The sequence below is a fragment of the Elaeis guineensis genome, chromosome 4, assembly GCF_000442705.2.
Source record: "Elaeis guineensis isolate ETL-2024a chromosome 4, EG11, whole genome shotgun sequence".
In the NCBI taxonomy this organism is placed as follows: domain Eukaryota; kingdom Viridiplantae; phylum Streptophyta; class Magnoliopsida; order Arecales; family Arecaceae; genus Elaeis; species Elaeis guineensis.
The window spans coordinates 32,685,701-32,755,325 of NC_025996.2; the positions used below are offsets into that span (position 1 = coordinate 32,685,701).

The 69,625-nt window shown below is 39.7% G+C and overlaps 2 protein-coding genes and 2 pseudogenes across 2 annotated transcripts; 1 reads left to right on the top strand and 3 right to left on the bottom strand.

The window, feature by feature from the left end:
- Positions 1 to 1,936: 1,936 nt before the first annotated feature.
- On the bottom strand, positions 1,937 to 6,656 carry LOC105043072 (CDT1-like protein a, chloroplastic). Its single transcript, XM_010920493.4, has 7 exons — positions 6,136 to 6,656; positions 5,495 to 5,614; positions 5,076 to 5,310; positions 4,004 to 4,696; positions 3,222 to 3,423; positions 3,045 to 3,135; positions 1,937 to 2,362 (listed from the first exon to the last, which is right to left on the bottom strand). The coding sequence occupies exons 1-7, from the start codon at positions 6,507 to 6,509 to the stop codon at positions 2,305 to 2,307; spliced, it is 1,773 nt and encodes a 590-aa protein (XP_010918795.2). The 5' UTR covers positions 6,510 to 6,656; the 3' UTR covers positions 1,937 to 2,304.
- On the top strand, positions 6,648 to 33,775 carry LOC105043073 (protein KINESIN LIGHT CHAIN-RELATED 3-like; annotated as a pseudogene).
- Positions 33,776 to 37,664: 3,889 nt separating this feature from the next.
- LOC105043074 (RING-H2 finger protein ATL16-like) lies at positions 37,665 to 39,562 on the bottom strand. Its single transcript, XM_010920494.4, has one exon. It carries the CDS (start codon positions 38,900 to 38,902, stop codon positions 37,898 to 37,900), a length of 1,005 nt encoding a protein of 334 aa, XP_010918796.1. The 5' UTR covers positions 38,903 to 39,562; the 3' UTR covers positions 37,665 to 37,897.
- An 11,395-nt stretch (positions 39,563 to 50,957) lies between these two features.
- LOC105043110 (uncharacterized) lies at positions 50,958 to 60,487 on the bottom strand (annotated as a pseudogene).
- Between the last annotated feature and the right edge of the window lie 9,138 nt (positions 60,488 to 69,625).

Here is a 69,625-nt window from a genome sequence, read left to right on the forward strand (position 1 = left end):
CCTTCGTCCGTGCAAATGTACTTGTTTACACGCTCTAAAAGTTTAATATAGATCCAAGGAAGAGTTTTATCTAGAGAATAAGTAAATTTGGATCCCTTCAGATCTCTCTTCATGACTGAGATGGCTATATCTTCATTAAGATCTCTAAACTCGAGTATGGCCGCGTTAAAACGAGCCACGAAATCTCTCAATGTCTCTATCTCATCTTGCTTAATGGAAAAGAGATTGTCTGATATTCGTGGCACTTTTTGACTAGTACTAAAATGAGCCACGAACGAATGTTCCAACTGCTCGAAAGAACTTATGCTTCCCGACTAGAGCCCAGAATACCAAACTCGAGCAGCCTTCCGAATGGTTGTCGGGAAATCAATACATAGGAGGATGTCGGTCGCCCCTTGGATCATCATGAGAGCCTTATAACTCTTTAGATGATCAATTGGGTTGGTGGAGCCGTCATATAGCTCCATCTGTGGTATATTGAACTGAGACAGGATCGGCTCGTCCAAGATACGCTGAGAGAGAGGTTGAGCAATATGGAAGCCGAGATCGTTGAAGGACTTTCGATCTTCTACTTGGAGTCAGGCAATTTGGCAATCGATCTCCTTGAATTTATGCTTGTACTCATCAAGCCGCCGTTGCTGAAAAAATCCAGGGGTAGAATCCTCTGAAGAACTTGAGGATGGAGAAGTAGAAGGTGCACGCGGCCTCTTCCCCTTCTTGATGCTATATACACGGGAAGGAAAGAGAGATCTCTGTGAATGATGAGCAGCATGATGAAAATGCCGAGAGAGTGGCGGCTCGACATGATGAGAATATCGAGACGGTCGTCATTCTGGAGATGGAGAGATAAATCATCGTGGAGGACGGTGGCTGTACCTGTATAGCACTGAATGCACCACCGACTCCTCCACCAGCGACTGCTGCTGCTGCTGTGTTTGTTGTTGGAGGCTATATACCGCTTCTGTCAGTACTTTCATTTGCTGTATTAAAGCAGCAATTGTGCATCTGTAGTGACTACAGGATGCGAAGAACTGGACTCTGCCATTGGAGGAGGAGGGAGGTCTTTCCGACGGAAAGATTATCTTGTAAATCCTGTAGAGTTGTTTTGAGTTCTGATTTTTGCCATGATTTTTTGTTATTCGCCTCTTTCTGGTGCGTCAATCTGTTGCGGTCAATCCCCTGTTGCATCCGTTACCAGAGAAGAACACCTGCAAAAGAAGTCTGCATTAATCGAAATTATGTCCGATGGGGACCCTCCAATGCCTAAGTCAGTGAGGAGTTGTGAATAGCAGATAAAGTTTTCAGAGAGGTAAAGAATCAGCCTAGAAGTATCTTATCAAATGCTGTTCATTTACCTCCTTTTATAGATGAGTTGTTGGTAACTGCTTGTGACGATTAGATACGTGGATCCTGCTTATTTTGGTGCTAGATGGATGGTTGTACCCACTACTGATCATATTGTAGCCATTATGCAACTTTTGCGCAGGCAGTTTCTGATATACCGACTCTATGTCGGTACTCTGAATGTGTTGACTGTATGTCGGTAATTGTAGAAGCTCGAATGATCATCGATCGGTGACTCTAATATGCCGATGGCCATTGATCATGAAGCCGATTAAATTACCATGATTGAAATTGTCAATCGATGGTTTGTGTCTATCAGACCGATGAAAAGTTGGATGATGTTGTAATTGAGGTAGAACTCGTTCTGTGATGTAGCTTCGATGATTTATCGTCCATAACCAATAGATATCTGATTGGCCGATCGTGAATCAGGATAGCAGACTGAATTATCCTAACAATGTTGAATGTTAATAATCCATTTAGGTGATCATCTTGGGATGAAACAGTAGGATCACAGATACAACAGGTTATTTGATCTTGGGCTGAAATGGTAGGATCATTGATACAAACAGTTGGGTTTTTGTAGAGTTAATATATCTATGAAACAAAACTTTCAAAAATAATTTTCCATAGAACCATGACCTCTTTACAAAATAATGCTGAAGAGGTAACAATATAAGAGAGTAATTCTCCAGCAATTAAGCACTTGTACGGAGCCAGCTTTCCCTAAAGCTTGCTTTCAGTCCCATAATGAGCCCCCCCCCCAAAAAAAAAAAGCCAATTTGTTGGAGACAGGAACCATCATCAGCACCACCACTCGTGAGAATTGCATGAATCTTTCAGGTAGCATATGATTGGAAGCTCTTTCGAAAGTCCTTCCACTCCTTGCAGTGCATTTAGAGCTAAACTTGTCTATGCTAACGATGGCCTCATGAACTACTGGATTTCAGGTGCACCTTCTTACTGAGCTTCTGCTAGTCTCTGTCGGATCTCTTCTGGACTAGTTATCTTGTTGACACTGAAGAAAACAAGATCGATGAGATAAATCAGCCATGGTTGGGAATGGCATCTCTCTCGTGCTCCCCTTCTTTTCATTAAAAAAAGAGTGAGCGAAACCCAATTCACTTCATTAAGATAATTAAAGAAATGTACAAAAGAAGAAAAAAATAAAATCTCAACTATGACAACTTGGATATATGCATAGAACAAATTTCAGTGCATGGGTTCAGCACTTCAGGATATTATTTGGAATGAAGGACAAGTTCTGCTTAATGATAAATTGTACCAGATAATTTAAAATATGATTCGCCATATATCATGTGGCTTTGGTGGTGAATGCTCCACTACTGCATGGCTTCAGAATAATCACTGTGGTGTGAAGGATTTGTTCTGCTTACTGATGGATTATACTAGATAAAATAATATGATTCATCACATACCAAATATGGCTGTGATGATAATCTTTATGCAAATTACTTTTAAGACTATCTTTGATGAGGGGAGCAAATTCTTTCAGTAGGTCATCTGAACTTGGTCATCAATTTTGATAGCCTCAATGAAATGCTTACTAATGGCAAACTGGATCACCTGCTTCTATAAAAAGTGGGGCCCTTACACTACAAAGTACCAAGCACATAATGCACAGCAAGAAACAAAACAAAATAAATAAATAAGAACATATTTAAGCATTCTAAACTCACCAGCAAAGAATGTCTCCGCTGGATGCTTTCTTTTCCGAAATCCAATCTGGAACTAGTTCTAGCAACAATTCCAACTGTTCTTCAACTTCACCTGCAAATGCAGAATTACTTATTTTCCGATTTAACTAGATAGATTATTACTTATGGGATATTTAAACCAATCTTATTTGGCAATACCTCTATCCACTATTTTACAATGACTTGCAATTAATTTGTAAATAAGCTCTTGCTTCGTCATCACAGTTCGGTTAGCTGACTGAAATATAAGCAAAATCATGTCAAAAATATTGGGTAAGCATGCTAGTAATTTTTGTCGTCTCATTGCATTGGCAACACCAGCCTCTTTCTCCTCCAGCACTCTCTTCTCCTTCTCCCTTATCTGCAAAGGGTTATTAGGTTAAAATTTTATCCTAGCACACGAATAGTGCATTTCACACAAGTTCATAAGCTACAAAATCCAGAAGAAGTTGGTAAATTAAGGCATTGGTGACATATACATGCACTTAAATAAACATAATTTTCTATAATTTTGTAGAACAATGCAAAGAGGCATAAATATACATGAAACAAAAAACTGCTGTCAGAAACAAAAATAATAACAATTTTACATGAAAACTTCCATTTGTCTGTTAAAGAGACGGGCATAAAGAAAACTGTGTTGCTAAACGCAAACATGAAGTGTGGAATAGCAAACTAAAAAAGGACTATGACCACAACAACACTAACAATATATAAGGCATGAATTGAGTCAATTTCAAAGAAGAGTAAGGAGTAAAAGAAGAAACCATCTAACAAAAATATGTATATACGTTTTACTGCATATTATAAAGACAATTGAAAACAAGATCATAACGATCATGGTTACATGAACTGGTGCATTCCATGCAAACAAATCACTTTCAAGAAGTTTTAAGCATTAAAGACATAAATTCAATTGTAAATGATAGAAAAAGGCTTACAGATTGCAATAGAGTCTCTGGCAGAAAACCGAGGACACTATCATCAACTGACAAACTTCTGCTTCCATCGTCCTCATCCACTGCTTTTGTACTCTTTGTTGGAGTTGTGAATAACTTGGTGCGGGTTGATCGTTTCACTGACTTCTTTGGTGGTGGGGTGGCATAACCCATCGATGGGCGAGATCTCTTTGATGTTTGAATTTCTGGTGTAGCAGTCATCAGCCTGGCAGGAGTAGAAATAAGTTTTGCAGGAGTTCCCTCTAAATTATTTAAATCCTTTGAAGAACAGTTTTCAGGCTTCAATTTTTCAGTCGCCTCTTTATCTGTTGTCTTGTTGCCAGATGAAGCTAATAAAATGGAGGAACTAATCAAGGACTTCTTAGATATGGGTGGCTTCGAAGAGAATTTTATAGGAGATGGAGCAACAAAGACATGAGGATCATCCTTAAGAGAAGGCTTGTTAATGCATGTGAGAGACGTTTTCTCTGCACCAAGTATAGGAATTTTCTGAGAGAACCGCCGTTGAAAAGATCCAGACATGTGAGAGAGCACTGCAAATTCCTGCTGGAAAGGTGTGCTTGATGAAGGTTCCAGAGATGTTGAATTGATGGACCCTCTTGCAACTTGTGGAAGTATGGTTTGCTTTGCTTGACTGAATGGAACTGGCAGTTGTTCCTCTGGAATATCATCTCCCTGGCAGGCAAAAGAAGCAGTTAACAGTGTCCTTTCACCACAAAACAAATAATACAAAATCAAAATTAACTCGGAAATATATATTTATGATAAACTATTAAATAATTGAATCATGATATTCAGAGCAAAAGGTTGCAATCCTCAATTTTTAGAAGTCCAAAAAAGATCATAAAACTCACAATCAAAACCTTTTGAACCTTAATCACAACTGCAGGTGAATAAAACGACAACGGAACAGAACTTTAAATTCTAACTCAACTGAAGACATTCAGAGATCTTATACCACAAATATGCAGCTTCAGACATGACCCTCTTTTTTTTCCTTTTAACAAGCCCATTAAAGTTGTAAATAGTGTAGCTTAAAATGTAATTTTAGTACCTCTGGATGTTCTTTGAAGAACTCCACAAGCCTTTCTCTGAAAACTTTTCTCATGATTGAGTACCCACTTTCACCTTTCTGCTTCACACAGTTAGGTATTGCCTCAACCTGGAGAGTAACTTGAAGCTCTGGCTTCATACAGCAAGTAGTCTCATCGAGGGAAAGCACTTTCTTGATAAAAATGGCTTCAGGCATTATGTACTTTAGTTGTGCTAAATGCCCATAAGTAAATCTCCTGAATATAGAGATTAGAGAAATTTCAATAACTAAGACAAAAGAATTCTTAGATACTCAATTCGCTTAATAACTGAGTAAGAAGGTAAAAGTTAAGTGGGGTTATCGCTTTGATACCTCCTTTTCCAGTCAAAAAGGAAGGAAAAATTTAACAGGACATGGTAAATTGAAGAGAAGAAAGGTACCTCTCAGACAAATGCTGAATACTGGCGCAGATGTTAGAAAATGTTGACATGGTTCCTTTCAGTCGGAGCAATCGAATTGAGCTCTCCATACAATTAAAGAACTCACACAATATCTCATATCTGTTACCAACAAATTAATTTAAGTTTAGAGCAAGAACTATAAATTCGAATAAGTCTACACAATTTTAAACAGATTGATAGGTCATGGATGACTTAAATTTTTCTTTAAAAAAAATCAATAAACACTAAGAATAGATCGCTGCAGCAAACAATAGTTCAAAAAACACTGTTAAATAACCAAATCATATGTTAAAAAGCGGTCATAAGAGGTGGCAAAATTATTTAAAAAAAAAGTTTTTTTTTAATTGTAACAAAATAAAAATGTTGAAACTTACATTTACGCCTTTTCTCCGGGGAAAAATGAATTTTTGCAACAGATCATTATCGGTCACAGGGAGAAAGATCAGAACTTTTTTCTTTTTCTTTTTTTCTTTTTGAAGACAGAGAGATGGAAATCAAATTTATACATCATCATCTCAAATACCAAAAGAATAAAAGGAGGATCTTTTATTTTGCGATAATTAATCTCTGATCCATAATCCATCTCAACAACCCTGGGAATCCAAGAGCAGAGGACTTACTCTTCCGGAAGTTTGACAGGGGTTTTAGCCTTCGATGGTTTAGAAATCGAACCAACTCCCAAGCCGGCCCCCAGCTGTTCCTCCACGGATTGGAGATCATCATCGGATCGAGGGAGACTGGCCCGATCTGCGGACCTCTGAAGGCCAAGGGCGACCTTCTTCACCTCTTTCACCGACAAGGCCACGCTCCGGTTCCTGGCCCGGCGCGGGAGCTGTACCGGCTTCTCCGGTGTCCAGATCTGGTCGGCGGGGGCGGCCTTGGAGGGCGACGGAGCGGCAGCCGCTGGAGGGAGGGTTTTGACCGGAGGGCAAGGAGATGATGACGGCTTCTTATCAGTAGAGATCGAGGGCTCAGATGGGGCAAGGGATTCCATGGAGTTGAAGGAGAGGAATGGGGACAAGAGCGCGATAGATTGGAGCGGCGGAGAGATAGGGAATGGGGGGATGAATGAGGAGGGTTAATAAAAAGGCAAAAGGGAGGGAGAGGGGCGCAACGTTCGATTTTGGCGGGAATGAGGGGCATGGCGGGAAACGCCAGCGGTGTGGCCGCGTGGCAGGAGCCGATTACCGGCCGAATGTTCCGGGTAAACGAATCCAATGGACTCAAGCGAGAGGGCCGTGGAAACCGGCATGGGACGCTGAAAAGGGACCAGATGGAGACCAATGCTTGGTGTTACCGGAGTGGCTGCATAAGTGTAGATTGCTGACAACTATGCATTTACTTGGATGGCATCTGTAACACCCCGGCCCATTTGGGCCTTGGACCAAGCCCATATAAGAGCCCAAATCCAAAAAAAAAAAAAAAAAGAAAGAAACGAAGAAGACTCCTATTGGGAGTCTTTTTCCACCTGAGTCACCGGAGGAGAAGTTGGAATCTGAGAGGGATTCGACCTCTCCTCCACTCTATAAGACCCCCCTCTCCCCCTCCTAAACAACTCATGGTGATCACCAGTCTCTCTCTCTCCTTTCTCCTTGTTTTCTCTAGTTGAAGTCAAGGCCTCCCGTACTCGTGCTCGCCGGAAATTGGAGCCGACGACGCTGCTGAAGCTTGAGGTAAGCCCTTCTCCTCCTTCCTCTCTTCCTTCCCCTCCTTTCCATGGCTTCGTGCACCCTCGCCGGCCTTCGGGATCGCCGGAAAATCCATGAAAAACAGAACCCCTATTTTGCTTTGTTTCGATCGGGCCCTTTTCTCTCTTTTCCGGCCACCGACGTCACTGTTTGCGACGTCTCACCCCTAGGATAGGATCCTCACCTCTCTACCTGTCGTCCTCGATAAACCTTGGCTGCCGGCGACCGACCAATGGCCGAAAATCATGAAGAAAGGGGCGGGTCCCCTATTTTTCGAAAAAAAAAGGGAGAAAGCTCGCTGGCCGAACCTCACCGCCGACCGGCCTTGCTCTGTCGCCGTCGCGTGGATGCCGCCCACCTTGTCGGAGCCCATTCCACCGAGGAGGACCTCACGATCTTTCCCTGTTTCGGCCCAAGGGAAACCGCGGGAAAAAAAGAAAAGAAGAAGGAAAAAGAAAAAGAAAAAGAAAAAGAAAAAAGGAAAAGAAAAAAAAGAAAAGAAAATAAAAATAGAAAAAAAAAGAAGAAGAGAGAGAATTTTCCTCTCTCCTTTCTCTCTCTTTCCTCTCTCCTCTCTCTACCCTCTCTCTACATTTTCTCTCTCTAGACATTTCTCTCTCTTTATTTCTCTAGTGTCTTTTTCTCTCTCTGATTTCATCACGGATCCTAAGATAAAATCGATATATAAAATATAATGACCTGAGATTGCTCTGAAATTCGTGCAGTAGATCTAATCCCAGTCCGATTCTATTCGAAATTTATAACATATGATTCATATTAAGTCATCCTGATAGGACCTTTGATGATCTCGACCATGATTGCCTCATCGGAAGGATACGAAGATTCTCTCTCCACTTTCTCTCTCTACTTTCTCTCTCTAAAATTTTCTCTCTTCATGAATTTTCTCTCTCTAGAAGTCTTATGGATCAGTGGAGGATCCAGATACTTAGATAAATCTTAATTTTGATTAATCCTAAGAGAGATCCTCGATTTGTGTTATTAGGATCGATTATCGGTAATTTTCTCCATATATGATTTTTATATTTGATCAGGGTTACGAAGAGATATGATTGTTTGCATATGATACCGAGTGGAATATTTTGTTAAAAAAATTCATAAATCAAAGAAGAACATTGATTTTTATATTTGGATCAGTCACCGATAAAGATAAGAATTTCTGTACATGATCACCATTATATATATGCTATTTTACTGTTGGTCTTGCATTATTGGTTTTGCATCGTCGGATTTGAGATCGATGAATTTATTATATCTGAGATACTATTATTTGATTTTGAGCATTAGTATGTTATGTCAATATATATGTATCAGAGATTGATGGCATGATTATATGGATATGACATATCTAAATTGATCATAATGCAAGTCGGAATTTATTTAATGAAATCAACACATAATGATTAAATGAAAAGAAAGAGATATATGGTATGGACTAGCCTTATCATGTGGAACAGTCGGCCAGGAGCTTATGCCTGGGACAGTCCCCACTGGCTTACAGGTGGATCAGCTGGCCAAGAGCTCATGCCTGGGACAACCCGCCAGGAGCTTATGCCTGGGACAGCCTCTCACGGGCTTTCGTACGTGCGACAGCCGGTCAGAAGCTCATCTTGGGACAGCCTTGAAAGGCTTTTTAAGTGGACATTGATTCGGATGATGACTGAAGTACTTGGTTAGTCCAGAGCCAAAAAGAAAAGGTTAAAAATCATGTGATTATGAAAAGAGAAATGAAAGATAAGACATGAAATAATTGTTGAACAAAAGTGTTTTACCTATTAACATATGATGATGCATCTATTTTAACAAGACAGAAAATTTATGGATATTTGCATTATTCTGGACATTGAACATGAGATTTTATATTTTATTGTTTATCCTTATTTTCATATTATATTACTATATCAGTGTGATATGGGAATTCTTACTGGGCTGTAAAGCTTACACCCCTTCATCTTTCTTTTTCTTCTCAGAGTTACAGGATGCTTATGATTGGCTATGGCCTGGATTTACGGGTGAGCAGAAGGATAAATAAGAGTGTCATAGTATCTGATCAGAGAATTGAAGAAATTTAAATTATAATTATATAAGATTTTACGAATTATTGTTGAAATGAATTGTTATGGATGTTAAGATTGTAATGATTTATTTTGGCCTTGCATATTCTTTAGGGCTTGCTCTAATGAGTGTGCGGTCATCATGTATCCGATCCGGTGTTGGGTTCGGGGCATGACAGCATCATCAGTTGCCACGAATAAAAGATAAATTTCAATTCAGGTTGGATTAATTCCAAGGGTAGAACGTATAAACTATTAAACTAGTCTCTTTTTTTTGTTGAGCGTACACGAGTATAGTGTCTTCATTAATAATATGGATAGTAGCCATCCACTACCTTGTGCCAAGGATTAAAGGGACTCTTGGTTGATATGAAATAAATGAAATTTTGGGATAAGTAGTGTATGTTTTTCCTTTTGGTAAGTAGTGCGCGTATTAATAAGCAACTTGGAATCTGGGGACCCTCCTCACAATAGTTCCACAAAATATAAATGTCCAAGTCCATTTTCAAATACCCAAAAAGTACTCTAGTTGTATTTCTCATAATTGCCGAGAAAACTATGTTGCCAGTAAATCCTCCCGTCATTTATCAAGAAACTATATTGATGCCACAACTTTAAAAAGTGGATTACTTTTCTTTAAAAAGGGCATTACTAATGGAGTGTAGTGAATAACATCGAATTTCTGTTACTAGAGTTTGTCGACTCTCTTTATTGGCGAATCTAGGTGGATATAGAAATCTCCTTCTTTATCATATCGTCACATATTATTTTCTATAATAGTAGATAAAGTCGCCCACATTTAGCCTAATTAGCTGTTTCTCATTGCTTCTCTATATATGGGATCACCATCTACATAAATATATCCGTCTTAATTGCAAATACAATAAACTGCCTTCGGACATTTTGTCAGCGAAAGAAAAAGTAAATATTAAAAGGGGTCTTCCTAGTTCAGCATCTAAATTTAGAGACAGATCTATTCACGAGCGCATCATGTTTAACTTGAATTTTAGCTTGAGATTAGCTCAATTAATCAGGTTACCAATGTGTTAAGCTTTTTATTAAATAGTAGAATCGGGTCTATGCTGCATAACAAAACTTTACATATGCCCAATTATTTCCATTTTTCGAAGAGTTCAACAATCTCATCCAATAAAGTGGAGGGTCCAATTCAATCAAAATAGACCATGTACTAGCCATCAATAGTTGACTGAACAGGGTATGACATACATGTTTTTGTCCTTTTCAATCAACTTTGTTGATTGCCATGCGAATAGCAGGAGATAATGGATTAAGTCGATGATTCAAACAAAAACTGGAGAGTATTTCTTCCATTAGAATGGTTTGCTTTAGACTAACAAGGCAGTAGAAAATGATAGTTGCCAAAGATGGCGCTTGCTGAGGGATGGGCAATGTATTTTTTATATGAAAAAAAAATTCATCTTCCTTCGGATCCATTATTGAAATATGGGCGAGTAGTAAACGATTGAGTTCATAGTGCTATGAGATTTACAAAAAAAATTTTATGCACCGTGAGTAATGTAGAATATACAAATTTTTTATGTACCATAGATGGTGCAGAATGTGCGCACCATCCATGATGATTGACTCATGCAAGGATCAGGATACGGCACATGAAAAAAATTAATTTTTTTTTAATTCTGTACGTGAGTCAATCATTATAGGTGGTGTGCATGATTCTACATCGTCCGTGGTGCGTAAAATTTTTTTCAAGATCTCCGCATGGACCCTACAGTGCATGAATTCTGAGGACGGGACTTTTTTTTTTTTTTTTTTGGTACACTGATTTTTTTGATTCACTTAGGAACTTTGTAACTTGGTTGTCCAATAGTAATCTAACTGATACCCTTGCATAACAAGCAGCCACGCTCCATCATGCTCCAGGGGTAATTTTGATGGTTCAAGTCCATCTTCAAAGTTGCACACTGGCTAATGCATTTGGTAATGCCTGAATCTGAAAGCAGTCATGTACGGCATTGGAGGCTGTCGATATGCGCTGAATTCTTTACATGCACGCATCATGCTTGTCTCGGCGGATCCGGGCCTGCTGCAGATTTACAAACTACCCATCGTACGACCTCTCGAGGATTTCCAAAGAACACCTAAGGCTGGGGTTTATAAGGGCTTTACGATTGCGAGTGTTTCCCAGTATGGCCTCCTCCCTGCACGCCATGGGAAGGGCTTCTTCCTCTCTCTCTCTCTCTCCTCTCTGGCCTCACATAATGCGAACTCTCTTCCCTCTTCTCTCTCTCCTTCTCGTCGTCCAGCGGTCGAAGCCAAATCCAACCCCCCAAGAAGCCCTCGGATCCGCCGCCACCACCTCACAGGAACTCCTTGCTGCCTTCGAAGCCATGGAATCCTCTCTCGACGAAAGCGACAAGAGGCTTGGATTGGCATGCCGGACGGCGGATGAGCGCCTGGACTCCCAGGTCCACTTGTTGGGTGGATATCTGATCAGGACACCACCTCCCAAGATCTTTTCAGTATCACGCGATGCAACAGGAAGAAAGAAGAAACAAAACAAAAGAAAAACAATCAAAATACGTGGATCAGCCACAAAAAAGCTCGCCTCTACGGGGTATGCAAACTTCACTATGAAAAAGAAATTTTACAAGAGTCAACCCTTGTACACCCAATTCTCTCTCATCTGAAGTTTCTCTCACAAAAGCTCTCTCTCTCTTGAAGACCCCTGAACCCCTGAAGTGCCTGGCGACCGCTGTCTAGAAGCCTCCTGCTCATTCTCTCTCAATGCTTCCGCCTCTCTCTTCTTTTGGGTTCCGTACGTGCTTCGTATGGTGCGAGAAAACCAACCACTCCCTTTACTCTGTGTACAGAGCTTTTTATAGACCTTAATCACGACTTAGATCATGATTAGGACTCCTTAATCAACTCAAATCACGTCCCAGACCGTCGGATCAAGACGGGAGCCACCTGGGCCCTCCGATCGTGCTCCGATCCACGGAATAGTATCGTGGACCGTGAAAAATGCGTGGGAAACCCTCACACGGTCCACAGGCCCAGCCGTGGACCGCTCGGTCTACGGTGGATCGGGACAAAGGGCCAGGCCGCGCCTCGGCCGGCCCGCTCCCGCGCGCGGGCCTACGCGCGCCTGGGCCGCATGCCCGGCTGGGCCGCCCGCCTGCGTGGGTCGCGCATCCCGCACGGGCCTGGGTCGTGCGTCCCATGCGCCGCCGCCTGCGGCCGCACCGCTGCCACCCGCTGCCGGTCGCCGGCGGTCCTCCACCGCCTCGAATCTCGTGCCGACTTCAAAAGCTCGTATCTCTTCCATCCGAGCTCCATTTCAGGTGATCTTGATCTCGTTGGACTCTGTTTTTTGCCACGAACCTCGCTGTGGGCTCAATATGGGTTGAATCTCGAGACGTCAAATTCTAACAGTCCGACGATCCTAAAGCCCTCCACTTTGCCCTTTAGAGCTCTGAAGATTTTCGAGACGAGGGATGGGGTGGGGGGGTGTAGATCTCGGTTGCAAAAGGCCCTTCGCTTGATGGGCTCGGTCGCTTGCAAGCTGAAAAGGTTCGATAATAGTTTGGAGTTTTTGAACGCAGCTGATGAGATTCTTGGTAGGCTGGAATTTGGAAGTCGTAGCGATTGGGAAATTAGGTTAGTGAACGTCACCGTCCAGCTCCAGCTTGCGAGTACGAAGACAGTGATGGGTGGAAGAAGGGAGGTTTTGCCTAACCTATGAAGGTCTCTGGAGCTTAAAAATTCGATCTTGGAGCGTAATTGTCAGGAATTTGGCGCTGCCTATGAGGATTTGGCGGAGGCTTGCACTGCAGTGTGGGATTTTAAGGAGGCCTTGCCGTTGTGTTGGAAAGCGCTGGAGATTTATGAGTCGGTCCAGGTTCGGCAGCTTCTTGGAGTTTTCTATACTGGTTTGGGGAACAATGAGGAAGCTTTGGAGCAGAACGAGCTCTAGATGAGGGTCTTGGAGAGCTTAGGATTGGATACTGAAGTGCTTGAGGTGGAAATTGATGTGGCCAACATTCAAATTGCATTAGGTAGGGTGGATGAGGCAATCAACATTCTTAAAAGGGTGATTCAGCGGACTGAAAAGGAGAGTGAGACTTGGGCATTTGTTTTTGTCTCGATGTTGAAAGCCTGGTGTTGCCCAGAGAAGTTTGGGGACTCAAGGAGGTGTTTGGAGATTGCTTGTGCTATTCTTGATAAGCAGAGTCAGCCTCTCCTGCAAGGGTTGCCGAGGTATATGCAGAGATATCTATGTTGTATGAGATGATTAATGAGTTTGAGACAACCCTATCTTTAATGAAACACACTCTTGGGATGCTTGAAAAGCTTCCACAGGAGCAGCACCTAGAGGAAGCATCATGGCAAGGATGTGGTTGTTGCTTCTTGTGATGAAAAGAGTGCCCCAGGCTGTTCCATATTTAAAAAATGCAACTGAGAAGCTGAAGAGCTGCTTTACTCCAAAGCATTTTGGGTTGGGTTTTGTCTATAAGATTTTGCAACAGGCATACTTGGAGATGGACCAGCTGCTGGCTGTGAAGATGCCAGAACTTGCAAAAGACATCAGTGATTTCTCATTCAGGCCATACAATGAGAATGCGACAGACACATGCCAATGCCTTTCAAATGCATATGGAGCCATCGGAAGGTACATTTTCATCTCATCATTTTACTTAAATGCTAGCATATATTTTGTTTTTGGTTTTATAGTACCCATAAGTTATCATGGATTTGAAACGAAGGTTTATGGTTGACTTTGAGGTATCTAGCTACATCAAATTCAGTTGTCTTAAAGGTATTTGTGTAATCAATAATGGTTAACTTCCACCATAAAATTTGTTTGTGTGCTCATTTTTCTTGTTGAGCATAATAGCGATGCTTGGATTGATCTCACCTATGTTGTCCTCATTTAATGGTTCATCGAATGATCACATGTCAGCAAAAAGCAGGGCTGTTTCTTCAATAGTTTTTCACTTTTCCATAGGAAAGAACTTTCTTTGGTGCTGAAAATTTCTAATATGATCCACAAATTGATAATAAGGCGATCAACTTGCAAATCTCCTAGATCTCTTTCTCAACTACGGAGCTAAACCTGTAACTTTTAAAAAATTTCAAGTTATCATTCACCAATCAAGCAGTTGATTCAATGCACAAGCCAAGTTTAACCAATTCTATGCCCTAAAGTTCTGCAGAAGAAGCAAAATAAACACCCATCTCTGCTTTTCAGTCTTACTTTTCTGCTAGAGTTCAAAATTTCAAGGATCTTACTATGATTGGCTATGCTCATTCTTATTCACAATAGAACAATGGATTTGCTCTGCTGAAGAGGTGCCTGGAGTCTCACCAACACAAGTCTTCAAATAAGGAAAAAATTAAGAAGCTTACATGTAGAAAGTATCCTTAAGGTTTGAACTCAGTTCTATTTCAGCTATTTACTCAAGCTACGACTTTCCACGACAGAAGATAATTTATGACTTCATAAAACTACAAAATTTGGATTTTCATGGAATTTCATTTCAAAATATCGGGAAACTACTTGTGTTCGCAGCAGAACCAATGCCTCTTATTGGAGAGTGATCTACAAAGATGTTGTTGCCTGTCGTAAACCACTAAAATGACTACTATTTTCATTCAAACTATGCCTATCTTCTTATATATTGATTCCTTGATTCATGACACTTTGTCTTTGTTCGATTGGTCTCTTTGGTCCCTTATGACTGCATCACCTGATGTTTCTTCAAGATCAACATGAATATAGATTCAAGTGCATCTGGAATGCTCAATATTTTTTGTCATCATATTTGCATCAAGAATCATTCTGTATGCAGGATATCTTCAAACCTAGTAGTTCACTAGTAAATTTCTCAATCTAACCCTAGATAGTTTGTTTCTGAAATCCACCACTTGTTTCTTCGAAATGGCTTTTCAACTTCTGCAGATTTAATGTCAGACCTCCATTTATATGTGAACCAGACTTTAGCAGTGTAAAAAGCTATTAAGCAAACAGGTTGTTATATAAGTCTCTTGCACTAATGTGGATAAATTTTCAGGATGATCATGTCCAATATTTTCCCAACAAATTACTAAACTAGGGGAGGCATCGTTCCCCCCACCCCCCTTTTTAATATATTTTAAAGGTGGTGATTATATTGATGACGATCAACTCAGGTTTTGAATATCTTTCTCCGTAAGTGTTCTTTGTGATTGGCTACTGTCAACTGATTTGCCTACTACATTGGATAGTCTGGTTATGAGGGGGTTAGGAAGATACCATAATACCTCAAGAAGGTCTCTTAGATAAAGTTTATTCCTTTAAAAATTGAACTGATTTCCATAATGGATAGAGGTGGGGTGGATGATGTATATATATGCTTTTTGGAGTCTTGGCTGATCTCTATGTACTGGATCAAGGATTGCGGACTCTGTACCGGAGCTTGTGTCGGCCGGTCGGCATTATAGGTTGGTACGGATCCGTACCATACCGGACTGGTGCGATTTGACACAAGGAAAGGAAGGGAACTGGGAGGAGGAAAAGAGAGAGAAATAGAGAGAGGAGGGAAGAAAGAAAAGGAGGAAGGGGAATGAGTCGGAGGAGCCATCGGATGGCCTATGGCTGGCCGTCGTGGCTGTCGGACGGCGTAGTCCACGTGCGTGGCGCCGCGGGCGTGAAATAGGGGCAATGCCCCTATTTCATAGGGTTTTTTAAAAAATCGAAACTTAAGTGAAGCCAGCAAACCATTTGCCGGCTTCACTGTTTTTACTTTAAAAAAAAAATCAAAAAATGAAGCTGACAATCCAATTGCCGACTTCAATGTTTTTAAATTTTTAAAAAAAATCTCTTAAAAAATGAAGTCGGCAAATAATTTACCGGCTTCACTGTTCATCTCCATTTTTAAAAAAAGACCGATGCATGAATAGGGGCTGTCGCTCTTGTTCGTGGCGGCGACTCCACCCGCACGGTTTTCGCCGTTCGCTGGCCACAGCAGCCATCCGAAAACCTCCGACATCCCATTCGCTGTCCTGTCCTCTCTCCGGTAAGTCGCTCCCCCCTTTCTCTCTTTCTCTCTCGTTTAACAGTCCTATTGGGTGAACTAAGCGGCGGAGGCTTCTGCGTCCCTCCGATGGCCGTAATGGGCCATTGCCGGCCTCTGACGGCGTCCTCATCTCTCTCCATCTCCTTCTCTCTTTTTCTCTCTCTTTCCCTCTCTTTCTCCCTCGGTGCCGGCACATGCCGTTTTTCAAGCCGGAACCATCCCGGTTCTCCATCGGTCCGATTCGACGCGTCCTGAACTGTCTAGTTCGGGACGGTTCTGAAAACCTTGACTGGATATTTGTTGGGGCAACAACATAGTTGAAACATTTTATCAATTGAAAATTGAGAAAGCAATCAATGTAGATAAGTTAATTGATAGTTCTAAGGTGGTCAACCTTGTTCGATCAACTTCTTACCATTTATTGCTAATTCTCATCCTGATGGCAATCCTTAACTATATAGTGCTGACTGATTGGCTAACTTTTGGCAAATGAGGGGTTTTGAGAGCTAAAAGGCTTCGAGCAGGAACCTACCTTACAGTCTTATAGGTTACATGGTTTAAGCTTGCACAGTCGAGTGTGACCCTCCAAGGTTTCTCTATTCTTGAATGGAATAGAGCGAAGAAAGGAAGCTCAGATATCAGGTGGATCTGTGGAAACTTAAGAGGGGCAGAGCTTTTGTTAGGTAGCTTTGGTGTAAGGTAGTAAAGTACCACTGCTTGACATGGTATGGGTAAAGACCATGAATGCCCTTTGTGTGTGTGTTGTGAGAGAGAGATAGTGTGTGTGTGTGTGAGAGAGGCCTAAGAATGATAAGGGATTGAAAAACATGTGCATTGAAGGAGGATGTGGCCTTTTTCAGAAATTTATGCTTTTGAAAATTTGGAAAGCAAGCTCTAAAGTTGGACTTCGTTATGTGGGAGCATTATCAGTTCCATTAAAATTTTCTATTCAATGCATTGTGATTTTTCTTTTTAATTTTATATTGTCGAATGGTACATAATGGAGTTATTCACAAAGGCAAAGGATGAAATAAATTTAGGTTTTGACTAGTTGTTTAATACCCAATGTGGCTCTTGATTAAGCTCTTTGTGGTTCATGCAGACCTAATCATCATATTTTCAGTGAAGGTTTGCTATGCCATTCCGTGCTGTCCGTACCAGTATCGAGATGGTGAATCTTGTTCTCAGTATTAAATCTTTGTGATCTGCATATGTGTGCATGCACTTGCAAATGTTTTACATGCTGTTCGTGTTTTCATTTGTTGAAGTAGGAGATTATTTCTTTATTGTTAGTTCTCGATTATGTTAATTGTGTGATAATTGAAGTTTGAGCATTCTCCTGTTCTGTGAACCTTCAATAATATTTCAATATATGACAAAATGATAATTATTAATTGATTAAACTCAACTCTTAATTAAGGGTGACAATTTGTGACACGACATGTCAACCCGACCCACAAATGATCTACTTTAAGTACGTTTGAATTTGACATAAACTGGTTTGGGTTATAAACAGGTCAACCCATTTAGACCTATTTATTAAATGAGTCAGATTCAGGTTTAGTCCTTTGACCCATTTAACCTGTTTTGATCCATTTAATAAATAGGTTGGATCATAACCCGACCCATTTAATCTGTTTAAAACCTATTTAACTTGTTTAAAACCTACTTAACATATTTCCGACCTATTTAATCCAATCCATTAAACCTGTTTAACCCATTTGATCTGTCTTGACTTGTTTAATAAATGAATTATGTGGGTTGGATTGGGTTATGCGTTTAATAAACATGTCGGGTTCAGATCTGAAATTTTGACCCATTAAATAAACATGTTGGCTTTGCGCTGAAAAATTTTCGATCGGATTGGCATCCAACTTGACTCGACCCATATCTAACCCAACCCGACTTGCTTGCCGCCCCTACAGTTTTAATACTAACTAGAAAGTAACTCGTGCTATGCAGCAGGATTAAATTAAATAACAGAAAAAATAGTAGGAATGTGGTGATAAACAAAAACTATAGTTGTATCGATTTTTTCCTTGCAAACATATAATTATGGTTAAAACATTTTTCTATTGCAGCTAAAACTTTTTTTGTGCAGGAGACTTTTTTTAAAAGAACTTTGTCTGGGGAGAGTGTTGGAATCTTCACTAGTATTTTGCTTCTCCTTTCTCATCCTTGCTTGAGCTGGAAAAAGAAAGAAAATGTAGAAGAAAATTATTAGCAGTGATGAAAAGAGAATAAAATAATTTGACAGAAGCTATATTTTTCATTTTATGTCATTTGATTTGGGTTCATTTTATAGAAAAATATGAGCAAAGTAATTTGTATTGTGACATATCAAGGTTTAGATGGTATCTAGATAGAGAATTTGTTCTTTCTCTCAAAAATGCTTTCTTTTGTACAAAAAAAACTCTGTTTTAAACGTTGGTTGACGAGAGTGCTGAAATCTTTTCTATTTTGTTTCTCCTATCTCATCCTTGTTGGAGGGTTAAAAAAAAAAGGAAAAATTGAAGCAGATTATTAACATTGATGAGAAAAAGATAAACAAATTCGATGAAAGCTAATATTTTCATTTTTATGTTATCTAATCTGGATTTATTATGCAGAAAAGTATAAGTTAAACAATTTATAGCATCGCCATTATCTAAAACAATCTACCGGCATGGATAGTCTACAAACATAACTAAATTTACAAAATCACATAAAGTTATGGAAAAAGAATTCACTTAGGTAAGTAAATTGTTGCAAATTTGCTATTTATTAATATATGTAAAATAAAACTAAAATGCAATGGGTACCTTCTGAAGCATGATTATGGAATAGGTGAAGCCCATGTAGCAGTGTCGCCTATAAAAAAATAGACAGCTTTGAATCAATCTTTTTTTTGGTTAGAGGAAAAAATTCTGTACCATAAATGCTGCTTCCATCATTCCACCAAATAATAGTAAAAAAAATAATTTTCAACAAATAATAGATTTCAATATTTTTTAATAAGTCAATTCCAAATCACAAAAATTGAAGTAGATATAATAGATGCAATGTAATGCATAACTATCAGTATCTTATTATTAAATTTTATATAATAATACTATTTAACAATAGTGTTTCTTTTACATAATTCAACAATAGATTTCAATAATATCACAATATTAGCAAGGTAATAATGTATGGAAAAATTTGTATAGAAATAAATTTTGCATTCAAATGGTTGGAGAGAGAGAGAAAGAAAAAGAGTGAGGGCTCGACATTTTCTTGAAAACATTTAAAGAAACATTGTTCTTCTAAATCTATGTGGCATGATTTAAATAAACTTTTTCTAATTTCTTAAAAATATGTAAATATTGGTGCAAAAGAGGAAGCTTTCCTTTGTCTATTGACATCAAAAGCCAAAGGTTTCATTGGATTACTTTTATTTACGGTCTTTGCCCTTAAAACATGATAAAGCTTGCCAGATTCTTTCATCCCAAGCAACCCATGAGGCTCGAAGTGTAAGAACTCCGTCTTACGTGTTTGTTTTTGTGACATTGTGCTAAATAGTATGTAAGATGCTCCTCTATGTCAACATGTTTTAGGGAAGTGCACCTTTTTCATAAATAAGCATACTATTTCTTGCATATTATTAGCAATCATTTTTTTTCTTTTGCTTTTTTTCTTTGCATAGGCCTACCATAAACTTCTTTACATGTGACCTCCATCTGTCCCATGTTAAAAAAAAATGGGGAGAAAGAGCCGGCATTGCTAATCGCACCCCACTCATGTGGGAAGCACATGATGCAGTTTTAAAAACCTAACCACCAAAAAAATCACTCAAGAGAGCACCCCTTCCACTCATTTAGTTGAAAACCTAGCCATCCTTTCTCTCTCTCTCTCTCTCTCTCAAAAATAAAAAATCTCCCTCTCTCTCTCCCTCATCCCTCATCCTACCCCACACCCTGGGGTGCAGCGCCACCTCCCCTTAATTGGCCACCACTGCTCATCTGCCAAGTTCACTACCTGTCTCCATGTCTTCCTCTTCCTCTTCCCCCTCAAACCCCCACCACCCCCCTTGATCCTAAGCCCAATCGCTCGTGGTTCATCAATGCTCTCAGCTCTTCCTCCCAACCGTCCCCCCCCCGACCCTCGACATAGTTGCTGCCTTCACACCCATGATCAAGGTTATAAATGGTCGAGATTCGACGGGGAGGTTGGCACAGTCCTGCACGGTTTGATGTGGGCGTCGGCAATGGTCTTAGGTAACCATACCCATTGAATCTCTTTTCCTCTTCCTCTATATCTTTTATTTCTTTTTTTTCTCAAAACGAGTAGAGAGGTAGAGAGTAGGGGTTTGGCAGTGGTGGTGTCAGTCGACCATAGGGTGTGGGAGAGGGGGGAGAGAGAGAGGGAGAGAAAGAGGAGAAATAAAGGGGAGGCAGCTATCTAGGCATGCTTTCTCCATCCCTTTGAAAGAATAGTGTCCTACAAACCAATCGCATGAGTGATGCGATGGAATTTTTCTATGCAGTCTTCCAACTCATGTAATGACATTATTTATTTATGAAATAAATGAGACATTGATTCATCATTATAGCTGCATCTTATTGTATTTAAGATGATGATGAATCCCATAGATTAGGGCAATAGTTTTAGGGCTATGAAGAGTTTTTGCTTGTGAAACCTAAAATCCTAATCTAAAATATTTTTGATCGTAGGAACATTGAGTCGGAGATCAATGTTTCGGTTAGACCGGCATATTTTATGTATGCTCGATGGAGAGGGTGACTGATTTCACAAGCCACTTGTGTGGAACATTAATACAAGAATGTAGATGCTCATTGGGGAATGAGTTCACTAAATTAACTCGCCAACAGAGAACATCTTATGGAGTCTCACTTGCATGTCAAAAGATGATTTTCTAAGTGAGAGTTGTGCAAGTGATCCTTAGACTTGAGATCATCATGAAATTCTGTGCACATGAATGCATATTTTGGTTTATACCCAAGCATGACATAAAGACATACGGGATGTTCTAGATATAATGGAGTGTGTATGAAGATTGTGAGTCGGTCAACAAGAAATCGATTACTTCTAGTAAGAGAAGATGTCATCCTATACATTTTCATCTCTAGATGGCTTAAAAAGTCTTTGGTCAAAGCAGGATGAAGATTAGAAAGGATTTCTAATGCTTCTATCATTGGAGTTATCATTGATTGATGGAGAATCGATATGAATATGTATTTGAGTTTGACATGATTTCATACTCATGAACATATTCAGGATGCGGGGATGAGCGAAGGATGGAATTGCACGGTAACTTGTCAATGAATGGTATATTTTGTATTTTCATCAAATTTCACATCTTCTGGATAGTCATGATACGTTGCTCGACGTCTATCTTGACTTGTTGATTTGATTGAATTAAAGTGTTTAATGTGATCTTCAATTAAAAAGAGTTTTTATTACTGAACTCGGATCGGCATGGTTTGGATCTTAATCGATTAGAAGGGTTCTAATCAAATTAAATCAACTTGCATCCGGATCTACTGCTGGTTAGATGTGGAATCTAATGGGTCACACATAAGAAAATTGACCAAAGACCCATTTGATATGGTTGATTGGAATTTTGGATCCAATCGGATTATCGATAAGCATGCTAGCACGTGTGAAAATCCTAACTCCTTGAATCGGATTCAAATTCAGTTTGAATCTTGCTTTCTGATCAAACCAAATTGAGCCAAGGCCTAATTTAGGTTTGGATCTGGGTGTGCCGCCATTGGATGGCGCCACATAGCCTTATAAGATGCCATTTGACAAAGTCCTAGCTAGGTAGGACTCTTGGCATAAGAAATGTTGGGCGCACATGCCTTGGCGCATTGATGAGGAATAGAGTCCTCACATGGGATTAAGATCCATGTGGCAAGCCACAACATCCTCCACTCTCTGGCACACATCTCAAACATTAAGATGGATTTTTGCTGGACTTATTTTGGCATGGAGAATTTCTGGAATGAAAGCTGCACGCGCGAAGGAAAGAAATCACGCGATAAGAGTCCTACCATGGGGCAAAAGGTGGCGCTCCATATATGATATCCCTGCCATTTGAATTCATATTTAAATATGATGACATGTGGCAAATATCAAAATTATCTGATAAGTGGAAGGACACCTAAATGCCTTTTGAACATGGCGTGCATGCGGGGTGAAGGGAGAAGTCGCCTCCCTTGGAGAAGAGTCTTGTTTGAAGGAACTCCTCTCTCAGGACACACAACAATCAGAGGACGTAAGGAAGAGATGTGACTCTTCCCCACGTGCCTCTATATCACCTATAAAAGGTCTTGGGCATTGGGGCATTCGGATCAATCCAGTTCATTCCAAAAAAATCTCTTCTTGAGTCCCCTCCTAATTTAAGACAAGGCTTTCCTTTCTCTCTCTAGTCTTAGGATAAGGCTTTTGTATTTAAGACAAGCCTTATTCTGATTCAGACAAGGGTAAAGGAGGTTCTAAAGGAGAGGATTTAGAAGTCTAGAAGAGTCTTTGGAAGGGTGAAGTTAGGTTCTTGAAGAAATATGATCGGTGCCAGGTTATTTGAGTGCTAGGGGCTAGAACTCTTGAAGTAAGGTTCAAAAAGGAGCACTGTCCTTGGATCAATTCCTGTGCGGATCACTGTTGGAGGATGAACACTTGGGCACTTAGTGGAAATTGGAATAAGCATTACAGGTATTCTTCATATCCTGCTTATTTAGTTTATGCTTTGATTGCTATAGTTAAGGGATTTTGTGCTTTAGGGTTTCGGTGCACTAGTATGCTTAGAATGAAAATTTTAAACATCCGGACCTTCCGTTGTGCCATCTGAAACCCTACAGTGGTATCAGAGCCTCTTTGATTAATACAATCAAATGATAGTATGTTGGCATAATTTAGATTTGAGGGTTTTTCGATTAGGTTCAATATGGGCCATGAGATGAGTCTGATTGAAAATCCAAATCCTAGTCAATCTTAGTGATATGTTTAGATGCATTACTTCATATTATGTTGTCTTGATTATAATATGATTATGCATCATTGTGAAATGTGTAAAGTAGGATGTGCATGAGATCATAAACCTCTCCTAAAAACTATATTAAGTCGTAGTGGAGAAAAACCAAAAGTTGATTAAGTTTGGAACTGATTGATCAATTAGTATCTAAGGCAAGTGGTTTTTGAGCGGTGGTTATTTAATTAAGACCGTTGCGAAAGTACGGAGAGCCTCCCACTAATCTTACACTTATCTGGCCAATTGGATTAATTAAGTTCTGAATTTGGATTGCTTAGTGCTAAGATCATTACACAAGTCTTCCTTCATGCTAAGCCAGTATCATGTCAAAAACTGTAGCAGGTTTGTTGTGCTATCCACAAGACTTATTATGGAAATTGATATGGGGTTGTCTTGGTGCATAAGAGATGCTTACGGTATATTTTAGATGTGTTGCTTTGTTGTGCTATCCACAATGGTAACATTAATTCAGATATGAATGTATGGAAATAAAGGATTTGACTTAACTAAAATACTATAGTTTGTTGTGCTATCCACAAGGCTATGAGTATTTTTAGAGGCAAAAATTTTTATTGAGAGTGGTATGGGATGCAATTAGAAAGAATTTTCTATCTTTGAATTCATTGGAGTTTATTGTGCTATCCACAAGGCTTTTTTGAGAAATTAGGATCTCAACCACACTAAGAGACTATATTAGGGTTTCTCGCTTACTCTAGGTGAGGGATATGGTATCTGATAAAATAGTGAGAGACATAACTAGATAGAAGATCTCATCTAGTATGTATGTCATTATGAGTGGTCTGCTTATGCAATTATTTTTAAATATAATATAGATTAAATATCTGCATCATGGCATCTTCACTCTCATTGCATGGCATCCTTGATGCTAATAAATTGATCGGTCCGAACTATGTGGATTGGTTGAGAAATTTGCGAATAGTATTCACATAGGAGAAGGTCTTCTATTTTTTGGATATTCCTAATCTAGGTCGGGTCACCTATTATTACTGTGGCAAGATGGGACATTGGAAGATAAATTGTAGGAGTTTTCTTGCAAGCTCGAAGCGGGGTGCAAGTGTTGCACAAAAAAGTGTGTATATGATACATACTATCTTTTCATTGGATACTTCGGCTAGTGATTCTTGGGTATTGGATACCGTTTGTGGTTCCCACATCTGCAATTCGTTATAGGGACTACGGAGAATTCAAAGGCTGAAGAAAGGTGATTTCGAGCTTTTCGGCGTAAGTAGAGAGTCCATTCACGTCGAGGCTGTAGGAACCTATTTATTGAATTTGCCATCGGACAAGATTCTGGAATTAGAAGAATGCTATTATATGCCTATGATCATTAAAAATATTATTTTTGTATCTCTATTACTGAAACAAGATTTTGAAATAAAGATAACGAGCAATAGTTGCTCCATGTATCATTCTAATGAGTTCTATAGTAGTGGCCATATTGTTGATGATCTTCTGATTCTTGCACTTAATGAAAATATCCTTCATATTCATAGAAATATGAAAAAAAAGAGAGAAGATGTGAATATCACATATCTCTGACATTGTCGCTTTGGTCATATTAATGAGTCAAGGATAAACAAGTTGTATAAAGAAGAGTTCTTTGATCCCTATGATTGTAAATCATATGGGACCTGTGAATCCTATCTCATGGATAAAAATGATCAAAACTCCATTCTCTAGACATGAAGAGAGGATAAGTGAGTTGTTAGCCCTAGTACATTCAGATGTATGTGGGCCGATGATAATTCAAGTCAGGGGAGGATACTCTTACTTCATTACCTTTATAGATGATTTATCAATGTTTGGATATGTATACTTAATAAAACATAAATTCGAAGTCTTTGATAAGTTTCAAGAGGATCAGAGAATGGTCAAGATATAAATTAAAAAAGTATCAAGGTTCTTCGATCCGATCGAAGAGGAGAATGCTTATGAGATATGAAAAGGAAAAGAGGAATTGCATTCTATTGGATGTGGTGCGGTCCATGATGTGCTCACGGATCTTCCAATATCTTTCTGGGGATATGCCCTAGAAATTACCGCATACGTATTGAATAGGGTGCCTTCGAAGTTTATTACTGGTACTCCATATGAGATATGAAAAGGAAGAAAGCCTAATCTTAAACATCTTAAGATATGGGGCTGTCTTGCTTATGTCAGAAATATTTTTAGGCATAAGCTTAGTGCTAGATCATATAAGTGCAGATTTGTAGGATATCCTAAGAAAATTAAAGGATATTACTTCTACCATCCTATCGAATAAAAGGTATTTGTTAGTAGGTATGTCATTTTTTTAGAAAAAAAATTTATTCAAGGAGCTAGTGGAAGGAATGTTGAACTTAGGAAAATTCAAGACCTACAAACCATTTCAGAAATATTCGTGGTTGGACCACAAGGAGATTCTCAACCAGAAGTACCCAAGAATGAGGTACATCCACTATACATACCTTCTCTCCGAAGGTCAGATAGAGTGCAACAGACATCTCTAAGATATGGCTTTGTTATTGGGAATGACAAAAAGATCAACATCATTGAGGATGATGATCCGCTGATCTATTCGAAAGCTGTCATGAGTAGAGACTGACAGGTGGCTGGACGCTATGAAATTCGAGATGGACTCTATGTATAACAATCAAGTAAATATTTTGGTTGATGCGCTTGAGGGTGTAACCTCAATAAGATGCAAGTGGGTCTTCAAGAAGAAGATTAGAGTAGATGGTCAAGTTGAAACCTATAAGGCTAGATTGGTGGTGAAGGGTTTCAGGCAAAGGCAAGGAATTGACTATAATGAAATCTTCTCATCAGTGGCTATGCTCAAGTTCATTCGGATTTTACTTGCTATAGCTGCACACTACGACTACGAGATCTAACAGATGGATGTCAAGATCGCTTTTCTCAACGATAATCTTGAGGAAAAGGTCTATATGACTTAGCCAAAAGGATTTATTTCTAGTGGGAGGGCAAATCAAGTATATAGGCTGAAGAAATCAATCTTTGGATTGAAGCAAGCTTTGAGAAGTTGAAACATCTATTTTGATATGATAGTCTAAGAGTTTAGCTTCATTAAAAAATATGGATGAACCGTGTGCATATAAGAAGACAAGTGGGAATGCTATTGTCTTCTTGGTTCTGTATGTCGATGACATACTACTCATTGGGAATAATATCCCAATGTTATAATCAGTCAAGACTTGGCTATCAAATAAGTTTTTCATGAAAGATTTGAGTGAAGCATCTTATATATTAGGTATAAAGATCTATAGAGATAGATTTAAGAAGATGCTAGGCTTGTTCTAGTCTCGATACATAGATCTTGTATTGAAGAGATTTAATATAGAGGCAAGTCAAAAAGGTTACCTGTCTGTAAGTCATGGCATACGTCTCTTCAAGAAAGTGTGTCCTAAGACACCTGAGGAAAGGAAGAGAATGAGTGAAATCCTTTATGCTTCGGCCGTGGGATCGATCATGTACGGCATGCTATGTACCAGACTTGACATAGCTAGCAGGTTTCAGGCTGATCTAGGAGAGGATCATTAGAAGCTATAAAATATATTCTTAAGTACCTAAGAAGGACTAAAGATATTTTTTTTATATATGAAGGATCAGAGTTGAAACTCGAAGGATATACAGAATCTAGTTTTCAATTTGATTCAGATGATAGCAAGTCAATTTCAGGATATGTGTTTATCCTGAATGGTGGAGAAATGAGTTGGAAGAGTTTCAAATAGTAGACTGTAGCTGACTCAACCACTGAGGCAGAATACATTTTTGTGAGTGAAGTCGTCAAGGAAGCTGTCTGGATGAAGAAATTCATTACAGAATTAGATATAGTTCCTGAGATAGAATGGCCAGTGTCAGTTTATTGTGATAATACTGGGGCTGTTGCTCAAGTCAAGAAACTTAGATGTCATCATAAGTTCAAGCACATCCTCAGATGCTTCTATCTCATTTGAGATTTTATCGAGAGATAAGATGTTGTAATAGAATGAATTGATACTAAGAACAATATAGCAGATCTATTTAATAAGGTCATACTGCAGCAGCTGTTTGATCACAATCTCGATCGTATGAGATTGAGATATAAAGGCTATTGGTTTTAGTGTAAGTGAAAAATTGAAAGAATAGTATCCTACAAGCGAATCGTATGAGTTATACGATGGGATTTTTCTATGCAATCTTCCAACTCATGTAATGATATTATTTATTTATGAAATAAATGAGGCATTGATTGATTATTATAGCTGCATCTTATTGTATTTAAGATTATGATAAACCCCATAGACTAGGGCAATAGTTTTAGGGCCATGAAGAGTTCATGCCTGTGAAATCTAAAATCCTAGACTAAAATATTTCTGATCGTAGGAACATTGAGTTGGAGATCAATGTTTTGGTTTGACTGGCACGTTCTATGTATGCTCGATGGAGAGGGTGGTTAATTTCATAAGCCACTTGTGTGGGACATTAATATAAGAATATGGATGCTCATTAGAAAATGAGTTCACTGAATTGATTCGTCAACAGAGAACATTTTATGGAGTCTTATTTGCATATTAAAAGATGGTTCTCTAAGTGGGAGTCATACGAGTGATCCTTAGACTTGAGACCACCATAAAATCCTGTGCACATGAATTCATATTTTGGTTCATACTTAGGCATGACATAAAGACATATACGGGATGTTCTGGATATGGTAGAGTATGTATAGAGGTTGTGAGTCGGTCAAGAAGGAATCGATCACTCCTAGTAAGAGGAGATATCATCCTATGCATTCTCATCTCTAGATGACTCAGAAAGTCTTTGACCAAAGTAGGAAAAAGATTAGAAAGAATTTCTAATGCTTCATCATTGGAGTCATTACTGATTGATGGAGAATTGATATGAATATGTGTTTAAGTTTGACGTGATTCTATACTTATGAATATATTCAAGATACATGGATGATCGAAAAATTGAATTGCACGGTAACTTGCCATTCAAGGGTATATTTGGTATTTCCATCAAATTTCACATCTTCTGGATAGTCATGATACGTTGTTAGACGTCAATCTTGACTTGTAGATTTGATTGAATTAAAGTATTTAAGTCGATCTCCAATTAGAAAGAGTTCTAATTGCTGAATTTGGATCGGCATGGTTTGGATCTTAATCGATTAGAAGGATTCTAATCAAATTAAGTCAATTTGCATTTGGACCTATTGTTGGCTAGATGTGGAATCCAATGGGTCACACACATAAGAAAATTGACCCAGAACCCATTTGATATGGTTAATTGAAATTTTGGATCCAATCGGATTATCGATAAGCATGCTAGTACGTGTAGAAATCCTAGCTCCTTGAATCGGATTCGAATTCGGTTCGAATTTTGCTTTCTGATCAAACCAAATTGAGCCAAGGCCTAATTTAGATTTGGATCTGGGTGCGCTAGCCATTGCATGGCACCACATAGCCTCATAAGGCGCTATTTGATAGAGCCCTAGCTAGGTAGGACTCTTGGTGCAAGAAATGTTAGGCGCGCGCGCCTTGGCGCGTTAAGAAAGAACATAGTCCTCACATGGGATTAAGATCCATGTGGCAGCCCACATCACCCTCCACTCTCTGGCATACATCTCAAAGGTTGAGATGGATTTTTTCTGGACTTATTTTGGTATGGAGAATTTCTAGAATGAAGGCTGTGCACGTGAAGGAAAGAAATCACACAACTCATCACATGAAGAGTCCTGCCATGGGGCAGAAGGTGGCATTCCATATCTGATATCCTTGTCATTTGAATTCATATTTAAATATGATGACACGTGACAAATATCAAAATTATCTGATGAGTGGAAGGATGCCTAAACGCCTCTTGAACATTATGTGCGCACGGGGTGAAGGGAGAAGTCGCACCCCTTGGAGAAGAGTCCTTCTGTTTGAAGGAACTCCTCTCTCAGGATATGCAACAACTAGAGGATGTGAGGAAGAGATGTGACTCTTCCCTACGAGCCTCTATATCACCTAAAAAAGGTCCTGGGCATTGGGGCATTCGGATCAATCCAGTTCATTTCAAAATATCTTCCTGAGTCCCCTCCTAGTCTAAGACAAGGCTTTCCTTTCTCTCCCTAGTCTTAGAACAAGGCTTTTGTATTTAAGACAAGCCTTGTTCTGGTCCAGACGAGGGTAAAAGAGGTTCTAAAAGAGAGGATTTAGAAGTCCAGAAGAGTCTTCGAAAGGGTGAAGTTAGGTTCTTGAAGAAATCTGACTGGTGCGAGGTTATTCGAGTTCTAGGAGTTAGAATTCTTGAAGCAAGATTCAAGGAGCGCTGTTCTTGGATCGATTCTTGTGTGGATCACCATTGAAGGGCGAACACTTGGGCGCCTAGTGGAAATTGGAATAAGCGTTATAGATATTCTTCATATCCTGCTTATTTAATTTATGTTTTGATTGCTATAGTCATGGGATGTTGGGCTTTAGGGTTTCGGTGCACTAATGTGTTTAGAATGAAAATTTTAAACCCCTGGATCTTCCGCTGCGGCATCTGAAATCTTACACCCTCATCATGTCGATGGGATTAGGGCCATGTTGTTGAGAGAGGAGGGGAGGATAGAGGATTTTTTTTTTTGGTTTGGGGGGGGAGAGGGGGGTGCTTGTGGGCATGGTGGAGGTACCCTCCTTCACGTACAAAGGAATGAGGGAGGGGGTGGTGACAGGTATACGGGGCATGCATGGTGGAGCGTTAACCTTTTGCCCCCCTCCTCTCCCTTAAAATGATAATCAAAATCGATGATCAAATGTATAATTTCTAATTAGTGTAAATCAAGCATAAATGGCAACCAATTTAGGGGTAGACCTCCATTATCTGTAATTCCTTCTTTATTTTGCAATTAAAATTGCTTTAAGAAAACAAGAATTTATTGGAATCCACAGGCAAGTGCCCATCATCCCTCTTGTGGACGTTTCCCATTCCAAGGGCTGAAGAGACATGGCAATGACATCATCCTATCAGAAGCCATGATGGAGGGGTGAGAGGGGAGAGAGGTATGGGCTGGGTTGAGGGGAGGGTGTATGGGGGCATGTTGGAGGTGTTGGCCTCTGCCCCCTTCTCACATCAAGAGTGCTGTAAGGTCGGATCATGCCAAAAATGCTGGGGCAAGCATGCTAAAGGGAGATCAGGCTGACCCATGGCATGGCAATGTGGCTTTTCTGGGGAGGGCTGGACTTCCCCAATGAAGGTGAAAAGAAAAAAACAGGAGACAATACTGGCACTTCTGTTGCTTGACACTTGGCATGCGTTGGGGACTCTTGGACTCTCCTTTAATGTATAGTATAGATATAGATTTTTTGTATGAGTGAAAGGTGGTTTTGGATCTAACTGGGACCGAATAGTTTGGCAATGACTTATTGGCTCATATGAGAAATCATGGTTTCATCACTTATTGGAGGCAAGAATACATTTTGCCTAATCGATTGGTGTACAAACTAGAAGGAATGTATCAAATACCATTAATGGCTTAGTAGGTGGGGTCAAAATTATCAAACAAGAGCTCATCATGACTGGTAGGGGTAACAAGAGAAGCCAAAAAGGAGCTAAAGCGAAGTGTTCCAGCTGATGCTTCTATCCTATTCAACCCAACTGCCATGCATGAAAGACTTCTTAACAAGGATTTAGGTCACCTGGAAACCATCAGTTCCATACCATTCTGATAGGAAACCAAGACAGGAACACTTGCAGGACACTGGCTTGTTAACGGGCCAGAACACATTGCCTATGCTGGTTGAAATTGGCCAACACCGGCTGATACCAAAAGGCAGTTTGACTGGTACCTGGTGCAACTTGACTGGGATGCTTGATTTCGAAATAAAGAAAAAGAAAGAAAAGAAAGAGAGCAGTGGGAGCGATGGTCGCTTTCTCACTGACTTAGCCATCAGAAGGCAAGGCATGCAGAGACCGAGAAAAAGAGGGGCGGCAAGAGAGAGAGAGAGAGAGGGGTAGGAGGGCTGATCCACCCTGCATTCACAGTGATCCGTTCTCCTTGATGCTGCAAACCTCCTAGAAAAATGTATCAAAATTTGACATTCTGGTACATTATGATGCCAGACCAGTACATGTTGCATAAATGTTTAGCAGTTTGGAAATTGATAATTAAAGTTCCATTACACAGTTCGTAAGTTTTTGTTGTGCAGTGTGATGGGAGTCAATTATATATTGGCAGCAGACTCTAGCTTGTACCAAGTAAAACTAATTTTGGCCATTGAGAAACATGAAGAAATGAAAATGGGTGAAGTGTGGTGAAGTTTGCCTGAATTCACATATTTGGACCTCCATTTTCATTTTCTTTGCCTTGCCTAATTTTTCCTTCTTGTCTTTGCCTATAAAATCCAACAGCCTGCAACTTCTTTGCCATTTTTTCCAGTTAGATTCCTGTGAAGAGGTTTGCCCAGCATTATTTTTAGTTTTCTTTTCTTTTATTTTTCCCTGTGTGTTTCCTTTGGATTTTGTCAATCGAAATGGGGTGATCCATAGCTTCCTTTTAATTAAGAAAAGGATTCTTACAACTAGATTTATGCAGCCACATTGGTTTTAGGCTACAATTGGGAATTTTTTATTCATGAACTTGGAATATTCTACTAAGGCCGATATTACAGATCCCATGGTTTCATGGATTATCAGAATTTTCATTATGCAAACAAATACCTAGTTGTATAAAATTATGGCTTGTAATTTCAGAAACAGAGAAAAAATAAATCATGATATAGAGCCTTTCAAATGCACCCTTATTTTGGATGTCCATTTTTCTTATTTGCTTCTCCCTGTTGTCTCCATATTGCAAACAAATTCCAGGTTTGTCCACTAGAAATCCTGATATTCATGGAGCATGATGAGCTGTAAAATTTTGTCAAATGTTTTTCTCACATGTCTAGATTGTAAAATATTTGGATCTCATATAAATCTGCTAATATAGAGGAGATTAACTGTTAAATTTGTATGCTCTCTAGCTTCACAAATGGCCTCGGTACTTTCAGTCACTGGATGGGCTCTATTTAAGTTTTCTTTACCCCCAAGCAAGTCAAGACAGCATATTAATTTTAAGGAGGTACAAAATTTTTAGTTTGTTGCTAGCCACTTTCCCCTGAAAGGCTATATTAATTCTTTGCATGCATTAATATTGATGATTCCATGTTGCAAACTGTTTAAAATTGTCTGTAAAGCATTTTGTGAATCCATATCTTCATGGTACAGAAGATTTTCTCTGTCTAAAGCACTCATCTGTAACCATATTTCTAAATTATATTTTACGCTCATTACTCAAGTCATTGTCTTTTACGTTTGGGACAAATAGTATGGTCAATAACATTGTCTACTTCAAACGTGAGGTTATTCTCTTGCAATGGAGTTTCAATGGCGAGTTGTAGATGCATTGAACTCCACGAGGCTGAGCAGCTAAAGAAAGTGGCCCAGGGATCACCATCTGCCCTTTCCTGCAAACACTCATCCCCTGCCCCCATGAAAGTGATGTTACACATACCCAACTTTTGCAACCTTATGGTAAGTTTTATACATTTCGAAGCACTAGTGGTTCCAATGCCAGTGCGATATGCATGTTTCTGCAATATAGATCTGTTAAATATGGAGAATATTGACTGTTGATGCAACCATTCTTTCCTATCTTGTGTTTCAACCAGGAACTGTACATGATAAGGATTCTTGCAGTGAAACAATATAGAGAATTTACCAATGCCATTGAGATGCCAGGGGAAAAGAAAATCCAACTTCAAAAGTCTCTTCTTTCTATTCTTGTTATAGATAATAGCTAAGTTCTGCCACAAAGTTATAACTAACCATACTATTGCATTCCTCTTTATGATCCTTAATGGTTGTTAGGACCTGTATGTAGATGTTTTTACCGTTTTGAGCCCTCTTGACCATGAAATAGTGTGGTAGTTCAGATGGAAGACCTGGTGCCAACCAATAAACGCATCTGAAGCCAGAACTCTGACTCAGGTTCCAGGGCAAAGTGGATATGCTAAAGAATTGGACCGTGGAGGTTGGCATCAAATGTATTATAAGCTTCATAATGATTTTATTTATTAAGAGGGAAGGTTCAAGAGATTGGTTCATGAACGGGAATCCCAAAGGGAGATGCTTTTCATGGACTCAGCAATGTGCAGGCGATGTTCATGAATGAGTTGCTGCCTCTGTCGCATTGGAGTGGATGCAATTAGAGTTTCTTATGTCTGGAGTTCTGTGCTGCTCCAAATCAGATCCCCCATATGCTTGCACAGTCACTTGCCTGCAGGGTCTGGCTGTTGCTGGTGTTTCCAAGAAAGCCCATGGCAGTAATACTCAATCATCCTGTCTATCCTGCTGAAAATAATGTAGATCTGATCTTTCTGTAACACAAATTATGTATGGCATTGTGACTGATAAAGGTTTTACTCATCTTGTTTGTTGTGTTGCTTTAAAGGGGTTAATTTTGTACTGTTTGCCACGTCGCTTCTTAAAATTTCTCATTATAATAAACTTAATGAAGCTTTGTTATCCTTTGATTGCTGTTGAAGACTTTGAGAATTCATTAGAGACACAAGTTATGTGATTACAATAGACGACGAAGTTGTTGACTGTTGGACAATGCGGAACCTTGATTTTATAATGGGTCCGTATATTTTAGTCAGAAGACTTGGTTTCTCTACCCATATTAAAATTTTCTCATCATTGTTAATCAATTAAATACAGTCTTGATCACTTTGGATGACACTAAAGAAAAAAATTTGTTGCCCATGGTCCACCCTGAGTTCTCATTGATCTATTACCTTTTTTGCAGGACCCAGCAGTATTGTATGGATAAATTTCCTAAAGTTGAATTGTCCCCACATTCCTGAATGAAGGCTGTCCACCAACCATGTGAATTTTACCAAGGACTTGATAATTTAATAGTCACCAGACATTAGATTCGATCGCCCTATCATCCCTCAACTGAAATTTAATCACTTTTATCAGTCAACTATTGTAATCTTTTCTTTTATAACCTAAATCCTAGAATATTATATTAAAATTTGACTCTTTCTATGTGCAACTCTCAGCTAATACGTGGAAGCAAAAAAAAAAAAAAAAGAAAAAAGAAACCGTATTATATTACTCTATCATCTTCTAAAACGTTCACCAACCACCATCATCCTTCTACCAGCACTGCAGTGGTTAGCCTAGCTGATCATTTGAGTTGGTAAAGCAATGATTAGAAGGGACTTTGATGAACCCTCAGAATCAGATACCCCTTTCGAGATGGTTTCCTTTTTTATTTTTTTGGGTAAATTTCGAGATGGTTTCCTTAACTTACGAAACTAAGAGCTAATTGACAACAAGGGCGGCAGCCTTTAAGTTGGCTTGCCTTCAACTTTTCTCCTATTTAATGTTGGCTGCCAGCCATTTGTTCACTAGCCCACTTCCGTTTCCTTTTCTTCTTATCCTAAGCCAAGAATCAGCCATTTCTTTTTTTTTTTTTATGTAGGAAGAAACGCATATTATATTAAACTTAAGTTAGACTTGGAGCGATTCCCAATCCTTGTCACTATTCGGGTTTTTTTCCCTTCATTTCAAGATCAAGCATTATTTGTTTACGCATCATTTGTCAAATATTAATGAATTTTCTATTCTTCCTTTAACTCCTTTTCCATGAAACATGATCAATCACTTCCCAAGCAATGTTGATGACAATCAGAAGACTAGTCCTCAACAGGGGAGCACTTGGACAAAAAAATTATCTTGCATGTAAAGGTGATATCCAATCAAATATTAGTCACCTACGGTTTTTGGGAAGCATAAATCAATCCTTTCAATGCAGCATGCAATTCTAGAGAATTATTTGATAGTTTTTTGATCTATTGCCTGCCGATATCAAATTTTATTCTCTCTTTTGGATTATTGGCAATTATTGAATCTATTAATTACATTTGAGATCACTCATTCATAAATGGGGGAAAGTCAATATTGTCGATGATTGGATGGCACCTAATATGGTCAATTATATAGGATCAACATTATAGAATTCTATATCACATCTTTCTATTTCTTTGTGAGATATTTTATTTATTATTATTATTTTTTGATATAAGTGGGCGACATGCCATTCTAATGTGAGGATGGTATAAAAAATTAAAATATAAAATATTTCGTAAGACCTGTGGGCCACCGTCGTGTTGTATCAAGTCTAATCTTCGGTATATTCGATAATAAAGAATACAATCTAATCTGCGGTGCTGTTTATTTTTTGAAAAACATGCTGAACAGATATCATGATGGAATGATAAAAAGACTCAAGATGTCACGAAAGAACGATTGAACTTCCAGATACTTTCCATTATTTTGAATCTAATTGATGACCGTGTGGAGTCATTCTCAAAAAATTCTTTCCATCTCGCACAGATGATTCTCACAAATATATCCATATTTATTTAATTTAATTTATATGATTTAATTAAAAAAAAAAAAGGCTGACTTCCATATGGAAGCTGGTGTTTATGTGAGTGTGGTCTCCTCTGTACATGTCTAGTCCGTTGTTTTGAAGCATTACTCTCGTTCAATGGACAACCAAAGTGATACGGTACAGTTGGCTTTCCATCACTTCAATTGCTCTGCTCTCATTAAATGCGGGAAGTACCCATGCTCCAACAAGAGCATCTCTTTTAGGTGGATATCCCAACTTCCCCGACCCATCTCTCTCCACAGCCAATAAATACCATCGCCATGCCATCGCTTTTCTTAGATGGCCGTTGGGTTATCAATATCAAAGTAAGTTTCATTCCATGATTTGTCCACCATTCTACCACCATTCAGGCCATGCTTGGGGCCATCAGCAACTCTTCAGAATAGGACCATGGGCAAAGCTGGTCCTCGGGTTATGGGAGCAAAAGCAATGGAAATCTCCTGGTTGTGCTGGCTTGTAGCTTTGGGATGTCCTCAATGCATTGAAGTTAATTAGGACACCCAACAGAGGCACATGGTTGTGGACAGTTCAAGGCATTCTAGTAGACAACACAGACAGAAGAAGAGTTCCCCTGTGGATTGCACATGTGAAGGGGAGCACTTATGCTTTACACAAAATGGTGGTGTTTGGAGCAAAAGGTGGGCTGGTCTCTGTCTACACCAAAAGGCCTTGGCTTGGTCGTACGTTCTTTTTGAAGTGACCTCACGAAATCTTTTGTGGGTTGAGAAGCCTTGATTCCTGGTCGGTTGTTCCACAAAGAGAAAAATCCGGGTGGGACCTACAGCGAATCCATGGCCGGCGAAAGGTTTTTTTGCCTATATTATTTTTAAGGAAAAAAAAAAGAAAGAAAGAAATAGGCTTTTGGGGGCCATATGAACTTAGACGTGGGTATTTAGGATCATAGAAATCGCCATTTCATGCTCTAAGTAAAGCAATTATAGTTGATCATGTGGATATATTATTCCAAACTCGATCATTGTAGTGATGTGACCGATCACTAACTATAGGTGTTCTTGTGCAAATAGCCACCCAGCTCCTTCCCCGAATTGGTAGGCAGCTTGGATCTTTCTCCACTTTAGAGATGTACATGGTTCAACTCTTGGTGGTGAACTCCCTCTCATATTTTTTTGGAACAAAAAGTTCTTCATACAATTAATGGCTCATATATATTTGTTAGACAATTTCTAAGAGCACTCACAAATTGGAGGTTTATTATGACAAATGAAACTGGGATGTTAATTTAAATTTAATTGTAAGTTTATTATTCTTGTTTACATTTATTAACAATTTTCTTACTCAGGGCCTATATAACTTCCATGGTAATGAGTTCATGTTCCCCAGGATTATCAATTCCATGATTCGAAGACTTTTAGGATGCCAAATTAATGTTTTAAGGTCCTTTTTTTTTAAGAATAAGTGTCTCTTTGTATAATGGTAGGAGTTGTTCACTGATGATCTTTGATTGATGGGACACCTTCCTTAGATTGACAAAGGATCCAATCCTTGCTTTTTCAGAAAAAAACATAAATCACCTTCAAAATGACTCATCATATTCTGAAACATGAGGAACGACAAGAAACTAAACAATGGCTCAATTCTGACCTTTGCTTCATTCTCTCACCTCTAGAGCCAAATTGCCACAAGCTGTGAGTTGTAAACCGATAACCCGTCCTGCCATCCCAACAGGGCTGCGTGCTGTTTTCACACCATCATTAGCTGCCATTGTGGCATCATCGTAAAATAAAGGTACAGTAAAAAGTGAGAGCTCAATTTTCAAATCAGAAGTCAGTAGCAGTCATCACGCACAAAGTACCTTTTCCTTGTGACTTGTGAGAGTCAAAATTGTATCACAAACACACAAACAGTCAAAAGAAAAGTGCTGAAAGGACAGCTTAGAACACTTTCTATGATTACAGTAATGATGCCTCTTATCACACAAACAAAACAACACCAATCCCACTCTGAAGCTACCCAATCTCATTTACACTCCCTAATCAAACCCTATCTTTGTATCACAACCTTTTCCATCCTCCTCCACCAGTTTCAACATCCATCATCCAACCAAGAATAAGGAAAAAAAAAAAAAAAAGCCTAAGGATCATTGATCAACATGGAATGGAAGAATAGCAGTTCTTGAGCTCCGTTGTCCGAATGAGAAGAACGACCGCCGGACTCTGCCGCAACCACCACCACCACTGCTGCTGCTGCTGCTGCTGCTGCTCGCTTCTTCTTCTCCACTCCCTCCTGCCTCTTGAAAACACTGCGGATTGTGCCTCAGTAACTCCTGAACTGAAAGATAGAGCTGCCTATCATTGGAGGAATCCATGGAGAATGACCTCCTTATGGGCTGAACGCAGAACCGCTCGTCCTTCCCCCTCACATTGATGCACTCATCCCCCATGCTCCCCATTTTGTGCAACTTTCTCCCCTTCTTCCCCTGCCCGGACCTCGGCGAAGGATTCGGAGCTTCCATTCTTGGAGTCTGGGCACCACTTTCATCTCCTCTCACTTCTATAACTATGCTTCCATTCATCACTTGATCAGGAGGTTGGACCATGAATTGTTGGGATGGAATTGGTATTGGGCCGGTGATGTCTGACCTACATAGTGGGCAGTTGGCATTGAACTGGAGCCAGATGTCAATGCAGTCGATGTGGAAGGCATGGGAGCAGCTGGGGAGGAGCCTGAGCTTCTCCTCCTCTTGGAACTCATTCAAGCACACGGCGCACTCGTTGAAGGAGGTCCTCCTCTCGGCTTCGGCGTCGCCGCCGGCTTTTCTGAATTTGATGATGGGGATGGAGCGGACGGTGGATGGGTCGAGGCCGCGAAATTCGGGTGCGGTGGTGGTGTTGATGATTGGAGGCATGTGGAATTGGTGGCGTCGGGACCGGGCGAAGTAGAGGCGGCGCACGAGGTCGGCACGGCGCAAGTTGAGGCGGCACTTGATGGCGAAGATGTAGTAGCTGAGGAGGAGGATGGCGGTGGTGAGGATGCCGAGGATGGTGATGACCAAGATGGGGAAGCTGGTGTACGATGAGGAGGAGGTGGAGGGTGGGGGTGGTGGGGGTTGGCTTGTGAGGGGAGGCCTAAGAGTTGGATCCATTGGAGGTGGTGATGGGGAGAGAGAATTGATTCTAATGGAAGGAAAAGAAAAATAAGTTAAGATGGATTGAAGTGGTGGTGGTGATAGGAGCTTAAGATGAGCTTTGTGGTGTTGGAGATCTGAGGAGGGTCTTTTGGAGTGTTGACATAACGGCAGAAATGAAAGTGAGAGAGATCAGAGGAGATAAGAATACAAGGGGCGAGGGGGATTGAATGGAAAGAAGTATCGAGCTGGACAAATGAAGAGGAGGGATAAGGTGAGGTCCAAGAGGGAGATTCAATGGCATGAGGTTGGTAATGTTGGAAAAGGGAGACAAGAGGCCATTTTATTTTAGAGAGAGAGACTTGGTTGAGAAGAAAGCCAGCTAGGTGCCAACTAGGATGAGACCAGGATATAGTAAAGGAAGTTTGAGTCCGGTTGGAAAATATAGTACGTGGATGCAACTGGGTCTGGTCTCAACTTGATCTAGATTCGACACGAATCGATTTTGTCTTTTCTTTTGGATAAAATTTGGATTTGCGTTTCAGACCGATTTAGATTTATATATCCCAACCTATCATTTGGAGGATTTGGGTCTGGGTGCGATTTGGATGTGGTCTAAGTTCAAGGAGTTGGATCAATTTTTGGACTTCTCTTGTTCTTGTCAAATATGGTTGGGAGAAATTGTATGAGATCCAAATCCAATCTAACTGGAGTTGGGTCTCAATCTGGCGTTTTGCTCTTCATTCATGAGACTATATTTGGGATGCAGATCGATCGGAACTAAATCAGTTTTAGCATGGGATTCATTTGGATATGCACGATCAATTAGATAAATCAACATGAATCATATTAGATATACCTTGTAATCAAACCACGTAACAGTTTACATTTATATAATTAGCTGGAACAACTCTTTTTTAAGAGAAATCAAGGGAGGCAAACCTCATCAACGCTATAACTATCCAGATCCATATGTTTTAAGATACACCATCTATAAGAAGTAAAACCAGATTTCTGTTTGCTATGTAAAGAGGTTTGATCACAAGGATAGGTCCTAGTTCATGAGAAACCATTACATATATAACAATTGCAAAGCTAAGCAGGTGGTTGATACACCGGATCATATGATATTATGATAGCAGGTTTTCTCGGACGACCATACAGAAATGCAGGAAGACGGACTCAACTCTAACCCCAAAATTAAAGGGCCAGACCGAGCAAACCAAGGGAAAGCAGACCAGGGTCGGTTCTTTTTTTATATATTCTAAGTTGTTCATTCTTTTTCTATATATTCTAAGTCGTAAAATGCGAACAGTTTATCTATGGGGTCCATCTGCGTTTAAAGAGGAGAAAAAGTGCAAGTCAAAAGTCCAGATCAACAGCCCATCTTCCTCTTTATGAGTGCAGACACTGTAGTATAGATCTTCTTGACCCAAAGTAAAACAGAAAAAATCCTTTGCCTTTCTGACTTTAACTTGTTACAATTCATGGAGTTGGGACTTGGACAAATTCTAGAATACAACCATTCAACTATTTCACCATGCCTTCTTTCTATTATATATAAAAAGGCTGCAATGCACATATGGTCATCTTTCCATCATGTACAGTCAAGACTTGTCGTTGATCTGCTACGGTGCATAAATTGTATGGCAGATGATTTAGGAGCTGAAGATACTGAAAAGGGTGTTAGTTTTGCATGAATTATATGATCATTCATCATCAATATGACATTGCCTACAAGTGTAGAAATTCTCAGGTAGTTGCTTGATCTATCACCTAAGTTTCCTATAAAGCTACCTCTTCTGCTTTTGATCAACATCATGCCCTGGGCTAAACCGACACCAAAACAGAATGGTGGATTTAATTTTTGAGGAGGCATATATATATATATATATCATGAAGTTATCATCATTTTATCATATAAAAGTAATAGCTATTACATCATCATAATATAATGATATCCACGAATGCTTAACGTTACTAATTTCATTATTCTAATATTTATTTTAAAAAGTTAAAACATATCAAACTTAATTCATTTCTTTATTAAAAACTTTTATTTTTTTAAAAAATAAATCAGTAAAAATCTAAATTGCCAATATCTCACCATCATTTGCCACTATAATAGCGAGAACTGTTTATGCCCTTTATTAATAAATGTTATAGAGACAAAGAAATGTTCTTAAAAGGAAAATCTATCACTGCCAAACAAATTTAACGTGATCTCTAGACGTATCTAGACGTATTAGGTCACTCTAGCAATTGTCGATCCTCTTTATATAAGATGTGAAGCTCATATATATCTTGTGTCAACAGGCAATCTTAAATTCCATATTTCTGTACCATTTGTTGTGCTCGGAAAACTAAAACAGCTTGATCTTATGCTTTCCATAGCAAATTTTAATGGGTAGTGAGCAGTAAATAACCCTCATTTTTAGCTGAAATTGTTTCAATCAGAGAATTGGAAACCACTACTTTCAAAAAAAAGGGTATTTGGAATGGTTCATCCATGAGACATGGTTCCAGCAGAGGGTGACGAAATGCGGGCATGGTGGGATTTGCATAAGAAAAATCCTTGCAGCAAGATCAACCCTGAAATCCGGGCATGGCTGGGGGACATGGGAGCTCATTTTATGGATCATGACGATAGCATTACATCTTTTCTTTCGCATTGATCCCTAACTCCCAATCCAGTACTAGTTAATTAGCTACATTTCTTTATAAAATTTAGATTAGACATATAGCACGTTGCTGGTATATTACTTGGGCTTATCCTAGAAAAAATTATTTTATTGTACCAGTATATAAATGCTCCCATGCAAAATACATACATACATAAATAAATAAATCATAGGCTTTTGCTATTTCATAGGTGGGGCTTTTTTTTTTTTTATTTGGTTCTGCCCGTCCTTGATGTCAAATCTTGAATTTAAGACTTTGTTTATAGTGTCTGAGAGAGGACTAAGGTAGCAGGCAAGCTTCTTTGGAATAAACTTGTGGAAGTCACTTTTCTTGGAGTTTATCCTGTAGCATGTTTATGTCTGCCAGCAAGACCCTTTTATCTTTGCAGGACCTTGGCTCCTCGATGGTAAAATGCTAACTTTAAGGACATTTATCTTCTATTCACTACAACAAGCAACATTTATCTAGCCAAAGAAATTGTCAAACCTACACCAACCTCTGATGACTATTATGGACTACGTACGTACATGCAGGTTACCGATTGTATCTTTCGCGCAATAGAATGATTCATCTTTCTTCGCAACGTCAATCACTAGGTTGCGCAATAGTCATTTTAAGATCCGTACAGATGGATGGAACAAAGATGTCAGAGTGCTTTAAGAGCTGTGCAAGATATGATCCAATAGTTGACATTACGAAAGAAGATCAATGATTCTTTCGCATGAAATATACAACTTGAACCCACACATACAAGCTCAAGTTTGACCAAACATGTCAAAGCATTGGCCCGATATGGAATCTTTTTCACAAATTTTCCCCATAGATGCAATCGCACATTTGATACTCCAGACCTTCTGTGACTTCCAATCCTGCAATCCAATTCATATTCTATTTGTTGCTTATGTATGTTTTTATATCAATGAATGTATTAAATATTTGTATAACGTTTTACACCTGCTCACTTTGCAGGCATGCACATGCGCCCATAGTTCAAGATATATATGTATGGAAACAGATCAACACTTTCCTGAAAGCAAAATTGAGGATGGGATTCAAAGGGATTTATTTTGTACCTGTTACTCGGGTCCACATTCAACATTCAAAACTCAAGTGGAGAGTCTCCTCTACTTGGGAGGAGAGGTGTGACCACTTTGAAAATGTCCAGTTCACATGATAGACTGACATTTATTTGGAATCAAAAGATTATTCTCATTATCTTCTGACAAGTTAAATTGCAATATTTTCACCTGCTCCATTCTTCATTTGAGGTAGAACAGCCAACTCCTATAATAAGTTTTTACTTGATCATGTGTAATCTAGATCCTATATATATTCTAAGACATCGTAGGCTTGGCTTGGGGCGAATCAAGCCTCGCCTGTGTTAAACGAGTACCACTCTTATTAACAGGCATGCAGGCTAGTCTGCCCACAACCGTATGCTGTGTGTTTGTTATTGAAATTCCACAAGCTCTTTGGATGCCCAGCCTGTTGGGTTTTGTTACTCCTTAATGAGGATAATCTAACAGATGACACACATGGATGATAAGTTTGAAGTCAAGCCCATGTGGAGAAACTCAAGAAAGGAAGAGATTTGCAATATTATTTCAAAATAGCAGGTTCTGCATCTTAATCGATCACATTGTTATTGGGTCGATCAAGTTCAAGATGAGTCGACTTAGTCTCAGAGTGGGTCGACTATGCCTTAGAGAAGAAGCAGACAAAAAGCAGTTTTTCGAGACTTCTGGCATGGTATGTCTTTAAGTCGACTCAGTGCTTCTATGAGTCGACTCAATCTCAGGTGAGCTGACTCAGTCTGAGACTGGATCGACTCAGTGTCGTGACGTGGTTTGATCCAAATCTTCTTAGGATTTAGAAGTCTATTTAAAGGTGGGTCACGAGGATTTTATGGTAATATTTTTTGAGCAGCGTGAGAAACCTTTCTTGAGAAGAAAAAGAGAGATTTATTTTTGTGTGATAGATCTTGGCCCTCTACTTATTTTTGAGAGATTCTACTTGTAACTATCTTTGTATTGGATCTTTTAAAGTAATGATTGGTTTGGCTTAGCCCTGTAATTTTTTTTTTCAATTTGGATTTTTCCACGTAAAATCTTGGTGTTCCTCAATTTTTCTTTTGTCCTATTTATTTTGTCTCTATGATATTATCTCCTCATTCCTCCTAACAAGTGATATCGGAGTGAGATTCCAGATGGAGGCAAAGGCTATTCGGATGATCAGCTTGAATGGGAACAACTGAACAATCTGAACAACACAAATGGAAGATTTATTGGCGTGCCAAGATCTTGATGCGCTATTGCTTGAAAAAAATATCAAACCTAGAGACATGGAAGATAGTGAATGGGAGAGACTTGATTGAAAAGTTATCGATTTTATTAGACAATGGCTTGATAATAATGTCTTTCATCTTATTTCTATGGAGACGTCCATAGAATCTTTATGGAAGAAGCTTGAAAGCATGTATGAAAGGAAGACTGCTGGCAACAAGGCTTTTTTGATTCGAAAGCTTGTAAATCTAAAGTATGTTGAAAGGAGTTCTATTGATGAGCACCACGAAACACAAAAAATTATGAATCAACTTACTACTATGAATATGACTCTTGATAGTGAGTTACAAGCTCTTCTTCTTCTCAGTTCTTTACTAGATAGCTGAGAGATTTTGATGATTTTCTTAAGTAATTCGGCACTTGATGGTATTGTTACCACGGATATTGTTACTTCTGCCTTGTTGAATGAGGAGGTCAGAAGAAAATCATTGGATATGTCCTCTTTCGATGCATTGGTTGCTGAAAAGCGGGGGAGGAGCATGGATCACCAGCAAGAAAAGTATAATGGTTCAAGGGGGAGATCAAAATCAAGATTTAGAGGCAACAGTCATTATTGTGGGAAGCCTGGTCATATTAAGAAATATTGTTATGCATTGAAGAAGAAGCTAAAAGAAAAGAAGGGCGAAGAGAAGCCGGAATCTAGGAAGTTTTCAATTATTTTGGCTGAAAAGGAGGTTATCTTCTGCTCATCACTGAATCTTTGTTTTTGTGTTGTTGGTGATAGCTCGAGTTGGATAATTGACTCGAGCATCTCATATCATGTTACTCCCCAAAAGGATTTCTTTTCATCCTATCGGAATCATAATGGTGTGCTTAAGATGGGCAATACTGGCTCTTCTAACATAGTGGAAAATCAGTGATATCTCTATTGAGACCTATCTTGGTTCTAGACTGGTGCTCAAGGAAGTGAGGCATGTACCAAATTTTTGATATAATCTGCAATCTACTAAAAAGATCGATGAAGAAGGCTACTACAGTCTCTTCGATGGAGGTCAATGCAAGTTGACTCATTGTTCTCTTATTGTGGCAAAGGAAAAGAAATGTTGTTCTTTATATTGGATGGAGGCCAAAGTATGCGATGGAGAGGTGAACACAAGTAAAGATTATTCTCTGTTGGGGCTATGGCATAAGCGTTTTAGTCATGTTGGCGAGAAGAGTCTTCTACACCTTGTGAAGGAGAAGCATCTACCTGATTTCAAAGGTGTGACTCTCAACTCTTGTGTTTATTGCTTAGCTGAAAAACAACATCGTGTTTCTTTCTCCAATAAGATCCATACTAGGAGGAGGAATGTGCTTGATTTGGTATATTCGAATGTATGTGGTTCTATGTTAGTTAGGATACTTGGTGGCTGTCTTTACTTTGTCTCCTTCATAGATGATCATTCAAGAAAGGTGCGAGCTTATCCCTTGAAAAGCAAGGATCAAGTACTCGAAATTTTCAAGCAATTTCATACTATAGTAGAAAGAGAGACTAGTATGACCCTCAAATGCATTCGAACCGACAATGATAGTGAGTACTTGGATCCTTTTTGATGCTTATTGTAGGAGCAAGGATATTCGACATGAGAAGATAACTCGTAAGATACCGCAACTCAATGATGTGGCCAAGCGAATGAATCACACAGTTGTAGAGCGAGTTCACTGCATGTTGTCAAATGCCAAGCTGTCAAAGCAATTTTGAGATGAGGCCTTGAGGACTACTGTTCATATCATCAATATTACTCTAAGTTCGTGATTGGATGGTGATATTCCAGAGCATATGTAGACTGGAAGAAAAGTCTCTTATGATCACTTACAAGTATTCGGATGTCGAGGCACATGTACCAAAAGATGAAAGAACAAAGTTGGACACAAAGTTAATAGAGTACATCTTTCTTGGATATCCCAATGAAGAGTTTGGGTATCGTCTATGAGATCCAATAAGCAAGAAGATTGTTCATAGCCGAGATGTGGTCTTCTTGGAAGATCAGTTTCTTGATGACATGAAGGAGAAGACAGAGGTCTTAAGAGTTGTTTCTACTGATCTAGAGATCGGAGAGTTGATTGGACAGCAATAACCTGAAGCTAATGGCGGTCATACACAAATAGATGCTAAAAACGTATAGCTGGACTCTTTTAATAAATCAGAAAGTTCTATTAGTAATGATACACAGTCAGAAATTGAGAATGCAAAAGCTGAATAGCAAGCAGAGGCACAGTTATGAAGATCTGCACGGAGGTATATTCACATCCAGAAGATATTCATCCAATGAATATGTATTATTTACTGATGGGAGAGAGTCAGAAAACTATCAAGAGGCCATTTCATGTGGTGATGGTCAGAAGTGGCTTGAGTTTATGCAAGAGGAGATGAGCTCGTTGCATGAGAACCAAACATATGACTTGGTGAAGCTCCTGAATGACAAGAAAGCTTTGAAGAGCAAATGGATATTCAAAAAGAAAGCTCAAGAGAAGACTTCTCAACCAAGATACAAGGCAAGGTTGGTTGTGAAGGAGTTTGGCTAGATAAAAGGTATTGACTTTGAAGAAATTTTTTCTCCAGTAGTTAAAATGAGCTCTATTCGTATTGTCCTAAGTATAGCTGCAAGTCTAAATCTTAAAGTTGAGCAGCTTGATGTGAAAATGACTTTCCTTCATGATGATTTGGAGGAGATTTATATGGAACAATCGGAGGGCTTCAAAGTCAAAGGCAAGGAAAGATTGGTGTGTAGGTTGAGGAAGAGTTTATATGAACTGAAGTAAGTACCGCACCAATAGTATAAAAAATTTGACTCCTTCATGGTTGATCATGGCTACAAGAAGATATTGTCAGATCATTGTGTTTATGTGCAAAAGTTTGATGATAGTGATTTTATCATTCTTTTGTTGTACGTCGATGATATGCTTGTTGTGGGTCGTGATATGAATAAGATTTCTATGTTGAAAGATGAACATAGTAAATCCTTTGCTATGAAGGATTTGGATACAGCAAAACAAGTACTTGATATACAGATTTCTCGTGACAGAGTGATCAAAAAGTTGTGGCTGTTACAAGAAGGTTATATTAAGAAGGTACTTCAGAGATTCAGCATGGACAAAGCCAAGCCTGTAAGTTCTCCATTGGCCAATCACTTCAGGATGAGTTTTCAATAATATCCTTCTACTGATGTGGAGAAGGAGAAGATAAAATATACACTCTATGCTTCGACGGTTGGTAGTTTAATGTATGCAATGATGTGTACAAGACCCGATATTGGTCATTCAGTGGGCGTTGTGAGCAGATTTCTTTCAAATTCGGACAAACAACATTGGATGGTAGTGAAGTAGATCTTAAGGTATCTACATGATACTTCCAAATTTTGTTTATGTTTGGAAGGTGAGAGGCTATTGCTTGAAGGATGTACTGATGCCGATATTTCGGATGATGTTGATTTGAGAAAGTCGATCTTGGATTATTTAGTCACATTTGCAGGAGGAGCTATATCATGGCAATTTAAGCTCTAGAAGTATGTTGCCTTATCCATCACCGAAGCTGAATATATTGTGGTGATGAAGGCATGCGAGGAAATACTTTGGATGAAGAGATTTCTGCAAGAGCTTGAGATGAAGCAGGATAAGTATGTTGTTCATTGTGATAGCTAGAGCACAATTCTCTTGAGTAAAGACTCTACTTTTCATTCCAAGTCAAAGCATATTGATGTGCGCATACAATGGATTCGAGATGTGCTGGAGCAAAAGGAGTTGTATCTCAAAAAGATTCATACCAACATGAATAGAGCTGATATGATGACAAAGGCACTTTCAAGATAGAAGTTGGAGGTGTGTAGAGAAGTCGCTGGATTAATATTGATGGGTTCCTTCTTATAAGTTCGGAGGGGGAGTTTGTTGGTTTTTGTCCTTTCTTAATGAGGATGACCCAACAGATGACACACATGGATGATAAGTTTGAAGCCAAGCCCATGTGGAGAAACTCAAGAAGGGAAGAGATTTGCAAAAGTATTTCAGGATAGTAGATTCTACATCTTAGTCGACTCACACTGTTACTGAATCGACTAAGTTCAAAGTGAGTCGACTCAGTCTCTGAATGGATCGACTATGTCTCAGAGAAGAAGTCAGACAGAAAATAGCTTTTCGAAACTTCTGACATGGTACATCTTTGAGTCAACTCAGTCCTAAGTAAGCCGATTCAGACTGAAATTGGATCGACTCAGTGTCATTACGTGGTTTGGGCCAAATCTTTTTAGGGTTTCGAAGCCTATTTAAAGGTGGTTCATGAAAACTTTGTGTTAATATTTTTTGAGCGACGTGAGAAGTCTTTCTTAAGAAGAAAAAGAGAGATCTATTTTTGTGTGATAGATTTTTATTTTTTTCTTAGTTTTGAGAGATTCTACGTGTAACTATTTTTGTATTGAATCTTTTGAAAGTAGTGATTGATTTGACTTGACTTCATAATTTTTTTTCGATTTAAAATTTTTTACATAAAATTTTGATATTTTTTAATTATTTTTATTTTATTTATTTTATTTTTATAATAATAATAATAATTATTATTATTATTATTTTTTCCCCTCCAAACACACCCAATATGATATCCCTCACGCTCCACGATGGAGAGGTTTTAACATTCTTACCCGCCAGAGGAGGAAATTTGCCGAATCCTTGAAGCCAAATTACAGTTCTAAAAAGTCATCAGAAATCATTATTAGATCGATGACCTTCCACAGTATCTCTCTCTCTACATCTCTTCTCTTAACTTTTGTTGGGGGCGTGCAAAACCAAGAGATTCCCTCTAGTTTTTTAAGAATAAAACTCTCGGTGGTGCGTACGCCTCTCTCACTTTGGCGACACTCGTCCTGTTTATCTTTGCCGGTTGCACGTCCGCTCACGTGAATCCTGCGTCCCGCTTGCCGTCTCTGACCGGCTGACTGGATTGGGCCGACCGCTAATCCGAAATTACGGATCTACCCATGGCTTCTCATATTCAGACATGAGTACGCGGTCAAATCCTCCAGAGGAAGAGAGCAAAACGGTCGTTTCGACCGCCGCGGCTGCACGTGCCATCACGTGGCTTTGACCGTCCATGTGAACATGCCTCGGATTCGTCGGCAGTTTGTCGCGCAGGTCGTCGGCCGCGTACTACGGCGGCGCTCGGGTGTCGGTGTGTCCCACCCAAGCGTACCACCATAATGTGGCTGTGAATTGGGCCGTTACAGTCCAATTTGGGCCACAGAATATTGCTAATTTGGGGGGTAATTTGGCTTCCTCTAGACTCTTTGAGGATGTCCACCTTGTAGGTGGCGGATTTCTTTCTTTGTTCCTTTGGGGTTTTCCCTTATTTCTTTTCTTCGAAAAAAACACACAAGTTTAGAATTACAATATGAAACACTAAAAATAAAATTTTTCATCTATAATTTGTTATATTAAGGCATAAATTTCATGTCTCCATACATCTCAATAAAATAACATTCACGCTGAAAATTCCACCTAGTGACTCAATAATTTATATTCAAAATTACATTAGAATATATTAGCATCATTTGATATACAATAAATAATAATTAACATATTCATTTTTCCTATTTAATTTAACATGTATTTCCATGTAAATTTTTACTAATAATGTTGATATACAAAATCGTACCTACACACTAAAAGGTTCAAGGAATAAGGAGGATCAGTTCCTGTTATGGCAAACCGTAGGGGACCTCCCTTAATAGTCCCACATCGGACAACTCTGATGTGTGCATGTACTTAAGAGGAATACGAGCACACTTTTCTCACGAGACATCTTTTGTCCAAAGGGCAAAGGACAAAATCGTGAGGCCGTCTGCGTGACGCTGGACCGGAGAGGTACAATCCCCGTGGGTCCGATCAGGGGCTCCAGGACAACCTCCGATGGGGACCACGGGGCATGCTCCCTGTCCGGACCTAGCCGAAACGGATAATACTTCGTGGGCGGAGCATGCGGTCTCCGACGACCTGCTTGACACGTGCGCACAATAGTGGTGCGCCAGGAAGGGGGCACCCGCCCTCTGTCCGCACATGCACCCTTCAGAGTGGGGGGCATGTTGTGGGCAGGCCGTGGGGGACCTCCTTAATAGTCCCACATCGGGCAACTCTAGTGTGTGCATGTGCTTAAGAGGGATACGAGCATACCTCCCTTACGAGATGCCTTTTGCCCAAAGGGCAAAGGACAAAACCGGATCTAGCCGAAGCGGATGATACTTTGTGGGATGGAACGTGCGGTCTCCGATGACATGCTGAACATGTGTGCACAACAGTTCCATTGATGATGTAAGAGAGATTGAGACGAGATCAAGACCTCCACGAATTAAACAATGTTGGTTGGACATCATTTAGTAGGTCTGGATCATCCCTCTCCATTGTGCATTGCCACCGGAAGATACGTCGGTTGTCTTTAACGTAACAACGTTACAGGGAAACAACAGTCATCAGCTATGACCTCACCCACCGGCCACTACCCATGCACGGTATCAAAAGCGAATTAATTACACGTTCGATGTTCCTTTTGTGCAAAAAAGAAGGACGTCTGGAGATGTGCATCCCCCAGGAAATCGACATTCCAATGAAGCCATCAGTTTGACCCGTCCAAATACTAAGCATGTCAGGAGGTGGCCAGTATGGTACTGATATTTTTAAGATTCTTGCAGTCAATAGATATATATAGTTTCATAGAGCACCCAGGCCAGCCACCATAGATTAGTAACAATTCCTATGGCAATACAATGTGATAACAGTGAACCGCAAGGCTTAGTATACGCAGTGTTCAAGGTTCCAATAGCAGCTGAAATAAACAGATACAGATGGCCAAGGGAACTAAGGGAGCATGAAACTGCTCTGGTCGTCTCAAACAAGATCATGTAGTACTAATGCAGCTGGTAAATAACAAATACCAAATTCATAATTTTATTTACTGAGAAGACAATACATGCTAATTTGTACTTTAGCATCAAGTCGGATTCCTCCTGATTTTTTTTTCCACTGCCACTGGTCTTGTGATCATGCAAGAAAATACTTTTCCCGCATTTCACTGCTTTTGTGCATTTGTTTTATGGTTTATGAAACTCATACACGTTCTGCCAGCCCAAGAAATTTCGAGATTGTTGGAGCTTTGCATTGTATGAGCTTTCCATCTCCTCCTGCAACAACATTGACAGTTCCAGTAGGTCTTCATAACATCAACAGACACTTACAGTAGAAGCAGCAGCAGTAACTAAGCAATTTCTGTCAAGATTTTCATCTCCATATTTGCTTTGGTTTGGAGTGCCGTTTTGTAGATGTAAAAAATTGCTAAGTGGAGCAAAAAACTTAAAATCAGTTTGAGAGAGCAAAATCCAGAACCATATGCTCCAACATGCAACGTTTTACAACACGCGTAGGAAACTTATGGATTCCTTTTTTTTTTTTTGGTAGAAAACTTGCGGATTCGTTTGGTAACATCCTGCTGAAATAACCTTACCACTTTTCCATTTAGTAGTTCAGTTGTGATTCAAGATCCTATGATGATCCGAAACTAACTGGGTGCAATTTCTTTCATTGATTGGTCATTGAAAAAAGTAAGCTAGAAAAGCAGAAGAAAATGGTAGCCTGCTAATGATGAATTAACACATGTCACACTATCAACTAGTTAATTTGGTGCTGATTAAATAGAGATTTTTGTTAATAACCACACTATTTAAACATATCGGCAAAATATAAAGGCTGAAATGTCAAAATTAAGCAGAAGATTGAAAACAGCAGATCATACCTTGCAAGATTTTAACAGTGGGTGCAGGAAGGATGATCAGAAAAATCTAATTGACTTGCCAAGGGAAGCTTGTTCCCATTCTTTTACAACAGGAAGAGAGAAGCATGCTCCAAAATACAATCATGATAAAGACAAAGACCAATCCCTACAGTCTTCTAAAAGAGACAGTACTGTCGATCCACACTACAGCATCTGTAATGCAGAAAATAGCTCAGTAACATGCAAACTGAAAGTCTTAAGATATCCAATTAAAAGTTTACAGAGCTTCAATGTTTATCAAAGTCTGTGAATGGAAGAAGAATGCAGAATACATGAGATATGAAAGTTTTTTGCTTACATATTATTGTGGTTCTAATAATGTGGAGGACACCAATAGTCCCACATCGGTTGTGAGTCAAGGAGGACTCACGCTTATAAGAAGAGAATCATTCTTCTCATATGAGATACTTTTTAAAGGGCACAATCGTAAGGCCTATGGATCAGAGTGGACAATACCTTACATATCGAACCGAGCTCTCATTCACAACAATTGCACCCCAAGAACGGGTTGAGGTCCGTCTCGATTTCTTGAGACTGAGATCCGCCTCGGCTAACTGTGGAGTTCCTCGGACTGTACATATCGGAATCTTCCTTGACTAGAAAATTCTGTTGTAGTTCTAAGACTTTTAAAGAGTAAAACCATGAGGCCCATGAACTAGAGTAGATAATATCTCATGTGTTATGCACAACATACACATTCTCTTGCTCTCATTCCACTCATGTTAAGCTCTTCTAAAAGCTCCAGCATAGTAAGTGATACTTCATTACTTCTAATGCGCAAATTACAAAAAAATAAAAAAGTTTTAGTGGAACCACATTTATTAAAAAGAAAAAAATGATGTCAGATTATGTAACATGCAATTTTAGTTAATGCAACAAGGCGAAATGTAATGTCGACCACATTCAAGAGAGGGTTCCTATGGGGCATCACTGATAAAAATTATAATATTAAAAAATAACTTAAGCTATCCAAAGGCAACCAGAGCTCCTAGCTGACTTTCTTTTCCCCTTTCTTAACAAATCAAAAAATCAATAGGTAACAGTTATTTTGGAGAACCTATTGTGCAAGATCGTCTCCAACAGATTTGACTTTTCATTTATAACCCGTCCTGATTACAATCTTAAGAGCCTCTAACATAACCTCTGCTTTGATGTAAACTTAGCGTCCAAACTTGTCACTATTTTGTGCTTCTAAAATACAAGCATCCGTTGCAAATGTACAATAACTGTGGCCAAGTAGCGCTACATATCCTTCCATCAGGATAACAAATAGCTCCTTGAGTGGTCAGAACTTGCTACTCCTACAAACAAATGTGAATTTTACTATATCTATTGTTTCTGATTCCTTAGTGGGTGCTAAAGAACATAGCATTCGCAGAGCCTTCTTATGGAAAGGGTCCAACTCTGTATCTGGTTTCTCTTGTCTATCAGCTCGGAATACTACCTATAAATCAAAACAAGATTGGGGTTTATAAGCCAAGAATTTATGGATATGGAGATATTTTGATTGTGACAGTAATCTGTGGAGGAAACTTATCAGGATATGCTACCATGGGAGAAAGAAATTTGGTCCCAGAATGAGGAGATCTCTAGATACTCTCGCTCATATTTGGCAGGATATTATAAAAGCTGCAAATTGTTTATGGTGTTCGTAGGGCTTCAAGCTCAGACATGGCCAAGTAATCAGATTCTGTGAAGATCCTTGGGTCAGTGATCTTCCCTTTTGCTCTATTTCTGGATCTATATAAGTGTCAATCAAAAATCTAGCAGTGGTGAATTACACGAGTAGAGAAGATGGTCAAGAAGGCCTTTAACCGTAGGGAAATGGAAGCAATGGTCTGACCTGATGGAATTCCTTGGTATCATCTCATAGGGCAGGGGCTGCGATAGACACAATAGGAAACTTGAAGCTTTGAAAGAATTCTCTGTTAATTCACCATATAAGTTTTTGAACCAAGGTAGTATTTAGTGCCCCTAAAAAAATATAAAATATTCTCTCGGTTGGCAATCTAGAGCAAAATGCATATTAAGGATAATATGGCAAAGAAGGGTGGAATGCTCCAGGGGGGTGTGTCTGGTGTAATAATCACCCCCAAGAATTTGTAGCCCATCCTTTCTTGAGCTGCAGCTTTGCTAGGAGAATTTGGAAGAGGGTCAAGGGGAAGCTGGGTGTGAAAGGTCGACCTCCCTCTCTAATCTCTTTATGCACGTGGAGGAAATGCAGGTTCGAATCGCTTGTGCTTGCCTACATTTTGGAATTTTGGGAGGAAAAAAAAACACTTTTATCTTTCTGAAGAAATGGAATTTTCCAGTGCTTTTGTTTTTTGTTTGTTTGTTTGGTTTTTTTCTGATTGAGGGGAGGAATGACCACCCACTTTTATTGAAAAGAATAAGGTTACAGGGAAAAATATTTCGGACTTACTGCCGGATGCAACCACAGTCACTCTGGGAACGTTACAGAGAGACTTATAAAAGAAAGCAGAAACTGACACTAAGAGGAGCCGAACAGACTAAACAATGGCCACAAACAACAACCTGCCACTACATACAATTTCAGATCCAGGAATACCTGAAGAAACTAAGAAGAGATACAAGATGAAGGAACATCCACAGGAGCATCTGTCATGCAAATTTAAGAAGGCCTGGAATCTCTGAAAACTCTTAAGTTGACCAAAGCAGAGTTATCAGACGGTCAGCCGTTGAGGTAGCAATTTTAGTGACCTCCAAATCTTGCCGTGGCCATCTCGAAGCTTTGTAGAACAGAGATGACCCCAGTCCTGAAATGCATGTAGGATTTTTTGAACAAAAACATATTTAGAGCAACTCTTCTTCAAATATTTAGTGCTTTTGTTTGATCAGATATGTAAACCTCTTAACAAATGAAGAGTTTGCTGTAACTCAAAGAATATGGAGAGCTGTAAAAGAGTGGGGAACCTATTCGGCGTCGGTCGATATTAGTTCTGCTTCTTCAAAGGAGTTTTTAGTCTGGACCATATTCTTCATTCTTCAATAAATTGCGTGGGTCTTGCCCTCCCCTTCCACATTCTTTTTTAAAAAAAATAAAATAAAGAAACCTGAATCTTGGTAGTTTGTATTTTTATAAATTCACCAGCACCAAATAAAATAAACTAAGCACCAGCTCTTTTGTACAATAGGATACTGTGATGGTTTGACTAACTAAAAGAGCTGAATTGATTGCCCCCCTCTCTCTCGCTCGCTCTTTATATAAGATCTCATTTCTCTTGTTTTAATTGTAAAAGATAAATCATGACAAAATCTGGAAGTGAAAGAATAAAAAGCAAGACTGATCAATAGCTACTTGATATTTCTACTAGATATAAGCAATTTTAAGTAATCCAACAAAATTATACAATAAACTTGCATCGCTAAATAATCCTCTATATCAATGTAAAGATGGAGAGAAAATTTTTGTGCAGTTCTCATCAATTTATGTCAGTTTGAAGAAGGACAAAGATTTTATCTACAGTAGAGACATTTCTTTTTCAAACTATATAGATGCTTTAGAAATATTTTTACATAGCTCAAATACCAATATATGTCAAGGATAGATACAGTCATTTGTAAAGATTTTTAGGTGACATCCATCAGCAATACTTGATTTGAAAATGTAGCAGAAGAGACTATGAGTTGCATCTGAAAAACTTGATCAACGAAGATTATGCCACTTTGCACGAGATCCACAAAGCCAGATGTACAAAAACTGGTTTGTTGAAGTCAGGGTACCAAAGACAACTAAAACAAGGAAAAGCACACAGCAAAAGTTTGAACTAGAACGAAAGGCCAGTGTATATTATCCCACACAAACAATAGAATGCTTCTTACACAAAGCAAAACTATTATCAGAAGTTAAGGCCATATAAAAGTTAAGAACTCAAGATCATAACCATACTATAACATGCCCAGTTTACAATACTTAGCTTCCCAAAAATTACCTCAGAAAGGGTTGGGATGGTTGTAGGATCAAAGTAACCACAATTGTCAGGATCAATGGGAGCAAAAAGCATTATGTACCTCCATGTCAAGTCTAGGTTAGGTATAAGAGAAAACAATCTCTTCTACACAACTGCGAAGCACTTGTGCCTGGACTATGGTGAAAATGGACGATTTGAGAATGAGTTACTATGAATAAACATTCACAAAATTCCTTATCCCTATGCTGTTATAGGAATCCTCCATTGTATCAAACCTAATGGTACATTCAGATTATATCTCATTTCTTTTAAAAAGTCTTCTTTTGTATTTCTTACCAAATTTCTTACTGCATATTCAACCCATCAACCGGTATTATAGAGCCAAACAATCTCCAACAATTTCCCCATCTTATTCACATGCCACTTCTAGTTATTCTAACTTTATGCCTCCCGAGCTTATTGCAGAATACCTAAGCATCCTATCTTTATAATGCTCATCTAAATTTAAGAACTCTTCATCATGCAGCTACGTGATCCATATGATAAAGCAGGTTTCTTTTTTTTTTTTTTTTAAAGGAAAAGGGAAGCAAGGATTGCCACCCAGATTTCAAAACATAATATAGAATTTCTGTCTCATTTGTATTCAAAACAAACAGATAGATCCACCAGAGTCACATCTTTACTTCGACCGATTGCTTTAGAACTGTTGGAAAGATCCTCAAACCTCCCACAAATCCAATAAAGCAAAAACACTTCATCGTGAACCTCTTTTGCCTCAATTCAAGCTACATGCTTGACTTCTACACCTTCTATATACTTATTAACTACATTCCATGTATTTTTAAGGAGTTCAGGCAGAGCCTAGCAATCTTTCATCAAGGTATGAAAGAAACAAGTACAGAAGGAAACAAAGAGGAAAAGAAAAGAAAGAAGAGGAAAGGAAGGAAGAAAGGAAGGAAGGGAAGAAAAGAAAAAAGACAAATAGTGCAACACAAAAGAAACTAAAAGTCAGCGTTTCTTAAGCACAGCACTTGCTTGATAGTATTAAAGGTTTTCAGAATCGGTACCGACGGCCGTATCGATCGACCGATGGTATAATATGGTATGATTTCATATCGTTCGAACCGATGCGAATCGATGAAGACAAGGAATCCGAATCGGGAGAAGAAAAAGAGAAAAAGAGAGAGAAATAGAGAGAGAGGAAGAAAGAAAAAGAGAGAGGAGAAGGAGTTGGCGGGACCGCCGGACGGCCTTCGGTTGGCCATCATGGCCGTTGGACGGCGCAGTTCACGCGCACGACGCCGCGGGCATGAAATAGAGGTGTCGCCCCTGCTTCATGGGTTTTTTAAAAAATAAAAACTTAAGTGAAGCCGGCAAATGATTTGCCGGCTACTGTTTGCCAGCTTCACTGTTTAATAGTTTTTAAAAAAATTTGAAAAAATAAAGTCGGCAGTCGGGTTGCCGATTTCATTGATTTTAATTTTTTTAAAAAATATTTTAAATAGTGAAGTCGGCAAATGGTTTGCCGGCTTCACTGCGATCTTCGTTTTTAAAAAAAGATCACGCGTGAACTGGGCCGATAGTCTTTGTTTCACGACTGCGATGTCGTCCATACCGCTTTTGTCGTTCGGTTGCCATGGCGGCCACCTAGAGCCTCTGGCGGCCTCTCCACCATCCCATCCTCTCTTCTTCGGTGATCTCCCCCCTCTCTCTCTTTCTTACTCATTTCAAAGCCCTATTGGGCGATGGTCGAGCCGCGGACACTTCCGCGGCCCTCCGACAGCCACAGCGGGCCACCATCAGCCTCTGACGGCTCCCGTCTTCCTTCCTCTCCTCTCTCTCTTGTACACTTTCCTTCTTTTTCCCTCCCTCCTCCTCTGGTATACCAATTGAACCGACCGAACCGTGCTGATTCTCCGTCGGTCCGATATGGTATGAGATGTACCGATCGGTTCGGTACGATATAGAAAACCCTATTAATTTTCATCCAACTATATTTTGTATCTTACTCCTCCCAAACTTATTTTGCACTGATTCTCATCAGCAAACATTGTATTACCTAAACTTAGCAAGAGCTTATTATAGATATTAATTATTTATAACAAATGTTAAAGATAAGGGCATAAATGAACATGTGGAAAAAGCCCATTGATGGAAGCTCCCTAGTCTCCCAATAATTAGTAGTTTGTGCGCTTGTTGTTATTACTTAAAACACATCTATGAACATAGTTCATATGATACATCCATTCAACGTGCCTTTCATGCTCTTTATCAACCAGTTTCTCCAAATTCCGCTAAAAGTTATCAAACAAACAAATAAGATAAAATCTGCACTATGTACAAATTAGGAGCAAGCAAAATAGAAAGAATCAGACCTTTTGCTTTCCTGACAGCAAAATGTGTTTTAATTGCCCCCGTCGAGTCATACTAACATCTTCTTTAGAAATGGAGGACCTTCGATTTCCTTGCCACCTGTCAAAAAGCTCAGCAGCAATAGCTGAAAAGACAAAATTCTCAGAGCAGAGGAAAAGGATTCCCTGGCAAAGGAAGCAAGACATCATGATTAGGTGGAAAATGTCATCTCAAACAATAACTGTCTGCTCACATTCATCAGGTATAAGTTCAAGAATCCTCTGACATCTCTCTTCCGATGCTCGTAGTTTTTGGCTGCAAAGAAATTTCTCTTCAAAAAAGCCCCTTAAAACATCTGTGTAGGTTCTTGTGCCGAAAAAATAAACTTCAGCTGAGAAAAAATACTGGAAATAAATGTGAAGAGAAAAGATGAATGAATATGCAAAAGAACTGAATCAAGACATATGCAAGAAAAGGATGAACAACTAGTCCTGTTAAAGTTACTTTCTTCAAATTATTTTCACCACCCTAAACCAGAAGCAACATCAGTAGTTTACATGGCATATTGGCTAAAAAATTCTAATATAAACCATTTTTGAGATAGTAGTTTAACCTTGTAAACCCAGTAAGTAGTCAGCAATTGATGACCTCTGTTCATTGCTGAGCCTGGAGAGAGACAATAAATTTAACTGTAATTTCATTACATATGGTGGCTTTAGCTAACAAGAACACAATGCAAAATTGTTTTTGCCTATACCTGCTTGCTCTGCCATCCCATACCCAAGAATGGACACCTCGATGTCCACTATATACCCATGATATGTGGTTGAAACAAAAAGCATCTGCAGTTTAGTGTTTTATAGAAATCATATATATTTACATGTATGAAGGCATGGCCTTGGTACAATATATTCGATTCAGCCTTCATGCTTTGATATTATCTTTCAGAACAACATGTAACACGAAACTTGCAATTACCAACCTCTAAGTGCACTGTCCATAACTTTGATAGCAATGGTCATTAAGGGCCAGCAGTCTAAAAGGACATCAGCCCCAGAGCAGCAGTATCGCATATCATCACAATCTGACATATCCTGTCAGGCATATAGTGGCAAATCAGCTGAGCGATACAGCTATTTTACGATGTTAGAAATTATTGATAATGCTCCATAATAATCAGATACTTATGCTCTTACGATGTCAAATTAAGCTCCCTTTCTACTGGTGTAAGAACATTATTCCCTGCATGTGCATATGCAATGCCTTCTTGCAGGCTAGAAAAAAAACACAACAAATAAGAGAAAAGGAGAACAATTAAAGGGAAACATATTGAAAGCGTGTTTAGTACCACTTGCACCACTTAAAAGGGCTTGTTATTGTACATACTATGCTATATATAGACCGGCCCAATATCTATTTTGAAAGGGCGCTGGTCTTTGATAGCATTCGCCATTTCATTTGCATTATTGAATGATTGAAAGCGCACATATGTCATGTTCTAGAGTAAACAAAAACTCTCTTTGACCAATGTAGGAGTGAACGCACACTGGATGCTTTCCATCTTCAGAAATAAGCCAAACATATGTAAACAATAATCATAACAAAAAACTAACTAGTTAATAAGAAATGAATGTAACATATTCATGAATCAAATGCTTTTTACCATTTCCATAGGACAGCCACTTCTATATATCAGCACAGAAATAGCTTTCCTGCGTAATAGCAACCTCGAAGTTAACATTCAGAAGAATTTAAGCATCATAAGACAAGGTGTCAAGGAAAAAATATTTAGTAACAGCTGAGCAAGAGCCTTTATGATTTTGAGCAAAATGTACATAGATCCATGTCAGCATGCCCATGCAGCTTCAATACTTAGAAAACAACGGATAAGTAAGAAGAGACCACTTGGGAAGAAAAGGGCCTACATCTAAATTGGGCACCCTATAAAAGAATAGATAATTTTTAAGAAGATCTTTCTTCTTCTTTTATTTCTCTTTTATCAAACACAAGCAACTCTAGCCCGGAGGATAAGGAAGAAAAACAGAATTCAAAGGAAATATTGATGTGATGACCAAGTGGGTCACTAGAGATGCATTTAAGCTGAATCAATCAATTACTGACTTTCCATCAGAGATTTAGCAAATTGAATTTAAAACAATAGCCATTCTTGGTGATTCTATGAGAAAAGAACCTCAGTTCATGTTCCTAAATTGGTACTACATTGCCAAAAAAGATAACATAATTCCATGGAATCCCTAGGATGATGCTAATCAGCGGAGCTGGAGTAATAATTTGATTGTTAAAACTTCAGCAAGATGCTGAATTTGGGAAGCAGCAATAAACATTATGCAGAAGGAAATAAGAAAAAAATAATCAAACTATTACCATAGTAAATTTTGAGATAATCAGCATTAAACCTTGCAGGATCTGCCCTAACTTGTCGGCTCTCTGGACCGTCTCTATCAATTTGCATATCATCTCTTTCGACTAAAGCTTCTTCTTTAGTCATAATCCTAAGTTAGAACCTAATTGGATGACAAGAGTATGCAATAAAGCTCTCAGATTATTCTATCAATAAAAACAGACAAGACACTTCAGAATGGCCCTAGATCAGATGATTATCCTATTAAACATTAAACTCATCCAATTCAGTTTAATCATTTCACACAAAATGCCCAATTGTAAAAAAAATAAATGACCCGCTAATCGACCATAACCAAGAACTGGATTGAAATCATACATCGACATAAGGACCACAGGAGAGGAGAAAGAGAGGTTTTTGGATTGACTAGTATTAGGGTTACTTTTATTTTCCCTAATACAAGAGTAGCTGAATAGTGTTGGGTGGATGTCTGGCCAGGACACCACCTTTCAAGACCTTTTCGGTACGGCGCGATGCAGTAAGAAGAAACAAAACAGAAAACAATCAAATACGTGGATCAGCCACAAAAGAGCTCGCCTCCACAGAGCATGCAAATTTCATTATAAAAAAAAAATTTTACAAGAAGAGATCTCACCCTCAATCTTTGTATACCCAATTTCTTCCTCACAGAAAGTTCTTCCTCACAAAAGCTCTCTCTCTTGGAAGATCCCCTGAACCCCTGAAACGACCGCTGTCCGCTGTCCAGAAGCCTCTTGCTCATTCTCTCACAGCGTCACGTGGCTCTCTCTCTTCATAGGGTCTATGGTCTTCATGCCGCATGGGAAAACACGCCACAGGTTCTGTTCCCGTGAGAAAAACCAATTCCCCAGCCGAACCACCCAGTTCTCTGTTCCCAGATCAGCCTTAAAAAGGTTTAAAACCCATGTTAGATCATGATTAGGAGTCCTAAGATCAACCAAATAAGGCCCTGCACCATTGGATTGAAACCAGAATCATCCCAGACCATCCGATCGCGATCGGTCCACGGAACAGTGCCGTGGATCGTGTGAAATGCGTGGGAAACACCCACGCGGTCCATGCACTGGGTAGTGGACCACCGATCCACAATGGATCGGGGTACAGGCCACAGGCGCGGTACCTGGGCCTAGGCCGTGCCTGTGTCGGGCGCTTGGGCCCGAGCCGCGCCTCACGCGTGCGCCTGGGCCGCACCCTGCGCACCTGGCCCGCACGCTGCCGTGCACTGGGCAGCGTCCTGCCACCTCCGATCGAGCCGCCGCCGCCGCTCCACTGGCCCACTGTCGATCACCGATGGTCCTCCATCGCCTCAGTTGCGTGCCAACTTCAAAAGCACGTATCTTCTCTATTCGAGCTTCGTTTGGGATAATCTTGATCTCGTTGGACTCCATTTTTTATCGTGAACCTCGTTGTGGGCTCAATGTGGATCGAATCTTGAGGTATCAAATCCTAACAATCTCTACCTCAACTCGATATTCGGCCTCCTATCTTCGAGAGCTTTTGGATCTCCTCACTCCCATATCCTGGGGCAATCGTTTGCTGATCATGGATGGACAAATATGAGAGTCGAGCCAGGTCGCTCGATCTCATCTCCGTTGTATGCTGTGCTCCTTCTGACCTGAGATCTACTCGGGGCATCATCCTGTGTAATAGGAATCTCACCTTGCGACGTTGCCTCTTGTCCTCCCGAGTCTCTTGTCTTGTGCCCGATCCACCTCCACCTGGAGCTCCACCTCACTCTGGATTCTACCTGGCTCCCGAAGCTCCACCTCACACTATGTCCTCTATATATCTGTCTGGCTCCAGCTCGATCAGAAGAAACAAAATAGAAAACAATCAAATACGTGGATCAGCCACCAAAGGACTCGCTTCTACGGGACATGCAAACTTCACTATGAAAAAAAAATTTTACAAGAGGAGATCTCACCCTCAACCTTAGTACACCCAATTTCTCCCTCATAGAAAATTCTTCCTCACAAAAGCTCTCTCTCTTGGAAGACCCCCCTAAACTCCTGAAGTGACTGCTATCCAGAAGCCTCCTGCTCCTTCTCTCACAGCGTCATGCGGCTCTCTCTCATCACAGGGTTTGTGGTCTTCGCGCTGCATGGGAAAACATGCCATAGGTTCTGTTCCCGTGAGAAAAACCAAGCCCCCAGCCGAACCACCCAGTTCTTTGTTCCCAGATTAGCCTTAAAAAGGCTTAAAACCCATGTTAGATCCTGATTAGGAGTCCTAAGAACAACCAAATAAGGCCCTGCACCGTTGGATTGAAACCAGAATCATCCCAGGCCATCTGATCGCGACCAATCCATGGAACAGTGCCGTGGACCGTGCAAAACACATGAAAAATGCCCATGCGGTCCACGCGCTAAGCCGTGGACCACCCGATCCACGGTGGACCAGAGTACAGGCCCCAGGCGTGGCGCTTGTGAAGCAAAAATTTAGTGCAGGGGCAAAATGGTAATTTTAAAACTTTTTCAAAATTACTATTTTACAGTGAAATTATTAATTAATCTCATTAATTAATACTAATTAACCCTACACTAGGATCTAAATATGATACAACAGTATGCATTTAAATTTGAAATTCAAATTTGAATCAGTAAACCTTTTACAGTACTGTGTTCAGAACACATCACCTTTTGCGGGTAGTCGATCACCGCAATCTGATCACCGTCGGGAGGCTCTGATCGTCACATCGCAGCCACACAAATGTCTGGCCTCTGTGGATCGTCCACACGAAGCTCCCATCTGATCAGCTCCTCACGAATGCTAGTTCGTGATTTCACCCTTTGGATGGCAGATGTTGATCGAACTCCTTCGATCGATGTGTGCTGACTTTTTGGATGCTCTGGATCATCTGCACAGTTGCTTGAGAGGCTGATGGATCTCTCCCTAAAATTTGGTGGACTCACGACACTCGTGGCACACCAATCTCACTTCCCGAACCCTAGGTAGAAACCCTAGGGTACACACCAAAAACCCTGCGCCCAATTTTCTCTCTTTTCTTTCTTTTTCTCTCGGAAGGTTTTGGACCTTCACCTCACATACAAGCCTTCCCCATGCCCCACTTTCTTTCTCTTAATTTTTCTGTGCACGCCCCACCTTTCTGCCATTTTTAAAACAACATCGAACGTGTCTTATCCGCATGAGAGGATAAAGACAAGTGGTTACACATTTGAATTCAAATCAAATTTGAATTCAAACGAAAACCAACTTATCCCTATCCTTTTGGGCGTGAGAAGAGAATGGGCGTGGCTCTTTGTGTGTGAAAAATATTTCACGAGAAACCTTTTCTCGTGTAAGTAATGTGGCGCACAAAATGGATAAGGATGAAGGGGCAAGTGATAAGTTATCCATTCAAATTCAAACATGCTTTGAATTTGAATGGCTAACTAATTATTTTATCCATCCATATGGTGCACAAATGAGGGCATGGGGAAGGGTTTTGCATGAGAAAAATTTCACGAGAAGTTTTTTCTCGTGAATTCAAATGGGTGCAAGGAAGTTGGGTGTCGCAGGGAATTTAAAACAAGGTGGTTTGATTCAAATTGAGCCAACCTAGTTTAAAATAGGTTAAGCACAATTAGACCAAATTAAATCCAACATAATTAGGCTTAATTAGGCTCAATAAAATCTTAATTAAATCAAAAATTAACTAAGCCTGACCCCTGATCAAATCAGGGACTAAACCACCTTAGCGATTAGGTCAACATTTAACCTAATCGGGTCAATCCAAACTGAATCCAATTCAATTGGACTTGATCCAAAAATAATTACTCAATCAAATTGAGTTAATTAGCGATCAAATCACTAATTAAACCTCTCATAAATATTGAGTCCAAATCCGATGGGCAATCAGGCATCAGAGACCATCGATATGAAATCCTGATCAAAGAATTCAAATTTCAAATTCAAAATTTGAAATTCAAAATTTTGACCCCGGTACCCAAAATGTGTGGAACTCATGATCAGAGAATCCTAATTCTCAATCATAGAGTCCCAAATAGATAAGACTCATAATCAGCCATCAGATCAGAAAGGAACCTCTAATGTGTGTGACCTCGCAGGTTCGAACCTAAGCTGGTAGCACAGGAACCAATTTCTGTACTAATCGAAGTGACCATCTAGCAATGATATCCGACGATCGGATAGGTCGAATAATCGCAATCGTAACATTCAGAACCTACATGAATATGGTTACCGTATAATTCATCCCTTTTGATCCCTGTGTTTAGGATGACTCAGGGTTAAACTGTCAACCCTGATGAGATCATCCGAATCGTGCTCAACTCAATTAGTCCTGTGACTCCTCACTAGGACTACCCTGGTCAAAGTTTTGCTAAATTGAAACACGACTGTACACAGCTCCTAAACTGGAGTGGTCAATCCCATCTTGACACACGCACCGACAAGTCAAGTACTTGACTACACCCAGCAGCCTTCCATCACTGAATTAGAAATTCAGGTAGTCCAGTGCCTAAGTGCAGTGAGTTGCTTGCAAGTTACCGTGGCAGTCTCAGGTCGGAGGGACATTTATACCCATATCCCATCGGAGCAAATCTTGACAGCAGAAATAGCTCCGGAGTTGGTCACGTTCAGTGCAGATGTACCATTACATCTCACCTGTATGCCATAGGAGTGTCTCCACACTCTTTGGTTATGAGGACAACCAACCCATATGGCACACAACGACCTATGCTCGATAAACGTTGTCGTCCTTGGTAACAACGTATCATTTGGTCGCGAACATGTTTAAGGACTAAGCGACAAATCCTCCTTTGTCAAGTCTAAATAGTTCTAAGGACTTCACCACAACATAGGAGTTCATTAGAAGATGAAATATTTGTGATGAAAAAATACCAAAATAACTTTTATTTATTTATAATTCATGTACTAATACAAAAGGAGCACAACCGTCAACAGGCTGACGATTGGCTTTGGGATACTATTTCCAACAATCTCCCACTTGGCCTAAAGCCTATCGGTGTAGTATCTAATACCCATCTTCGACTTGTAGTCGTTGAACTCCTTCACCGCAATGGCTTTAGTGAATGGGTCGGCTAGGTTCTCCTTCCCGTCGATCTTCTGAAGGTCGACGTCACCTCTATCCACGATCTCCCGGATGAGATGGTAGCGGCGCAGAATATGCTTCGTCCGCTGGTGTGCCTTTGGTTCCTTCATCTGAGCAATGGCTCCAGAGCTGTCGCAGTAGAGCAGAACTGGACCAACAAGGGAGGGTGCTACTCCGAGCTCGGTGATGAATTTTTTCAGCCACACCGCTTCTTTGGCAGCATCTGATGCAGCAATATACTCCGCTCGCATACTGAATCAGCCACAGTGTGCTGCTTGAAACTCTTCCAGCAGACAGCCCCACCATTAAGGGTAAAAATAAATCCTGACATACTCTTGCTATCATCGCGATCAGACTGGAAACTAGAGTCTGTAAACCCTATAAGTCTCAAGTCTGATTCACCATATATAAGCCACTGGTCCTTAGTATTTCTTAAATACTTCAGGATGGTTTTAACAACTTTTCAGTGATTCTCTCTTGGATCAGATTGGTATCTACTCACTATTCCTAGTGAGTATGCCACATCTAGTCCTGTACATATCATGGTGTACATGATATATCCCACTGTCGAAGCATATGGAATCCTACCCATACGCTCTCTCTCTTGAGGTGTTGTCGGACAATCCCTCTTCGAGAGAGAAATTCCATGGCCTATCGGTAGATAGCCTTTCTTGGAATTTTCCATGCTGAACCTTTTCAGTATAGTATCAATGTACGTGGACTGAGATAAGCCAAGCAACTTTTTGGATCTATCCCTATAGATCCTCATCCCTAGGATGTAGGAAGCTTCTCCCAGATCCTTCATGGAGAACTATGACGATAGCCAAATCTTTATTTCCTGTAATGCAGGGACATCATTCCCGATTAAGAGAATGTCATCCACATACAATACAAGAAATACTACTACTGGACCATTAGCCCACTTATAAATGCAGGGCTCTTCTCCGTTCTTAACAAAGCCATACGTTTTGATCGTCCTATCAAAATGTATGTTCCAACTCCGAGATGCCTGCTTAAGTCCATAAATGGACCTCTGTAGCTTGCACACCTTAGACTCATCTGTGGATGTGAACCCTTCAGGTTGTATCATATACACCTCTTCGTCCAGCTCTCCATTTAGGAAAGCTGTCTTCACATCCATCTGCCAGATTTCATAGTCCAGATGGGCAGCTATCGCAAGTATAATCTGAATGGATTTGAGCATTGCCACAAGAGAAAATGTCTCGTCATAGTCTATACCATAACGTTGACGATATCCCTTGGCAACCAGACGGGCTTTATAGGTCTCCATCTTTCCGTCTGCGCCCTCTTCCTTTTGAAGACCCACTTACACCCTATGAGTTTTACTCCTTCGGGTGGGTCAACCAATGTCCATACATCGTTGACTTTCATGGACTCCATTTCGGATTTCATGGCCTCTAGCCATTTCTCAGAGTCAGATCTCTGCATTGCATTCATGTAGGTGATCGGATCCTCATCATTTCATCAAGTTCGACAGGATCACCATCCTGGACAAGAAACCATAGTATCTGTCCGGTTGATGTGGTACTCTACCAGACCGCCTTAAGGGTGCATAATCAATGGGCTCCGGATCTGATCTAATCAAATCCGGTTTAGGTTCAGTAACATGTGTCGGTTTTTCCACCTGTCGAACTTCGTCAAGTTCGACCTTAGAGGCAACAGTTTTTTCACTAAGGAACTCCTTTTCTAAAAAAATTGCCTTAAGGCTGACAAACACCTTTTGCTCATCAGCAAAGTAGAAATAATACCCTTTGATCTCTTTTGGATACCCTATAAAATTACACTTGTCAGACCTAGGTCCAAGTTTGTCTGTAATTAAATGTTTAACATAAGCCGGACACCCCCAAACCCTAAGGTGCGAGAGTACTGGCTTACGTCCTATCCATATCTCATATGGCGTTTTGGCTACAGACTTACTCGGAACTCTATTTAGAAAGTAACAAGCTGATTCGAGCGCATATCCCCAGAGGGAGATCGACAGACCAGCAAACCCCATCATGGATCGAACCATGTCTAACAGGGTCCGATTCCTCCTTTCAGACACACCATTATGCTGTGGTGTTCCAGGAGGAGTCCATTGAGAGAGAATCCCATTCTCCCCTAGATACGTCAGAAACTCATTGGAAAGATATTCACCTCCTCGATCAGATCGAAGAGTTTTAATACACTTTCCACTTTATTTTTCTACCTCATTCGGAATAGTTTGAACATTTCAAATGATTCCGACTTATGCTTCATTAAATAGATATACCCATACCTAGATAGGTCGTCTGTGAAGGTTATGAAGTAGAAAAATCCACCTCTTGCACTTGAGCTCATGGGTCCACATACATCAGAATGTACCAGACCTAAGAGTTCACTGGCTCGCTCACCTTTTCCAGTAAAAGGTGACTTGGTCATCTTCCCAAGAAGACAGGACTCACAGGTTGGAAGTGATTCACATCACTAACTTCAAGAATTCCTTCTTGAGCCAACCTGTTTATCCTGTTCTTATTGATATGACCTAGCCTACAGTGCCAAAAGTAGACTTCTGACACATTATCTATTGTAGAGCGTTTACCGAAGTTTTGAACCACATTAACAGGCTGTGATAGTAAGTAAATTCCATTATTTAATTGTCCAACAAATATTGTAACACTATTCAAATGATATTGCAAATATTTTTTTTTATTAAAAAATCATAACCGTACATGGCCAAAGGCCTACAGAAATAATATTTAATAAAAATTTGGACAATAGTGACATTCACTCAGAATTACATTACGAGAATTGATTACAAGACTCATGATTCCTAAGCTAGAACTGGAACTTTGCTTCCATCTCCAACGTTCAGGAACCTCTCGTCTTCATCAAATCTCCTACTGACCTGCAGACCCTGCATCGAATTACAAATATGATAAGGGCTTCCGGTATCCAATACCCAGGCAGTAGTATCACAAATCAAAAAGTTGCAAGGAGTTATTATATATTACCTTACTTCTTCTTTGGCCTGTTCGGGTCCAGGGAGGCAATGTATTGAGGACAGTTCCTCTTCCAATGCCCGTGCTTCTTGCAAAAGAAGCACTCCGCCTGGCTCTGGTCGTGCTTGCACTTCTTGGTCTGACCCTGTGCTACTATCCCAGCATGAGATTGCACCTTCTTATTTTTCTTCTTCTTGTTCTTCTTCCCCTTCCCAAAGGGTTGACGACGAGAAGAAGACCCTCCACTACATTCACCGACTCCTTATGGAGTTGGTGATCCTTCTCAAAGTTCTGCAGCAACCCCAACAATCCGTGGTAGTTTACTGTAGGCTTTGTCATTCGAAATGAGTAAGGAATGGGAGGAAGGACTTGGGCAAGAAATTAAGGATCGCATCCTTACCGAGCTGCTCGTGCAGAGGAAAGCTCAATTTGCTTAGGCGCTCAATCATCTCGATCATGTACAGTACATGATCAGTGACTGAGGTCCCATCCTCATCCGAGCATTGAAAATATAACAACTAGTTTTGTGCCTTTCAACGTCGTCAGGCGTGCCAAAGGAGTCGTTCAACATTTGAAGCATCTCCTGTGGCTGGGCGTTCTCAACCTTCAGCTGAACTCATCATTCATTGCTGCCAGCATAATACATCGAACGTTGGTGCGGTCATTAAGCCACTTCAAGTAAGTGTCTCGGATAGCCTTACTAGCGTTCGGAGCTGGCTCCTCAGGTGCTGGATCCGTTACTACATAAAGGATCCGCTCATGCTCCAAGGACGATTTCAATTTTTGATACCAGCTATCGAAATTGAGTCCCATGAGCTTGTCATTATCTAATAATGATCGGGCGACAGGGTAGTGGCCATAGCTGCATAAAGAAAACGAGACCTCTATTAGTACATAAATTAATACTAAAGACTTGGACTTTAGTCTAAAGTTTTTTCCAATATTTTTACGAACTGGTTGCCTCATCCTCCAATTCGAGGAATTACTTTAATTCTTAATGGGTGCTAGAATCCACACAGACTACACACGAGCCCAACTTTGGTTGGTCAACCCATGTGCATCTATGGGTAGGTTCTTAACCAGTTGTTTTCTAAACAACTTCTAGTAATTGATTTTGCCCCAGAACCTAATCAGTAGGCTTTGGCCTCCACTGAAAAGATCTGGTTAGGTCCAACCATTAACATGACTTAATTA

What these genes read in the sequence shown, in the direction of transcription:
- LOC105043074 (XM_010920494.4), bottom strand. Translation starts at nt 38,902, where the DNA reads ATGGATCCAACTCTTAGGCCTCCCCTCACAAGCCAACCCCCACCACCC.
- LOC105043072 (XM_010920493.4), bottom strand. Translation starts at nt 6,509, where the DNA reads ATGGAATCCCTTGCCCCATCTGAGCCCTCGATCTCTACTGATAAGAAG. An exon ending in CCTGTCAAACTTCCGGAAGA is followed by an intron (nt 5,615 to 6,135) that starts GTAAGTCCTCTG and finishes TGTTGGTAACAG; the next exon opens with ATATGAGATATTGTGTGAGT. An exon ending in AGCGGAGACATTCTTTGCTG is followed by an intron (nt 2,363 to 3,044) that starts GTGAGTTTAGAA and finishes TGTTTTCTTCAG; the next exon opens with TGTCAACAAGATAACTAGTC.